Source organism: Glycine soja, chromosome 20 (assembly GCF_004193775.1).
Source record: "Glycine soja cultivar W05 chromosome 20, ASM419377v2, whole genome shotgun sequence".
NCBI classification, from domain to species: domain Eukaryota; kingdom Viridiplantae; phylum Streptophyta; class Magnoliopsida; order Fabales; family Fabaceae; genus Glycine; species Glycine soja.
The window spans coordinates 37,777,049-37,831,258 of NC_041021.1; the positions used below are offsets into that span (position 1 = coordinate 37,777,049).

Consider the following 54,210-nt stretch of genomic DNA (forward strand, 5'->3'; position numbering starts at 1 on the left):
ATTTTTAATGTTTTTTTAATAAATTTAATTATAGTTTTTTTTATAATTATTACATTAAGTTTATTTCTATTTTTGGTCTTATTACAAATAATTTTGATTTAATAATGTATTTTTTATATAAATAATTTTTTTAATAAAAATCATAAATTTAATAAAAATAATTATATATGTTAAAAAATTAATTATTAGATCAAAATTAATTATCACAAAATTTATTATGTAAATTTATATGTGAATTAAATATATATTAAAAAATTTAATATTATATATAATAACATTAATTATTTTATATCATAATTAATCTATTGATTAAAATCTCGTGCTAAAAACACATCTACTAATCATATTAACCTGTCGTGTTTGATTTTTACAAAAACACTAGAGAAACTAGTTTCCATTATGTATAAAGCCGAGACTTTGTGCCTAGCTGTCTTTTCATGTTTTTTTAATAAAAGATAGTAGATAGTTTCAAAGCGTGTGAAAGTAATTATAAGAATAAAATAATAATTTTATAAATGTAATTATAAAAATAAAATAAGTAGAAAAATATATATACTAAGATACTGTTATTCCTTTTATATATAATTATAGATATATACATCTTATTAACGATATTTGAGAGGTGGCATGTGGGACAATATGTTTAAATGCATGTTACATCTAAGTGATATTGAATTCAAGATTATTTCTTTTAAAAAAATAAAATTTTTTTACTGCAAAAAACTTTATGAATACTAAAACCAGTAAAAAAAAGTAGAGGATCAAAAGATTCAAAACCAAACTTAGCTATAGTCAGATGAATTTAACCTATTTTATCCAAAAATAATGATTTTTTTAATTAATTTTTTTTGTAGAAATTTTGAAAATAAGCTTTTTTTATTTACCTAAAAATAAGCGTTTTCAAGAATTTGGCTCTTAAAATTAGCACCATGCATTCATTTGGTCTTTATTCTTTAATATTATAAATATATAAAATTAGTCCTTTAATTTTATGCATATTCTGTTAAATACTTTAGTCCATTGAATTTGACATCGTTGATTCACTTGGTTTTTATTTTATTCACAAAAATTAAAGATAAATACTAAAAAAATTTATAACAACTCACATTATATTTTATCAATTGAACTAGACTCTTTAATTTTTACTTATTTGAAAATTAGACAAACTAGACTTTTTTATTTTTTAAATTAAACTAAAACTAATAAGTTAAAAATAAAATCAGTTCTATTTTAGATATATACACAAACTAGAGATGTGACTGAATTGTGCCAATCAATCATGAACATGTCTAATTCAATCAAATTCAACCCAATAACATTTTTTATGAGGTTGAGTTGAATTTTTCTTAATATACCCACTTAAAATTAAATTGGACAACATTTTCATGAATTTCAAATCCAACTCAAGTTGACTATTGTGTTAAATATATAACAAAAAAATAATAATTATGTAATTATTTTTATATGTTGTATGTGAGAAATTGTGAATAATAAAAAAGTAAAAAAAAAAACGAAAAAAAAGTAAACTCTTACTCTCATTCTCTTGCAAGTCACAACAACTTATTTTGGCTTTGAAGATTGAGTCCATATAATAATTATGAGCTATAAAACAAATTTAATGATTGTATTGAATACTAAGTATGAGTTTTAAAACAATGAGGCTACGAATACTAGCAACTAGCTTATTAGAACAAAGAAGCATTATTAAATTACTTATTTTGAAGTGTTTTTTTCGTTAAAAAATTGACAATTTTTTTTAATTACTCAATCAGTTGATTCAATCCTTAGAAATAGAGATCTCTAGGCTGAACCGTTTTTTTTTAGAGATTTACCTCAATGTCCACTAGATTAAAAAATATATATATATTAATATAAAAAAGTATATAATCACTTATATAACAATATTTTCATTATTTTTCTTTATCACATTATCAATCTTATCTCTTATTTTCCCCTCTTTTCATTCGTATATTTTTCTTGTTTGTAAAGAAAAACTTATATCATTTTCACGTATAAACAAAATTTCTATAAAAAAGACTCAAAGGACCGACTATTAAGGATAAATGGTGAACTTGAATTAATGAATTATCATAATATATACTTCAATAGATAGTTAGTTGTATTGACCAAAATAAAGACTAATTAATTCTCAACAACGGTTCCTAAGTATTAATTCCATAAACTCGTAACTGGAGCATATAGGTAGGCAAGTGTGATATAATGTTTGATGTATACTTCTTTTAACATGTGCTCTCCTTAAAAGGAGAAATCAGATTTACTCTTAAAAATAAAAATCAACGAACAAAAGCTAACAAATTACTATAATTTTTCAAAAGTTAAACGAAAAAGTTGTATTTTTAAAAAAGAAAACCAGCTTTAAACCGTTTAGCCTATCTGTTGACGAATACAACGTTGAAGAGTAATAGATGAACGGAAAGCTTTCTCATAAAACTCTCAGCCTTCACAATATCTTTTAAAAATGTTGAGATTTTTTGAACTGTGTAAAGCAATTGATAGGAAATATCAAATAACTAAGTTGGGAAAAAAAATCAACAACTTTTTTAATGCCCTGTTGGCCACAAAAAAGTTGATGTGTTACATGCTCGATTGACTTTTTATTGTGTTACGTACTTATTTCTCATTTGTTTTTTTAGATTGGTCAACGTTTGTTAGTGAAAAAAATTTAAATCCATAACTTCTCTTCTCCCTCTAGTCGTGAAATCAATTTTATAACTCATTTGTGAGTTGCCTACCAGGTACCTGCATTGATATATTTTTTTATGCTTAAGTAAAATAATATCACAGTAGCAACGCACATGAAGACGTGTCGTAGCTAGTTTTGGTCTTGAGCTAGATCATGTTATGGCCACGACACATTATCCTCTCTCGAGCTGAGTTTGAAACTAAGGTTCGAATCCTTATCAGCATTTGGGTGTGTCACCTCCACACTCCACTATCCCTTGGTGCATGCATGATGAAGTTCCCCTATGTTATGTCATTGTCCCACTCCCACGCCAACTTCTGTATATGCACTAGTGTTACATTATCTTGATAGACACACACACACACACATATATATATATATATATATATATATATATATTTGGTGTTGCTAACTAAATACACAAATATTCGGACTTGTTACTATAAACTTGGTTTCGAAAATTTCAAATTATTAATCCATTAATACAAATTAATTAAATGGGAAAAATAAAAAGAGAATCTTGTTGTGATATGGATTTCTTCGGTCATTAAATTTATGTCTTCATATATCATAATCATTTTATGAGAATTCAAACAGTTCCGTTTTTGATTTTGAAACCCGCATTAAAATTTAAGTCGTTCGATTTATCATCTTCAATCATTTCAATATCTCGAATGAATCGATCCTTGCGCTATTTTTCTTTACCACCTTGTTAGTATTTTCTTCTTTCTTCTCATCCTTAACAGCCATTTTTCTTTCTTTACTTAAAATACAGTGATTATTTAAGAAAGTCTCATTTTATACTCTAATAACCACCATTAGAGTAAAAAATAAATATTACAGAGTTTACAGTAACTCCTTATATTATTTAATCAGATGGACTAGATCTCCTTAATTAATCACCACTATTTAATTAAATAAGATAACTTTAATTATTTAATTTACTGTTATTCCTGAGCAATAGTTTTTTTTATAGAAAAGTTGTTTTATTTTCACTTTAATTAAAATAAATATTATCTTATTTTCACTTTATTTATTTATTTCAAAATGTATAGAAAATAATGAAAAAACATAATAAGCATATTTTTATTAATTTATAGAATTTTTTTTAAAATAAAAACAATATTGAAAATTTGACATTTTTATAATTAAAATAAGGTTTAATTACTGATTTTGGTTCCTATAATTTTAATATTTGTATCTTTTAGTTCCTACAGTTTTAAAGTGATTTTTTTAGTCTTATAGTTTACATTTCAATTCTCTTGTAGTCTCTGAAAGTGATTTTTTTAGTCCTTATAATTCACATTTTAATTTTCTTTTAGTTCTCATAGTTTGAAAGTGATCTTTTTAGTTCATATAGTTTATATTTTAATTTCCTTTTAGTCTTTTCCATCAAAATATCAGTAATATTATCAATTACAATTAATTACAAAAATATTAACATGTAATTCGTAACTAATTTATGACAAGATAATTTCTAATAAAAAAATAGTTGATAATTTATAATTAATTTGTAACTAATTATTTTTATATTTTTTTTAATAAGGACTAAAAAGTAATTAAAATATAAAATATAAAGACTAAAAAAATTACTTTAAAACTATAAAAATTAAAAAGTACGAATCGTGAAACTGTAGTGACCAAAATGAGTAATTTAATTTTAATATATATATATATATATATAAGAATGACCCTTGAATTTCCGCTTTTGTTATACTCATAATTAAACACTATGTTTTTTCACTATCAAATCATTATTAATTAGAAGGAAGAAAATTAGGTAAAATTCAGAAACTACATTAAATTGAGATTTTGTGAAATTACATAAATATTTTTTAGGCTTGTGCTTTTTTTTTTTTTTACTTTTTGACGAATTTTACCCTCAATAAATTAATTTGATGTATTTTCCTTCTAACTTTTAAGAAATTTGCATAATTGTAATTTTTACCTCCAATTTTAATTTTCTTTGGCAAATGTTTCTTCCAATTTTTGTACTTATTAAAGAATAAACAACATAAGATTAAATTAGTAAGTTTCTTAAAAGTTGTAGATAAAATATAATAAATTAATTTTTTGAGGGCAAATTGTGTTAAAAATTAAAAAGATGAAGATAAAAAAAATATAATTAAGCCTATTTTTTATTTTATTTTCTACTCTTACACTAATTTTCCTTAATTTTCAAAAAATATATTCTGATAATTTTTTATACTATATTAACCTCCTTTAATTATTTTGGCGTAAATGTAATTTTGGTCTCTTTATTTTACTTAATCCATAATTTTTATCACTCTATTTTGAAATTAAGACATTTGGTCATCTTATTTTAAAAAATTCATAATTTTGGTCCTCCTATTTAAAAATATAAACATTTAATCCTCATATTTTAGAAAATCTATAATTTTAGTTTAATACTTAATTTTGTCTATGTTTTATTTCTTTTATTTCTTATTTTGTAATTAATTAAATCATTTTTTGATGGTACCTTAAATGAATATATTAGATTTAGGTTCCAAAATAAAAGAAATAAAATGTAGAAAAAATTGAAAATTTGACCAAAATTGTGAATTTTCTATAATAGAAGAAGTAAAAATTGAGAATTTTTTAAAATAGAAGGACTAAATATTTCTATTTTGATATGAGATGAATAAAATCGGAAATTTTTTAAAATTGAAGGATCAAATGTTTCAATTTTAAAATAAAATGACTAAATTTGTGGAATAAACAAAATAGGGAAACCGAAATTATATTTAATTCAATTATTTTAAAAAAAATATTATCTCGAACTTCTCTATAGGGTAGAAATAATAAATATTTAAAAATAAAAAGTATTTATGGAATCTTAGAAAATTTTAGGAATATTTTTTTATGCAATTCAGGAATGGTTAGTATAATTTATTATGAATTTGATCCACAGATATTTATTGATACAAATATTTTTTATGATCCTAATTACTGCTAAGGCGAGCACATTGGAGAAAAGGACAGGTTATAGGGATATTGCGCATGAGGATTAGAGGTTGAGTCGTAAACGTAAAGGATAGAGTTACAGTGTGCGTGGACGCTGGACCTATCATAGTGCCTCAGCGGTCCTCTCCTACATATATCATACCAGTGTCTTCACCCCAACATTTTGAATTTTACAATTTAATATTTATTCTTTATAATTATTTCTCTACAATTAAATTCCTTTTTAATTAATTTATGTGTGATTGAATTGTCTGTTTCATTTTATTTAAATCATTACTACAATATTTAATTAATTAAATTATTTGCATGTTGGTTTAATTTATTTAAATTCTAAAATTTGTCTAATAATTTAATCTTTGTAAAATTTTACCTATAAATAATTTTTTATAAATGAAATTTTAATTTATCAAGTACTATAAATTTATTATAAAATCTTAATTATATCATGTTATCTATAATTATTAATAATGAGAATTATCATTTTATTATTTTTTAAACAACTGTTCCACTACTTTTTAGGTAATTATTTCCTTTTCTTATTTTTTAAAAACTTTTATACCTTTTTTCTTTATTTTATTTTACTTAAAATGTATAGAGAAATATGGAGTATTTCTCTTCTCCTAATAATTACATAATTTAAAATTACATTATATAAACTTAACTCAGTGTACTAAAATTAAACTCTTAATTAACCACACCACCCAAGCTTATTGCATGCCAAAAGTTTGACACCTAGCCTCTACTCACTCACCCAAACCCACGGATGAAGGATCCCCCATAACCCTCACACATTTCACTAATCTCTCATTATCTCTCACATGCAAAAGACACTTAGAAGAATTTTGGAACAATTCTCTTCCATTTTGGAGCTGCTGGCCAAGACCACAGGAAGGAGAAGAAGGAGGATTCTTCCCTTGCATGCAAACTTGGAGTGTTCACTACACCAATTCAAGTTACCCTTTCTCATTTTCATCTCCTTGCTTGCTCCTTTTGGGCTTTGGAATAAGGTAAGGAATATTCTTTCATGTGAACTCAAACTCATGGTTGTATTTGAGAGGATTCAGCCATAGTATTACATGCTTGCCCCCATTGGCCATAATTTTCAATTTGCATGTTGAATTGGATGAGTGAAAACCCTTGTGGTAAAATTCTGTTTTGATATTTTGGACGGTGTTGTGAGTGCATTGTCTTTTTATTCATCTATTTGACTCTTCAATTCTTTGAGGAGCCTCTAAATACAAAGGAGATTCTGCCTAATTTTATCAAAATTTTAAACCAAGCTTCCTCTTCAAATTCGAAGTTAAAATATATGAGGCAGTGGCTGTTTTCATGTTTTGGTTTGAACAGGTGATACTGTCTTGAGAGTTTAAGAAACTCTAACCGTTGGATTTTTGTAAAATTTGCTTTAAATTAAACTAGACATAAAATTCTATAACTTTGCTTTTGAGGTCCTGATAAGATAAGCTCAAAATGGAGCTCATCCATAGCATGCAAGTTGACCTATTTGTTTTTGATTTTGAAATTGGCAGTGCTCGATTTTTTCTAAATTATGTAACTGGGTGTTGAACTTCTTGAAAACGTAGTTATCAATACTTGAACTGGAAAAAAAATAAGATTTTAACCATGTATATTAGGTTAATTACAACCTTTGCCTTCTAATTCAAAATGTAATTGCAAAACAGAGTTTAGGTGTTGAAAAAACTGTTTCAAGTCTGAAAAATGACTTTAAAGAAAATTTTGTTGGGAATTGTAGGAAAATAGTTTGGGTGCAAACTTCACCTTGATGAAAATATAATTTTGTTATATTCAATCTGGAAAAAGTAAAACTCAATTTAGTTTTGGGAAGATTTAGAAAATTACAAATCGTTGAACTAGTGTAATTCTGGAATCAAGTCTGTCTTACTTTCTCCTAAAAATTTTAGGAATTTTCGTAGATTTTTGCTAGACAATTGAGATATTGATTTAGAAAACAGAGTTGATGAACTTTGATTCTGTGTAAAACTTGTGTTTTTAAAATCATTTACTATTTTCAATTTAAACATGTTTTCTGTTCTGTTTTTAAAAAATTTAAGTTTTGAGATTGCTTCTCTATATATGGAAATATATGTCACTTTTAAATGTTTGATTGTAAATGAGATAACCTTACGACTTTTTTCTCAAAAATTTAAATGATAAGTTTTATTTGCCATGTGGTACCAACTTTCGAAATTAATAAAGTTTTAATAATTCTGTAAAATTTCAACTTATATTACGTTTTATTAATTTACAATATTTGAGCAATTAAATGAAAGTCATACGTTTATCAAATTAAAATAAGTTTAAATATTTACTATATATAAATTCAGAATTAGGGTGATACACGTTGCACGATACACATTTGCATATTTTTGTTGGGAAAATATAGAAAGTGATTATAAGTGTTGTTATGATTTTTTTGAGAGATTAAATAGTTAAAATTTATCAAAAAAACTAATTTTAGAAAAATAAATTTAAAAAATTAGGCTTAAATATAATTTCGGTCACTCTATTTTTTTTCAAACCACAATTTTGGTTATCTTATTTTAAAATAGACTTTTAATTTTTTTATTTTAGAAAATTCACAATTTTGATATAATCCTCAATTTTTTCTATATTAATTTCTTACATTTTAATTAATTAAATAATTTATTGGTGGTAATTTAAATGAATATGTTAGGTATTGAACTAAAATAAAAAAATAAAACAAAAGCAAAATTAAGTAAAATAGGTGTACCAAAATTGTATTTAAGTGAATAAAATAATATGAATTATAAAAAACATGTTTCTTTAAATGCGAAAACAACTAAAATACTTAATGAAAAATCTTCGGGCCCAAATTTATAATTAGAATAAATCATGCATTAAGTCTATGTTTTTATTCATTTTTCTTATTAAATTTAAAATGGTAAAAAATTCTTCAAAAATTTACGTAAGGGAAACGTTAGTAAATAAAAAATGAATAATATTTTATCTACACATTAGACTTAGACATCAGTTTTACACAGTTTCTATATTAGATAATATAAAAATTCAATAAATTAGTTAACCCAAAATGATAGATGATAATAGGCAGGAAGAAAATATATTTATACCAAATTACCATAATAACAAATTAAAGAAAGTTACTTTCAATCTAATATTCTATATGTTTATATGGTTTCAAATAAACTATTCATTTCCGTTAGTAAAGTGCAAATTTATTACATTATTTTGCAAAAAAAAATAAAAATCCACGAGTTTTATTTTATATATAGTATATAATTTGTATATTAATTAATTTACATATAAAAAAAATGTACAAAAGAAAGCTTAATTTTATATAGGTAAATAAAAAGCATCAATAGTTTTTGTTGGTCTTAACTCTTCGATTGAAAAAGGGAGATTGACTAATTCAGTTGGGAGATAATGAATGTTTTTTTAATAGGAAAGTGAAAAATTATGAAATGAAAATATTGTTGAAAAATTTACAAAAGATAATGGTGGAAAAGGAAAACAGAGAAATATTTTGTGATCATAAAATGGAGTTAATCTGATGAAATTAAAATGAATTATTTGCTCAAGAATTTAATAGCTTTATCTTTTAAAAGGCAACGGTTATCATTGTCCAAAACTGTTTGCACCTCGAATTATTACTTCCCGCGCCCCATTACATTTCAAATAGTACAATAATTATATGTTGACCGAATAAAAACAATGATTATTTTACCTGATAAATTATACCGTGCAATTTTTTGGGTAATGTAAAATAATACTTTGACCGACCTATTTTTTCTATTGTTCTTTTTTATGTTGTTTCATTAAAATAATAATGTATAACAATTATATTAATATTTAATAATAATATTTAATTTTAAAAATCATGAAAATTATATAATTTTAAACAACATGACAGAAGTCAAATTCATACTTTGACGTCTGTCTATGTGTGTATATATGACAAATTAATATAAACACTCAATTAAAAAATAAAAAATAGAGACCTAATTAAAAAATTTATAAAGATATGGGAAACTAGAGTCTAATTTAAGCAATATTTTAATTGATTTTGAAAACTGTGGAAAAGGAAAATAAAGAAAATGGAAGATTATTGGCGATAGTGGGAGGCACACAAGACATCCATATGCATGAATGGTGTTGGCAGAAATATCCCAAAGACTTTAGACTCAAAACAAAACTTGCGTTGCGTGTCCACACCGTCAATATCATATTATTATAATACACTCCATTTCCGGTAATCATGAACATACGTTGATAGCTATTTTTCTCGCTTTCACTTGTCTTTATTTTCACCTTTTTCATCCTTAGCTTATCCGTTTTGTTTTCATTTTCTCCTTTGATTTTCTCTAAGCCACAATACAAGTTGTCCAAGTTAGCTATTTAAGCTTCATGATTAGATGCTAGCTGTACTTGGTATTGGTAATGCTAACATTTTTTAATTCTTCAAGCCGAACTTTGTTAGTTTTTTCTTTTCTTTTTTTTTTAAATTGCATGGTTTGAAATTTCAAATAAAAAAAATGATGAATTGGACAGCAAGAGACATTGGAATTTGTTACATCGTATGTGATGTTTAAATACAGATATTCTAACATATTATGGTAAATGAGAATTTTCTAATCTAAATGGCTGTCAATATTACTTGATTGATGCATAAAATACACTCAATACTTTTAATTGATTGATATTTACTTTTATAAATAAATAAAATTGTTATTTATTTATTGAATATGTTTAGTTCTGACAAATCAAATAATAAAGATTCTATATTATTTACGTCAGATTTCGAATTATTATGCATAACTAGATATTTTAAAAAACAATGTGTATCATTTTTTTTCTTTTCATTTTTTTATGAATAATTATTATTTAGTTAGTTGAAGCAGAAATTGTAATTCTTAAGAATTTTATTAGATATTATTGGATTTTACGTAAGATAATTAAAACTTAAAATAATTGATTGATTCAATAAATATAAAATTTATTTTATTCTTTAATCATACTTGTATAATTTTTCAATAATTTATTTACTTATTCAAGAATCATAATTGATTTATATATTCAGTAACCATACTTAATTAGATAAGAGTTTAATAATAATGCACTAATAAAAAACCATTTTATACTATAATTCAATCATCTATCATAAATTACATATTCCCTTAATTGTTTTGTCTCGGTTTCAAAAATTAAAAAAGGTAGTTAATCTTCTCGTTTATTACTTTACATTTTATTTACTATTGTTTTTGTTTTTTACAAGATTATAATTAATTAAGAAAATATTCATTAGTGCTACTTTGAAATTTTAAAATTTCAGATAAATAGAAATATTTTTATTTCAAAGGGATGGGTAAAAAAGAAATATAATAAATAAAAAATATTTTTGGAAATACTAAAAAAACGTGAATAATATAATTACTTTTTTTATAGTTATTCAAATTTAATAAAATTTGACACAGATAATAAAGGTAATCAACGCTACAATATAATGGTTAAATCAATCGAATCCACATTTTGTATAAACTTGTTGATTTATGTCGACATAATTTGATTCTTACCCATAATAATAATAATTATACGAAGAATATTCTCCAATTGAGAGTATCACACTACAAAAAATTTACGATTTAGCATAAGTAATAAGTAGTCGTTAAATCGCGAAAGCTGATGCAGAATCACACATGGCATCTACTATGCATTAGTTTCTCGATATCGTGTTGACCTAAACTTTGATGCTATTTGTGAATTTATTTTTAAAATTTGTGACTGATTATGTGTAGAATTCACAAAACACACTCTAAACCAATATAACTAAGTTTAAAAATAAGTTGAGTTGAATTGAACCAACTTGACTTAATAAGAATTTATTTAGCTCATGGTTTGACTTATGATTCAAGCTCACCAACAATTTTGTTAAGCTAGAAAGCTTAATTCAATTGAAAAGTTTGATTATCTAACATATTTATTTCACGTAGAAAATAAACTTAATTAAAAGAATAAAAGTTAATAAAAAATATTGGGGAAAAATAATAAAAGTGTGTTTCATAATGTTAAGGATAATTTTAGAAAAAACAAAACATAAATTTATGACAAACTTAGTCATACTAAATAAATAAAATATTTTTCTTAATTATTATAAATTAGTTAATTAATTTCTTAAAAAAGAGAGTGGGAGTTAAGTTCGACTCCAACCAATTTAAAACTATCACATAAAACTTAAATGGCTCCTTGTTAACTTCAAACCGGGGCTAGAAAAGTGTCAAAATTTGCGCATTTGGTGGCTAACAAAGGTAAAAGTTAAGACAGACAAACAGCTTTTTTTTTTTTTTTTCTTTGATAAATGGCAAACAAAGAACCCTGAACTTGTAGATGAAAGGTACGTACGTTATATTGTTTTGAAATTGAAACAAGAATGCAATAACAAATAACTTGTCATATGATTTATTTAGAAGCAAGAAAACCTTAATAACCTTGCCATTGCACTAGGCATGGGCGTTAACGTTAAGAGATACGAGGCTGTTGGAGAAGGACCACCGCATCTCAATAACAGCGTCCCATTAGCAACAACACAAACACTAATCTAAACCTAAACTCTTTCTCTCAGCAATCAATCTAAAAACAAACATTATTAGCATTATTCTTTTCATCATCGTCTTCGCGAGACACTCGCATCTGCATCTGCCGCGTCGATCCGCACTACACGCGGCAGCACATCGTCCAACAAATACCCTTTCAATCTTCAATCTCTAATTCTCTATTCTCAAAGTCCAAAAAGCATTCCCGTTTTTTTATTTTCTTTTCTTAAATTTTTCTTGGTCACCAAACTCTCACTTTCTTTCTCTTTCTCACTTCCACTTTCTTCGTTTCTTGTAATTTTTTAATTTTAAAATTGATAATCCAGGCCAGCATTTATTTCTCTCTACTTGACCTTGATGCAATCTATCAGGAAGTCCTTCAAATCTTATGGTTCTTACAACAAACATTCTCGGTTTTCCGGCGCCGGAAACTCTGATTCTGATCACGAGCAGCAGCTCCCCATTCTTCACGACCAAGAAACCCACTGCCACCCTGCCATGCCCGCCGGCGACTACGTCGTCAAAATCAACGAGGACGGAAGCGAGGCCCCCCAGGGCAACAGGATTTGGCGCGAGTCCAGCTACGAATTCTGGAACAACGATGGCGCCACCACCACCGCCGGCGGAAGCGACCAGAGCTTCGATTTCCGCCAGTCGGAGGACCCGCCGTCGCAGCTGATCGGGCACTTCCTTCACAAGCAGCGAGCCTCCGGCGAGATGCAGCTCGACATGGATTTGGAGATGGAGGAGCTGCAGCGCGAAGGCGACGACGGAAAGTTAACGCCGGTGGATGAATCTCCGGTGACTCACCGCGTCTCGAGAGAGCTCAAGGTTTCCTTCGAGGAACCTACCTGCAATGTGAATTTCCTGGAAGCGCAAAACGACGCCGTCAGAAGAAGGCACAGCAAGGACTCGCCGTCGATCGCGGAGTTCCAACGCCCTCCGCAACCGCCCCAACACGACTGTCGCCGGTCTCCCTCGCCGTCGCCAGCCGGCGACGAGGAGGTTGTTCGGTGCACCTCGAACGCTTCCTTCGAGAGAAGCCTTTCCATGCAGAGAAAATCGGCCTTGTTGAAGGCCAAGACGAGGTCTAGGTTAATGGACCCGCCCGAAGAGCCCGACAGAAAATCGAGTCGGGTTCTCAAATCGAGTCAGCTCCTATCCGGGTTTCTAGGGAAGAAGAATGATGAAGAGGATGAGGATCCTTTTTTGGAAGAGGATCTTCCTGATGAGTTTAAGGAGACTCATTTCAGCTTGTGGATTCTTCTCGAGTGGTTGAGTTTGATTTTGATCATTGGGTTGTTGATAACCACCCTTTGTGTTCCCTTTCTTAGGAACAAGGATCTGTGGCAGCTTAGGTTGTGGAAATGGGAGGTTATGGTTTTGGTTTTGATCTGTGGCAGGCTGGTGTCTGATTGGGTTATTAGGATTGCTGTGTTCTGCATTGAGAGGAACTTCCTTTTGAGGAAGAGGGTCTTGTATTTTGTATATGGTGTGAAGAAGGCTGTTCAGAATTGTGTTTGGTTGGGGCTTGTGTTGATTGCTTGGCATTTGTTGTTTGACAAGAGGGTGCAGAGGGAGACCCGCAGCAATTTCCTCGAGTATGTGACTAAGGTGTTGGTGTGTTTCCTTGTGGGGACTTTGGTGTGGTTGTTGAAGACCCTTATGGTTAAGGTGTTGGCTTCCTCTTTTCATGTGAGTACCTACTTTGACAGGATTCAGGAATCGCTGTTTAACCAGTTTGTGATTGAGACGCTTTCGGGGCCGCCTTTGGTGGAGATTCGGAAGGCTGAGGAGGAGGAGGAGAGGCTTGCCGATGAGGTTCAGAAGCTTCAGAATGCTGGGGTTACCATACCCCCTGATCTTAGGGCATCTGCCTTTTCTAATATTAAGAGTGGGAGGTTGAGGAGTGGAATGCTTCCGAAAAGCCCCAGATTTAAGAGTGACAAGTTTTCTCGGCCTCTTTCCAAGAAGTCTGATGAGCCGAATATGATCACTATGGATAACCTGCATAAGCTGAATCCCAATAACATCTCTGCCTGGAATATGAAAAGGTTGATGAACATGGTCCGGAATGGGGCTCTTTCTACCCTGGATGAACAGATTCTTGATAACTCGATGGATGACGAGAATGCCACGCAAATTAGAAGTGAAAACGAGGCGAAGGCTGCAGCTAAGAAAATATTTCAAAATGTTGCTAGACGCGGGTGCAGGTTATCCCTTGATCTGCTGTTTCATACAAATTTTGATAATTGAGGATAACAGCTTATTTCCTTTTTCTCTGTTATCTTATTGCTTTCTGTTTTGCAGGTATATATACCCGGATGACTTGATGCGCTTTATGCGAGAAGATGAAGCTGCAAAAACCATGAATCTCTTTGAAGGAGCGTCTGAAGCTGAGAGAATCAGCAAATCAGCCTTGAAGAACTGGGTGGTGAGAATTAACTAACATAACATATGGAGCTTAATTTGAAGAACTGGAAAGATATATTTACTGTAGTGTCTGAAATGTGTCCTTTTTCTATTCATTGTCTGATTTATTTATTTACTTGATGTTTTTGTTTCATTTTCAATATGGTTCTATGACATTATTTACTTTTGACAAACCTTGACCTATAATAGTGTATTTAACAAAGCTCAGCTGGAAGGGGTTGTAGAAGCCAATTCAGTTCTTAGAACCTGTCTATGTCAGTTGTGCAGATGGTACAGTAATGCACACAAGATTGATTGCATATAATTTAACATGCCATTGTCATTTTTCTACTAATCCTGCTCATTTTTAATTTTTAATGCATGCATGTACTCACATGCTTTGAAAGATCTTTTTGTTATTAATATACATTTTGCATAGAGGTCAGAGTCAATATTTTTATCCTTGACTGGTTTCAATTGATGTTTACATGCAAATCTTTTTGCTTGCTTTTATAGCATGTACAGACCGGTTTTAATTGATCTTTACATGCAACTGTTTATGTTTGCTTATGTAGTATTTACAGCAGTATCTTGCATTTAACTTCCCAGGTCAATGCCTTCAGGGAAAGGAGAGCACTTGCTTTGACATTGAATGACACCAAAACGGCAGTGAACAAACTTCATCGAATGCTCAATTTTATAGTTGCAATTGTTATACTGGTTATTTGGCTCTTGATATTGGAACTTGCCACCACCAAATTTCTTCTCTTTGTGAGCTCACAGGTTGTCGTGGTTGCATTTGTATTTGGAAACACCTGCAAGACCATATTTGAAGCAATTATTTTCTTGTTTGTCATGCACCCATTTGATGTGGGAGATAGATGTGAAATTGATGGGGTTCAGGTAATGTTCATCCATCGACGAGTTTTAAGCAGATTCTGTTTTCATGTAGACATGGCCTAATTCCCCCTCCACCCCGTTTGCTAACCAATTTCAGATGGTGGTAGAAGAAATGAACATATTGACAACCATATTTCTGAGATATGATAATCAAAAGGTCATCATCCCTAACAATGTCCTTGCTACCAAGGCCATATATAACTATTACCGGAGTCCTGACATGGGAGATGCTATCGAATTCTGTTTACATATATCTACCCCAGTTGAAAAGATTTCACTCATTAAACACAGAATACAAAGGTATGTGCTGAGTAGTGTCTGTCCCAATTGCCGTGTTGTAATTTTTTGTTCTATATCTCTCTGATTGACTGATACTAATAATGACATGACCTCAATGCAGTTACATTGATAACAAGAAGGAGCACTGGTATCCTTCACCTTTAATCGTATACAGGGATTATGACCAATTAAACATGGTGAGAATGGCTATCTGGCCAACTCATAGAATGAACTTCCAAGACATGGGAGAAAGGTTTGTGAGGAGATCCCTTTTGCTTGAAGAGATGATCAAGATTTTTAGGGAGCTTGACATTAATTACCGTCTATTGCCCCTGGACATCAACGTGAGAGCGACTCCTACCACCTCTGATCGTCTTCCACCTAGTTGGGCATCAGTTCCAACTCCAAGTTGAGTAGAAGGAAATTCGGCATTAACTGCTAGGAAGTGCTATTTTTTAGCAGGATAGCATATTGTAAAGAGAGGATCTTTTGTTTTTAGATTAGTTTCATACGTACCGAGGTTAGTTTGTGGTAGCTATGATGCCATACCTTGGTTTCTTATGTAGTAGTTTTGTTCAAATGATTAGTATTAATCGCTACCTCGTTTATACTATACCATATTCAGTCTAAAGTTTCTATATTTCTACCTTTTGTCCTAACATAAGGGAGCTAATTAATTTCTAATCGCTTCTTATGATTTTTGAATTTAAATCGCTTCTTATGTTTGCCATGGTATCTGCTGTAAAAAATATCAATACAGTATAATTTAGTGATTCAATTTTATCGCAAATAATTCTATCCTTGTATAAATAAATGAAATATTATGCTGGTCAAACAGATATGAAGCACGGAATCCACGACGAAACTTATCTCTCACACCGCCGGAAACTTCGCCGGAGTCTTTTGCCATGGCAAGGCCTCCGCTATTCTACCAATCGCCCCGCCAATTCTTCCCTTCTTTGCCGAACCTCTCTTTCGGTCTCTCTTCTTCTAACCTCTTCACTTTTCCTTTTTCTCTTTTCATTCTCTATTCTCTTCTCATTCTTTTCCCTAATTTCAGATCTCGCCACGGTGTCTTCTTCGAAGCTCTCGGTTCTCTTCTCTCCTTGCTCCGCTCCGGAGCACGAGATGCTTACCGCCAGTTTTTCGTCGATTCCATGTCGCTCATTCAAGGTACCGACAAATTACAATTATGCACTCGATGTCTTTGTTCCAATACTTCAAACCTAGTTATTGCTATTTTCCTCTCTATGATAGACGGATTGATGTTGATTTGTTTGTTTTCACATTCGCAGATATTCTATACGTGTCTTCACTCAGTGTTAATGGATCCTCCAGGTCCAGGGTGACGCTCAAGTGTTTTTGCGACTCCTTCTCTGGAGTTGAAAACCTTCCATCCACCAACAGGCCCGTCGATGGATGTGGTTTATTGATTGACCTCACCGCCCCAACCAGATGGCAACCCTTTGCAACTTGGATTTTGAAGCTTGTCTGTAAAAGTCTAACTGAAGGAACACTCTATGTTGAGGGATTGATCCGTGCGTCCTTTATTTCTGCTGCGTGTTCTCTTTTATGCTATGGGAATGCTGACCTGCATATGGTGTGTATTGGTTCGTGAAATTTGGAATTGAGTTTTTTTGCTTCATTTTACTTTAATTATTGTCTGATTATTTGTATCTTTATGGAAGGCGTGCTTTGACTTTGTACATATCATTGGGATGGTCACAAACTATGATGCCATTAGCTACTATCTTGAATTTGGACAAGGGGGCTTCCTGTTTTCAGGTTTGATTATGTTTGCTTTTTTCTGAAAATAAATTATTCATATAATTGGGCTTTAATAGTAAACTATGGCTATTCTTGTTTAAATCTGTTTCCAAATTCCAGTAGATTCTCACATTTTGATGCATTATATTTAAATTTAGACGACCTTTTGTAAAACTTATTTAAGTATTTAAGATTGTATATTAACAAACATTAGGATGACTCACCTGCAGAAACATGGCTTATGATTCATCGTTGGGTATTTTCCTGAATACACTTTACTCTAGCTGCCCAGAAGATATTGTCAAATTAACAGCTGCTGATTTAGTCAGTGTATTCCTTTAATCGATGCGGAGAACCAAAAGCCAGCAAGTTAAGGTTAATATTGATACTTAATTTCCTTAGAGCAGCTTAGTAAACTGGGAAGCTTTTCATTGATTCCCTTCCCATTCTGGAATTTGATAAATTTGAGGCAGTAAATGGTTCAAGAGGATCTAATAGTATTCCTTTTCAGACAACAAAATAACAAAATTTAAATGACAATTAACGTAAAAGTAGCATAATATGAACATAAAATACGTACCTACTACACAAGTGATAATTAAATCTGAATCAAGCTTCTCGTGATCTTGTGTCATGGTCATATTGAGACATGTGTGTAGTCCACCCCATTGCGTGACTTCTCATGAATCATTTTTTTAGATAAAATTTCCCTCATATAGAAAGGGCAAGGACACTCTGCACTTTTATTCAAGCAACAAACGACATAATTGTTCAATTTGCTTTCAACAACTTTGAAACTTTGATGCACCTTCATAACATATTGTTTGACTGCATTTTTGACCGTATCTTTATTATCAAAATCCATGCCAACATATTATTCTTGGCCAACATTAAAACTCGATGGCATCTCCAAACCACAAATGTCCTCCTCATCAGGATGACTCTAGTTGATATTGTTATAATGCAAAGCATCATTCCAAAATGGATTTTGAATTCCTTGTACACCTAATAGTTCAAAAATAAATTCAAATCATACTTATTTAGCATTAAATACAATTGTCATCAAATGATAAATGTATTCACCTATTTTTTTATAGAGGAAATTATACATTCTGCTGGGTGAACAATTCTTACTGATTGAATCATGTCGGTGACTTCATCGTTTGTATCAGATATACCGTCAATACTATCATCTTTGTCTAAAGACTCTTCAATGTATGAGTTAGACACAAGATAATCATCATCATCATCTTCATCACCATGTAAATTGCTCACATTTCTTAGCGGTTGTGCCTCATTATTAGATAAATTATTTTCACATGATGTAAGAGAATTTGAAAACTTTCGAGCATGGTTTCACCATCTTCGTTATCACAAATTTGTAATGCAACATATTTTCCAGACACTACAAATCTACAACTGATAGCATAAATAATTTCATTATTTTCTAACTTTATCTTATCTCCAATTTTTTTCTTCAAAGTATTGAAACTAATTCTACGTTTAATCTGAATTGCTTGTTTACTGTCTTCAAATATTACACTATCATTCTCTTCATATACCCTTCTATTGAAATACAATAATGTTATAACTGAATTCATGGTGTACCTACAAAAACAATATTTTAAATAATTAATCATAATAAATTCAAAATAATAAAATCTAATCACAAAAAGTCTCTTTACTGGAACTTGACATTAAAACTTTATTCTAAAAACAATTATTAACTTCAAATAAATATGATGGTAGACACTTAAAAAACATGAACGATTTCAAGGTAGTAATTTTAAAGGCAAAATAAACCATGAACGAAGTTGGTATTATAAATAATTAATCTTAACAATAATAACTTCAAAATAAAAAAAAAGATAATTAAAAAATTACTACAAATACATTAAAATAAATATGATGCCAGAAACTTAAAATTATAAATTTAAAAAGGCATTTTAATTACATTACAAAGCATCAACAAAGTTATTATTATAAAGGCACACAACATCAACACCAACCTAATCTAATTAAAAAAATACTACACACTTCATATTGAAATTTTTTTCCGCACTCAACATACTTATTTCAAATAAATATAAATGTCAAAAAAATTTTATTTTAAACACCGTTCAAGTTGAATGCTCATAAATTTTTAACACACACTAACAAACCATGAACATCAACCTAATCTAATTAAAAAAATACTACAACTTCATATTAAAAAAAATTCCACACTCAAAATACTTACTTCAAATAAATATGGTGCTACAAAATTTTTTAATTTTAAACACAGTTGAAAGTACAAGGTTCATCAATTTTTAACACACTAACAAAGCATCAAGACCAACCTAATCTAATTAAAAAAAATACTAAAAACTTTATATTCAAAATATTTTTTCCGGACTCAAAATATTTTCTTCAAATAAACATGATGGCACAATTTTTTATTTTATTTTATTTTAGACACACTTCTACTTCAACAACAACAACAACAACGCCTTATCCCATTAGGTGGGGTCGGTTACATGGATCAACTTCCGCCATAATGTTCTATCAAGTACCATACTTACTTCTATGACACTTTTACTTCAACCGTCACAAATTTTTAACACAAATGAACAAGCATATCGAATATAAAGCTAATTTAATTAAAAAAATAATAAAAACTTCACATTCAAACTTTATTTCGGCCTAAAAAAATTACTTTAAAAAAAAAAATTTTGATGCCACAAAATTGTTTGATTGGGAATTTCGAACCTTGAAGGCTAACAAATTTAAACTTCAAGAAGGAAAATTTTGAGGGTTTCAGCAAGTTTTCAAAACACTGAAAAACAAGTTTCAGCAAGTTTTCAAAACATTGAAGCAATTTTGAAGACGCGTTGGACCTATTTAAAGATCCTAAATCGCCAAAGCCAATGGCTACTTCCATTTAGCCTAAATTGCCAAAACCACTGGCTACTCCCATTTAGGCTAACTCGCCAATGCCAGTGGCCACTTCCCTTTAGCATGTACCCTTGCCCTTGCCAACTGAAGAGCCTGAAAAGGCTGAGAAGCCATCGCCCTAGCCTGTAACTCGCCAGTTTGACTGGCTACTCTCCCTTGCATGGCGAAATCGCCAATGGGGCTGGCGATACCAAGGAACCTGTCAGTGGCAGTGGCGTCTTTGCCATGTGTCACAGCCACAACAAACACGCCAATGGGACTGACGGTTTGCATGGTTTTTGCATGCACTTTACGTAGAAAATAGCACCATTGTTGAATTAGTTTGAAAACAGCCCTATTTGGAAAATAAGTTTGTAAAAGTGCCCCCTTTATGGCAATTTGCCCACACTCGTAACTTGCTTTTCAATCATTAGTCCACTAGGGTTAGATTTATGATCCATTCATGTTCAAATGGTAAGATTGCTTTCCTTCTAGTGAGTTGTCCCTTCTATATTTCACCTCTTCAATATTGTATGTTTTGTTTTTCGTTGAGATCCCACATCTACTATTACATGGAAGTGCATCATTGAAAGTTGTATCTCTTGAATAAAATGATGGAGAAACGAATCCTCTGGTAATCTGTTTTTTTGCTTTTCCCTATCAAACATGCAGGTACTTAAAGAAAGATAATGAGAAGGTTAAGAAATTTCTTCCCATATCTCTTGGTCTATTGTCATGTCTTTATGGATTTAGAAGATCTGTATCTGATTCACATATAAATGAATGCAAATTATTTGTAAATGTGAAAAATGGAAGAACATGTTGGACAGTAGATTGTTTATTGCAAAGTTTCTGCTGTTCAAAATGCAATAGCAATTTTATTTGCAATCTCGATGAGCAGCAAATTCCAATCATTTATTGATCTGTTATGCATGAAGCAAATGCAGATTTTAGTTTGGAATGTACTTTCATTCAACTGCAATCTTTATTTTTTGAACTTCTATATTTGATGAGTCATCAGAAGATGTCCAAATTTCCTGTGAGAGTTATTCATCGGATCCTTGCACATGGAGCCTCTGATATTCTGCTCAAAACAAGGTTTGAGTGGATAAAATGTGTGGGGTTTCTTCTTACTAGCAGGAGATAGGAATTGAGGGAAGCATTTTGCAGATTAGATTCTTTGTGGACGACCATATTTTGAGTTCAATTTTTTATGGAGATGCTGACAAAAGCAAGTACCAAGGAACTTTAATGGAATGTACAGCAGAAATAATGGTCGCTGTCAATATAGATAGCAAAGTGTTCTTAAGTTCTCTTATACCGTTGGTTGACCAACTTGATAGCCACACATATGACTCTGAGAATAAATGCATCCAGGGTCATGAAAAAATCTTGCTATTTCCATTCTTAAAGGAGGTCTTGAATTAATTCTTTCAAAAGATGTTCATATTTGTAATGAACTGTATGATTATCTCTCCGAGAGACTTGCCAGCCGCCCAGTCTTAGTGAGGGAGTTTGCAGAAGCTGTTTTTGGTGTTGAGATTAAAGAATTGTCAAGAAAATGGTTCCTTTTCTCCCAAAGCTTGTGGTGTCTCAGCATTATAATAGTCAAGAAGTTGACACCTTTTGTTCTCCCAAAAAAGAAAAGATAGGAAGCACTCACGCAGCATTATAACAATGTCACATTTTAACAATTTTTTAAATTAAATTAAATTAAGACCGACAATGTTGTTTTTTAAAAAATCAATTAAAAGAAATTAAAAAAATGTAAAAGCAAAATAAAAATTAAACATTTTTTTTAAATGGCTTCTTTAATTTTAAAACAGATTTATTTTAAAAGTGAATATTATGTTTTAAAAATTCCATATTAAACAATTTTTATACGCAACATAAGTAAGTTCTGAACCATCAATGCATACATCGAGAACATAATGATGAGTATGAGCAGTTTATTCAACATTACTTTTTAATTTCAAATCAAATCTCAAGCAAACATGCAATAAAAATGTAAAGTACAGAAAAAAAGTTTACTAACTTCAAAGTGTGTATCGTCAAGCAAAAAACTTCAACGTGTGAGGAGTGAGAATAGAAACATATGGAGAGAAAAAGGAAGAAAAATCATTTCAATATACATAATCTGTTTAAATTCTACATGGTGCAAACGTGTAAATTTATTTTTGAATGGTGAGATTATATGAAGTTAATAAATTTTAAATGATAAAATGATGCCCAGAAATGGAGATAAGAAAATAGTTATCAAAAGTTGTATCTCTTTTGTTTATTGTTATATATTAATTATTTTAAAATTTAAATATTAACATAATACCATTGTTTCAAACAAAAATTAAAAAAAAATCAAAATAACACATTTTAAAAAAAATTAAAATAAAACTTTTAAAATTTAAGGTCCCAAAATAAAACAATCCTCATATATAATAAAACAAAAGTTACATTTGTTAATCTCAAAGTTGACAAAGTTTCAGCATCACCTCTTTCTTTTTCTTATATTTGACTTGCCTTATTCAAGCTCAAGCTGAGTAAAACTAAAACAAAACTGCAAAGTAGAACTTCCTACTTTGGAAGTTGAAGGAACAACAAATAAAAATAATAATATTATTATTAGGAGGAGGAGGATATGATGACGACATATGACTCAGCTTCAAAAGAATGTACATAAATAATTGGATTCGAGAATGTGGAAAATTTTGACTGCGAAAAAATTGTCTGCAAAAACGTGTTTTGGAAAACTTTGAATCGTGAAATAAATAGGGTCTAAATCGTGAAAATATATATTGGAATGCATCCTCATTCCTAAACACATCTCCCATACACAAATACTCGATCAAAATTGAATAAATAATGACATATGACTATCAGCTTTGAAAGTATGAAAATGAAACAGAATAATGGGATTTCGAAAAGCTTCTTTTGCTTTTTGTTTGCCTTACTGATCACCCATCCTTCTATTTTACTCGCACCCTACCCACAGCCATTCAAATCAATTTCACAGTGAACCTTAAGATGTAAAGACAAGCAAAACAATATGGTAAGATCTCAATCATAAGACTTACCATACTTTTTTTAGCCACCTATGACAGTAAGTAGCAACCAAAGTTTGAGCAACACATATAAAATTACTTTATTGTCTCACTAAGAGCTATTTAGTTTTCCACAATCATAACCTGACTTCTTCAAATATTGACTAGCTAAGAATGCAGCCAAAATGTTGTCCCTCAAAAAGGTAACCAATTTGGACTCAGCCTGCTGAATAGAGCCCACCATATAAGCTGTAGCAATGACATCAATGCTTCTCCATCTTCTCTCCTTTGCATATTTCTTCAAGCTTTCCTCAATCCTTTTGAATTGGTCATCTTCTTCATCCTTCTCTTTGATATGTTTGGAGAAGGCCTCACCTAGGAACCTGGCTAAAACAACTCCATCCTCTAAGGCACAACACCCTCCCTGGCCAAGGTCAGGAGTCATGGGGTGGAAAGCATCTCCACCAACACAAACATTGCCTTTACTAATATTCCCAAACATGAGCTCCCAGGGGTGTCTATATCTCAATGGAACTAATAGGATGACATCTAGCTCGGTTTTTTCTATGTAGTATCTAATATCACTTGGCATCTTCTCAAGCTTATTTAACACAAATTCTTTCAGTTTGGCAGGGTTATCATCTAGCTCTTTGTCTGCAAGCCAAGAAGAGTGGACAAGTAAATGTGACAAAGGTAAGCATCTACAGTTAAATGTTATAAGATAATAGGCATAATGAATGAATGCTATTTTTTGCAATTAAAGTTTCCCCAATCAAGAACTGTTTATTTATGAAAATTCACCGTGGCTTTTAGGTGTCCAAGTGAAAAACCAGTAAACAGCCTTCTCATCACAAGGAATGACACCAGCTCTAAAACCTTTGCCAAAGAACTGCATGGTCCTGGGTTCTAACCCGTGATTGCTCTGAACTTCTGCACAGCCCCTGATTGAATATCTCCCTGTAAAAGAGGCATTCTTGAAGCCTAGCCACTTTGCCACTACGGAGTTCACTCCATCACACCCAATCAATACCTTTTTCAATTGCAAACATCCATGTATCAATAAAAGTTTACTAACTTGGACTCATAATTGAAGTTGTTGGCTTCTTAAATACGAAAGATCTTAGCTTATTTTTTAATGCCAATGATATATGTCATGTCAGACATATTGCTTACCTTGGTTTTGATGGTTGTCCCATCAGCAAGATGGAGTATCTTATAGAATCCAGATTCCTCAAGAGCAACAACCTTTGACAAGTATCTGATGGTGCCACTTGGAAGCTCATTGGCAAGAGCTTCCAACAGTAACTTTCTTTTAACACAACGAATTTCACGGTCTCTTCTGCATCACACAAAAAACACCCCCAACATAGCAAGAATATAATCTGACAAGTTAGTTTTAAACTCAAATTGAAACATGTAAACACACTTATTCAATTCTTGCATGATTGGGGTGAATTTTATTCATAGAGTGCACTTACTGCTGATTTCCTGTTTCTGTGAAAGACATAACTGATGTTTGTTGCCCTGTAACCAATGAAGTAGTCACAACCCTGCACTCCAATTCCAGTAGTTTAGTTTCATTGATAATTAAGTTGGTTAGCCAAAAACATCCTAAATAATTTGAATTGTCTTCTTTTATTTACAAGACTAGTATAAAATTTCACCGAATAATAGAAAAAGAAAAGGGTAAAATGAGTTTCAAGTTTCTCATAATTTTAGTCCTTCGATTTTTGGTGTTTGTATTTCTAAATTGTGACAGATTTCGTTCCTGATTAAGTTAAAATGAAGTAAAGGGTCAAGGACAAAAACCACCCCATTCTAATAGTAGGAAGACCAAAATCATTATTTTCAAAACACAGGAATTAAAACAATTTTTCATCAAATATTGGAAAATCTAAAATGCATTTTATCCAAAAAAAATAAAATAATATTGAAGTTAAAAACGCGTGGGTATGTACCTATTGAGCTGGGGATGTTGCTGTCGGAGGAAGTCTCCAACACCAACAGCATCCAATGCCTTCCAAGCATTTTCCCATATCGACAAAGCAAACCCAGTGATCCTCAAACTATCTGAAGATTCTAACACCAAACTTCGGATACCCAACCTGCCAGCATCAAATATCAAATACTAGCTTAATTAATAATCACATGGATAGTTTCAATTATTAAATTAAGGTTAAGGTACCTGTGAAGTCCTAAGGATGTTGAAAGGCCAGCAATTCCAGCTCCCACAATCACAATATCTTCAACCACTTCTTTTGTTTCCATTATTACTGTTACTATAGGATCTCCAGGGCCCGACCTTGATGTGTGTGTAAAGGGAACCCTTTGCAAATATTTATATAGATGGGCACTATCATAAGGGTGTCATATTTCAATTTGATGATGTAAGACCATACGTAAGAGAATGTTCAATCCTCCGAATCCGAGCATAGTTACTGTCATTAGGTGTTCCTTGGCCATTTTGGTCAATCCGATTAAATTTGCTTGATTTGATTTGATTTTTACATTTTTTTTAACTCAATCTAACTTAAATTATTTATGAATAATTTGGTTCGGTTGAGATCAATGGCTTACTTATTTAAATTTGATATTTTTTTTTAGAACTATTATTTTATATTTTAATTCATCTAAATATATAATATAATTAACACAATATTATCAAATGTCTTAAAGTAGTATAATTGATTCATTTAATATCATTAATATAATATTTTAAAATAAACTAATATAAATTAAAATAAAATATTCTTCAACGAGCTTTAATATAATAATTTGAATCACAACTATTTCTTATCCATTATGTTTTTTGTTAGAACCAAATTTACTTAAATAAATAAACAAAATATGATGTATTAATATTACAAACATGATAACAAAAATGAATATAAAAAAAAGTGAAACAAATAACAATGTACCTGAGAGTAATAATATGAAAAGGTTCAGTATTAGTTTAAAAGTCTGGAGTCTTAACACTAGTATTATTTAACGCTAAACCAACCTGTACATGAACGGTTTGGATTAATTTGATTCGATTTTAACCAAAATACATTGAAACAACTCAAATTATTTGAATCAATTTAGGTCAATTCGGATTAATGGGTGACCTGTATCATAAATACCCCTGATTTCATCTCATATTGGAATGTGTCCACGTCTTATATGTATATACATTACATATATCCCAAGCTACAAAAAAAAAAAAAATCCTAAGCAGGATCTGCCAAACATAATCAGTGTATGAGGCTATGTGCATAGGAAGGATTTTCAATCTGATCCTCGTGATATTCACTATTCCTTGTAGAAGCAGGTGAAAACGAATCAAATCTTAGCATGCTAATGCAGTGTGTTTTCACATTTATAAGTCCCACATAGGCTAGAATATAGAACAGAGAAGTCTTTATCGACCTTGAGACGAGACCACATCATGCTGATTTGGGTTACGCCAGCTTATTCCCGAGTGGGGGCATTAGGGTGATATGGAACAGATTCCGGGCTTGTTGGGTTGGGCTGTGTCTGCATTCTGTCTGGCCTGCCCGCTCCAAGTTGGGAGTTGGGCCACGTGACTTGAGCAAAAGTAACATGAGGGCAAAGTATGAAGTTGGTTTAATATTCTCTATTAATTTCTTCTACAAATTTTTTTGAAGGATATTTCTTGTACAACATATGAACTACTATTTACTTGTTATTAAACTACTTGAATATTTTGGTTGTATAAGTAATTGAGCGGGTATATAAAGTCCAGGTTTCGTGGTATATAAAGAGTATTTTATTGTATACTTAAGTGATGCACAAGTCTTGATCAAACACGGAGTCCAAATCTATTAAAGGGAGGTCAATTTGTTTTCTTACTTTGAAACTATTTAAATATTTAACTTCTAATATATAATTATTTAGCAAATAATAATTTTCATAAAATTATTTACTAGTTTTACATAAAACTAAAATTGATTTTAGAGGCACACAAACTACAATCAATGAAGAATGTCAGTGCACATGTATAAATAGAACATGACAGAGGAAATAGTTAGTTACTCTCTACTGCGTTGAATAGTTAGTGACTGTTGGTGTTCATTTTATTTTTCTTTAACTGATGAAACACATATACCATTGGCAATTGTTAGCACATATCTTATTTCTGCAAGCAACAGCAGATAATACAATAATTTTTTGAAGCATATGTAATATGAACTTATTCATCTCTCTTTCTTCTTTTTCTTTTTTTTTACGATCAAAAGGTGGAGGTAGAGTCTGCCAAAAGAGGCCAATACAGAAAATGGAACTATATCATTTATCCTACTATTACGTACTCATGCTTATTTCATTTCTGCTATGGTTACTAATGCACTCACGCTGCTGCTTTTTTTTTTTTAATACTTTACGTTTGTTTGTTCAAAGTATTAAATTTAATTGATGCTACTAATTTGTGTTGAGTCATATTATGAATGCTAGAATATTTGTTCTTGCACATTCTGCGATGGAAGCTACAGTATAGAACACGATTGTGGCTTAGGCATCACCGGATATGAGGTATATTTCTGAGCGAGGACAAAATTACACATTCCGTGAAACTTCCATCCAATATCCGAGTGGAATAGACAAGTCTCACAAGAAAAGTGCAGCAGATTCCACATTCATATAGGTTTGGCATTCAACTTTTCTTTTAGTGGTTAACAAGTTTGGCTCCATATTCTTTATGCTGCACCATAACAGAGATCCATCCATCCCTTTGATAAAATAGAAGCATCAAGCATGCATGACATAGAGTTGAAAGTATAACTCTTGTCTTACTTGTTTGTATATTCAATTGCATAGAATAATTGCCGGATTGTTATATTCTTTGACCAAACTTCCAACTTCTACGTGTTTGCTATTTTACTTCATTGGTTATATAACTAACCCATAGCATGCTCTTATATGCTTTACAATTACATCAGAACGAGCCAGCCATTTTGGTGTAATCTTGACACTTTGCCCAACAGGAATTGTGTGTCACAACATTTGCAATTGTTAACCTTAATTTAAGCACCTCATACATTCGTCTGGTTGAGCAATTTTAGGCTAGCTAATACAAGTTATAACAAACAAACAAATAAACAAAAAAGCAAACCCATAAAAATCAATAAACACTATTCACAATCACTTCTACAAGCTTGCGAATCAATTAACACAGAATTGTTACAAAATTCAAATGATACATGATCAAATTTATCAAAAAAAATAAAAATGACCCCTGAAGCTATCTTGGTGACAGTGACAATAAGTTGAGCCTTGTGCAGCAAAACTTAGTGTTGAGTGAAGGATGACTTGTTGTTGTTGAATTGACTTAACCAGTTTTTGACAGCTTTACCTTTGGCAATGAAGCAGCCATTGTTCTTCCTATCAACCTTCAACGGACTCCCCATTTTGACCATCATCTTCTGAACCAACACTCTCACCGGCGACTCTCCTCTGACACTGCTATGCTTTCCCAACCCACAAACCACCGTAAATTCCGCAGGAACTCCATAATTGGAATCATTCAACCTTCTTCCCATCTCCTCCAACCAAAGCAACACGATCAAATACGCCGAAGCCAAGTGAAATCCATGCAAGTCCAACTTGACCTCCGAAGAATCCCACACCATGACCTCCTCCAATATCCCACAAGACCCCAACAACAACAACTCCCTCACCACCATCCCCTCCCCTCCTTCCAAACCCTCCTTCAATTCTGAAATCGACAACAACGCCAATTTGCTCAAGTCCCTCGTCATTCTGGTAATACTAGGGCAACTATTAGAGACGGAATTGTAAGTCCTGACAGAAAACGGAACACCCGAATTGCTCATCCTCCGAAGCCACCTCACCATCTCCACGTGCTCCCCGTGAATGCCGTAAGTCGAAAGAACCATGTTGTAACAAACGGTGTCAACAGCAAAGCCATTCCTCTCCATTTCATCCACCACTCTATTCATATCATTAAACAAACCCAACCTTCCGTATCCATACACAATGGACTTGTACTCGAAGCCCGAAGGTTGAAGCCCAAGAACCAAATCCTCGGCCTCACGGGGTCTATCCATTAAACATAAGCCGCTCACCATGTACTGGTAGGCCCTGCGTTTCACGTGAAGGGAGGAGGAAGTGCGGACAAGGTTATGGAGGTAACCAAAAGCGGCGTCGAAGGCGGTGTGGGAGTTTCGCTTGGAGTGTGAATCGATGAGTTTGCCGTAGAAAAGAACGAGGTCGCGTTGGCGTGATTGTAACCTGGAACTGGCGTCGGAAATGAGGGATTCGGATTGGGCGTGGTGGCCGAGACTGTGGAGGAGGGCGGCGAGTTCGGCGACGGTGGTGGGGTTCCAGGAGAACCATGGGGCTTGGCTGATTCCCGTGTAAAGCTGCGAGGCGAGGGGAGAGAGGTGGGGGTAGGAGGTGGAAGGGGAGAGGAGGTGGGAGAGAGTGCTGAGAACGACGGATTTGGGAGAAGCTAGTAGGAACCTACGAATGAGGTTGTCGGCGGTGGCGGAGGAGGTGGTTAGCTTTGTAAGGAATCGTTGGCCTTGTTTGGTTAGCGTGCAACGCGCTTGCAATTGGGGACGAGGTTGTTTCAATTTCCATGACAAGGACAGTGTTTCGTGAGGACACTGCTGCTGCCCATTCCCCAACCACACTCTCATCATCCTCTTCCCCGCCGCACTCGCACTATAACTGACTATTCTTTCAACTCATTTATCCTGAAAATAAATAACTTCTTTGTCTCCAAATCTTTTCATTTCATGGATTGCACACTAAGACATTTTTCAATTATGTTATTATAATTTATAAAGCAAATACACATGTACCCATGTGGTCAAGGCAATGTAATAGCCTATTTTTGTGAGCTTTTAACCAGTTTTTATGAGCTTAGTCCACAATCACAATTCATCATGACTGGGTCATATTAAAAAATTTGCATTTAATTTGGGTTAAGGCCTACATTTCATTAGACAAGTCTGGCACTCCCATTGTCATGGCGTTGATATGCCGTTTTTATTTTATTTTATGAAAACCCGAAATATTTCCTCACTTTAATAACTCTAAATTCAAAAATATAAAATTTTTTAGTTAGGAGATTTTGTGTAGAATAAAAAAAGAAAATACTTTATCATGGGTCTTGCTAATAAGTGTACTGAAGACATTGATTAAGAAATTAAAAGAAAAAAATTGATGTAAAATCATAGAAGAACAAAAACAAGCATGAATAGTACATTTTTATGAATGCTAATAAAAAACTATTTATTTAGTTTTTTTTTAATTCTATTTTTTGATAAACTAGTGTGCTTAAAGCAATTATTAACATTGGTCTTTTATTATAAGTATTTTTTTTTTCGATTGATGAATTTAAAACTATGACCTGCAAGAACCTCTCTTGTTCCATTATGGGAACTCCTTTAGATTTATATGTTAAATTTATCAAATTTGTTTCCATGAAATGAATATGGACTATGATTAAATTATTTCTCTCTTATTTTAATTTTTTTTCTTCTGAAATAGTGAGTGATTGTTACTATTATTTTTTTGAGAAATAAATTACATATGGAGGCAAGTCCCTACTAAACAGGAGAGATACTATTTCAAAGAATCACAATTACTACTAACAAATTTACTAGACAGTGGCGTGTGACGTTAACAGCAATTTACATTTACGCGAGGATTCCACTCTCTGTATTTCTGACACAAGCTGTGTTGTGTCTCCTTTGGTGAGGATGAACAAGAGGAAGGCGCTTCCAGATCTTTGCAATCGAGAAGTCGGCCACCTATCCCCCAGAAATTTCGCTCTCCGTCTTGGCTCTTCCGAGGTCCCCACACTTGTCCTAACTCTCTTTCTTTTTCCTTCTCGTCAAGGCTATTATTTCATTTTTGTTTTCGCCATCTCATCAATTTTAGGATCTTGTCCTTCGACTTCAATTACTGAGGAATCTGCAAAAGCACCGAGGTTGTGTCAACGCTGTGAGCTTCAATGCAGATGGTGACATTCTGGTCTCTGGTTCCGATGATTGTGGGATTATTCTCTGGGACTGGGAAACTGGCCGCATTAGACTCTCCTTCCATTCTGGTCATTCTAACAATGTTTTCCAGGCCAAGATCATGCCTCACTCTGATGATCGAACCATTGTCACCTGTGCTGCCGATGGACAGGTCTAGTTTTATTAATCATTCTTAGATTATTGTTTTTTCTTAATTGTGTCAATTCTATATTATAGGTGAGACATGCTCAACTTCTTGAAAATGGACGAGTCGAAACTAAGTGTCTGGCCAAGCATCAAGGAAGGGCTCATAAGTTGGCTATTGAGCCTGGTAGCCCTCATATTTTTTATACCTGTGGTGAAGATGGATTAGTGCAGCGTGTGAGTCATTCATTTCTTTCCTACTTTTTTTGTTATTTTATTTATTGTTTATCCTCTCACTAAGTGTTTTCTTTTGACAGTTTGATCTGAGAACTGGGGCTGCAACAGAACTTTTTACATGCCAGCCAATCAAGGATAGGTGGAGTTACATGCCAGTCATCCATCTTAATGCAATTGCAATTGATCCAAGGAACCCTAATCTCTTTGCGGTTGCTGGCTCTGATGAGTATGCTCGACTTTATGATATTCGCAAGTATAAATGGGACGGATCAACTGATTTTGGTCAACCAACCAACTTCTTTTGCCCTCCACACTTGATTGGCGATCAGCAAGTTGGAATAACAGGCTTGGCCTTTTCTGAACTAAGAGAGCTGCTTGTGTCATACAATGATGAGCTTATTTATCTTTTTACCCAAGATATGGGTTTGGGACCAAACCCCCCTGATCCTGTGTCTCCTAAATCTATGAACAGTGATGCAAGTGAAATTGGATTTAGTCATGGATCTGTGTCATCTCAATCCAAGATGGATGCTGATGAGAAAATCACCCCACAAGTTTTTAAGGGACACAGGAATTGTGAGACGGTGAAGGGTGTTAACTTTTTTGGACCTAAATGTGAGTATGTGGTGAGTGGGTCAGATTGTGGTCGGATTTTCATATGGAAAAAGAAAAGTGGTCAGCTTATTCGTCTCATGGAAGCAGATAAGTATGTTGTGAACTGCATTGAGTCTCATCCTCATACAATGGTTCTTGCCAGCAGTGGTATTGAGCATGACATCAAGATATGGACTCCAAAGGCCCTCGAGAAAGCTACTTTGCCCAAAAATATTGAGCAGGTATGAATTCAGTCTTCTTGACTTAATTATTGCGAGTCAGAACTTAAAAGCACAGAATGATATTATTACATGTGGACGATGCCTTTTATGTGTAGAAGCTAGTTATGTGTTTAAATCTTACTGGGAGTTTCTATAAAAACTTCATATATATAAAATATATTATAGCATACTATAATATATTATCATAAGAACCCAAATACATATTGTGAAGATATCATCCAAAGCTTTTTCTGGCCCTGATTCCTCCATCTGCCCCTAGCTGTCCCTCAATCTCAATCAGTCGAAAGCCAAAAGTCTGATGTTATATTGTCATCTAAAGCATAAATTCAATTCTTTGCAAATTCTGGACCCTTATCCACCCATTACTATTTAATGATGGATCCTCTGTGAATTGTGATTTGATTCTTACGTTCGATGTGATTCAGAAATGCAGCCATGTAGATTGCATGCTGAATTGTTTTTGGTCCTGGATCACACTGAATCCTATCCTGGGTTAATTGCTTGAATCACAGAAAAATTGCATGTTTCTGTGCTCTGAACCAAGTGGATTATGCCTAATCTTAAGTTAGATTGTGTGCAACCTTGTTAGGAACCCATATTAGAAAATAGAAAGATGGCATTTCTTGATTATAAAAGAACTGAAAATAGGAGAGATAACCCTCCCCTCCAAGGGTTTGCCCTTCACAAAGAGCAAAACTCAGTTCTCAAATGATGCAAGATAGAATGCCTCTTCCCTTACATCCTCCTCCTATTTATTTTCCTCTCAAATCCCCTCTAACTGACTAACCCTTCTACTAGCTATCCAAGTTTTATGTCATTGAGGTCAAAGTTGTACTTTTCAATGCTTACTATCTAGTTCAGTTATTGCTAAGGGCCAAGGCAATATTCAATAATTTTGGCTGAGAGGAGGAATATGTGCTAGCAAAGGGATATATGAAGAGCGATTTATTAAAGATTATGGTGTTAAGGGCCAAATATTTATATTTTATGTCAATGTGCTGGGCGTGATATGAAATCCTAGGTAGGAACTATTAAAATATGATGGCTGTTAGAATATCTCTTCTGTGAATAATTTTTTTTCCCAAATTAGTTTTGTGGTTGGAGCTCATGAAATAATCTCCATAAAGGAAAAAAAAAAAACTGTTTTTCTGAGTTCTCTGGTCAGGACAGTTCATTTGGGGATTCTTGGTGGAGAAGTGTTTGAAATAGTAGACTGAACTGGACCTTTTGGAGTTTTGACCATGATAACTGGGAACTAATTCTGGCATCAGCACATTTAAGACCTTGTAAAACTCTAGAGTTTGAACACAAAAATTGGCAGATTTAATCGGATGAATTGTGGAATCATTCCTGAAACACTATCACAGACCTAAGCCCTGTCAAAGAGTCTCCTCCTTCAGCCAAATCTGTCATTCCTCCTAAGTTAACGCACCATGAATCAGAAATCTGTCAAATATCCTATTTAAGAAATACACATAACTGCCTTACAGCATATCATATGATTGTCCAAGGGTTACTGACCGCAACACATAACTATTCTATCAGAATTAATAATTGTTTTTATTGAGAACCATTGTGAAACTTCTGAACCAGTACTGACTTGGTTGGAACATTTCACATTTGGATAGTATGGCAAATTGGCAAGCTTGTATGCTGCCACATCATTATAAGGCTGTGTGATTTGTCTTGTCTGGAAAATGAGTAAAACTGGTACTAGTCAGAGGCTTGAAAATGCTGCCTGAGGGGAGCTGGGTGGATCCTCAATTGGGTGCATTATTGTGAATGCAAAGCATGATAAATGATTTGTCACAAACGATTTTATGAAAGAGCATGGTATACATTTTTAAACATTTATCTACCTAAGATATTTACTCTGATTTAAAAAACTTCTACTAAAAGAAAAATTTTCATATGCTGGTCTAGGAAAGTCATAGGAGTACATGATTTTAACTCTGATACTGGTCTGTTATTGTTAAATGATAAATCAGAGAAAGATTGATATTTTTGTTACATGATCTGCTTAAGCAGCAGAGGAACTTATTTCTCTGCTGGTACTTCTTTGAAGAGGGTTCATGTGTTTGATCATATTCATTGGTTTACAATTGGTGGTGGCTATGATGATGATGATGACAATATTATGTTTGATGATGACTATGAAGTTGATATGTCTGACAATGATGATGATGAGGAGGAGGAGGATGATGATGACGATGATGATAATGATGACAATTATAGCGGTTATATCAATGATTAAGATTGTGATGATGTTGATGAGAACTATGGTGTTGATGATCATAATAATAATCAAATGGCAAGGATGATAATTTTGGTGGTGGTTGTAATGATGCAAATTGATGAAAATTTTGTGTCCGACAGAAACCGAAGGCTAAGGGCTGGATGTACCGGATAGCTTATCCTGAAGACCTGATGCAACTGATTTCACTTCCAAGACGAAGGGTCAGGACAGAAAGCAATGGAGAAAACTCATCCACAGATCGAGACCTTCTACAGTTGATATTGACATTCAATGCCAATAGTGACAGTTCTAACGAAGATGATGACGATGGTGATACAGCCAGCCAAGACGACTTGTTCAGTTAGTTGAGAGTTACACCTTGGTCAAAACTTGGCCCTTCTAAGAAAAATGTTAGCAATTGTAAATAATATAGGATTAACAATTACTGTTGGCTGGAATATTGCATAGTATGTCTAAACAATATTCTACATACAATTGTGCTAAAATTTATTTCTTGTCATTTTTTTTGAGTTTCTGCTTATTCTGCTCACAGGTTTTTAGTTATTTTTTAATGTGTGACGTGTGTTTATTTTTTGTACTGAGTTATCCGTAGATGATGGGAATAATGAGTTACAGCACTAAGCATTTTACCTCTTGAGTTGAGACGTTTAAGTTAATATTAGGTATTTGAAAGTTATTTATCTTAATTTGAATTAGATTTATGAGAAAATTGTACTTTTCCGCAAAATTTGTTGCATGTTTAACATTCAGATATATTGACATTTCTAGGTGTGCACCTCTGTACACATGTTTTCCAAAGGGATAAATGGCATTTTCTTTCTCGATTATTGTGTAGTATGTGATATTTTGATTTTTTAATATTTATTTTAGTATTAAATCATTTCCTCATTTCCACAAAAAAAAAAAAAAAACTCGAGAACTTCCTCCAATCTAGCCATTCTTTTCCGCAAATTTTCTACTATGGTTCTAATTTCATCTACTTTTTGTTCCAATGTATCCACAAGATCAGACGTTTTTGCCATTGTAGAATTCTCCAGCCGGTCTCAAGCTGTTTCCCTTCCTTTGGATCCGACAGGTTGGACTAAAATGATAGAACACTGGAATTTGAAACTTAGGCACACTAGTTGCATTAGAAAAATACAATAGAAGTTGTTTCAGAGATGTAACAACTTCTACAGAGAGAATAACTGTCTAAAGAATTGCCAATACACACCTCTGGCCACTTTTTACTGCTTCCTAGAGGGTATTTTGTTGCATGAACTTTACATATAATTGTTCACCATCATACTATGCATACAATACTTGGTTCTTAATTACATAACTGAACCTAGTTCTGTAAAAAAAAAAAACATGAACCTAGTAAGTGTCTATCATCACGTCTAGGAGTGAAAATAAATTTTGCTAGGCCTAAGCTTGACCTGAATTAAAAATAAATGGCATGATCCTGGCCTGATTATTTGTCAAAAGTCTTTTTAAAGGTCTGACATGACTTATAAACCTGTTTAAGGGCCTACTTTGATAATTTGTCATTATACTTTATTTTTCATTTTGATACATTAAGTTTTAAAATTTTTATTTTGATCTTTTATGATTTTGGAAAGTTTCATTTTAATTTTTTATGTTTTTCAAAGTTTCATTATGGTCATTTCTTTCATTTTTCATTAAAATGTTAGTGTTCCGTTAATGTTTTAAATTTTGAAATAATAAATTATTTTAACTGTTATTATCTTAAATTAGTTATCTTACTTATATTTAGTGCTTCATCAAAATTAAAAAATATAAATAATATGGATATTAAGATTTGAGTTTAATACCTATGCACACGGTCATTAATCACAAATCATCGCTTGAATTACTTTAAGATAATTATTTTAAGAATCAACAAATTTATTATATATGATAAGTTGTGATTAGATGAGCGTATGTATAACTTTTTTTTCTCTCTTAAGATTTATAAGAGTTTAATCTTATTTGTTTATATTTTTTTGTTGGTGAAATCTTACTTAGTTATATGATATAAACATATTTTTAAGGTTTAGTCTCACATTATGATAACTTAAACGTATTTTGTAATAAGACATTGATGTTTCAATAAACTTATAATTTTAAGTTTGATTCTTTATATAAGTCAACATTTAAAAAGATAAATAAACATAAAATTTAATACATTATAGAAAATTTAATATAATAATAATTATTATTATTATTTAAATATTTTTAAATAAGTCGATCTGGTAGGCCTACAAGACTTTTAAATGGCCTAAAGTTTTATCTTTTTTTATTAACAAGACTTTAATTAAAGCTTTGGTTTGATTTATTTTCTAAAAAAGTCTGATCTAATCTAGACCTAATATAGGTTAGATAATAAGTTCCTATAAAAAATAATTTGACTTATTTTACTCCTAATCACATCAGACACGTTAAATGAAAAGTAAGACATCAAACATTCTCTTACTAATATCTTCTTTTTGTTATTAGTTGAAATTTATAAAAAAAAATCACTAATTTTAGTATGTATGGGATTGTTGATAACCTTTTTGAGTTTGACCCATTTAAAGTGGATAAAGTTTGCAAGAGTTAAATAAATAATATCAGTCCTTAAAAAAATAAATTAGTATTTAATATTCAATTAATTTATGATTTTTTAATGCATATGTACATATTGATTATTTATTTTCTTCATTATCGATTAAGATTACTTACTTTATCATCTAAAGTTAAATTATGTTGTTACTGGAAATATAAATTAAAATTTTATAATTTATCAACTTCCATTTATAAATTTGAATTCTTGTTCTAAGAAAATAAAGTTTGCATTTATTATTATTTTTCATTTAATTAGAATGCATAAACAATATAAAAATGTTTCATATTATCACTCAATCACCAAATTAAAAAAAAATTATAGATTGTTATGTAAGATGGCTGACTTTTATAGTTAATGGTATAAAAATCCTCCCACTTATAAGATATAAAATTAAATTATGTTTTTCTTTTCATTTTGTCGATTTTATACCTGTTTTGTAGATTCTTTAGAGTATGTTTGGATAGAGAATTTTAATCAGGAAATAATTTATCAGATCATTTAAATTTCTGTAATCTAGAATTCAATCCATTGTTTGGATGTTTTTTGTGAAGAATTTAAAATTTTAGAATTTTAAAATAGAATTTTAAACAACTAAAAATTTGGAATTTCAATTTCCTTCTCAAATGTGAGAAATTGAAATTCTCTTCTCACTGTCTTCTCCAAGAAACAAACACCGTATGAAATTGTGGAACATCGTTCGGGCCTCAGAACGTAAAGGAACACGTATAACTAGTACACCAATCATATATTTTCTTTTTTTCATTCATTTTTTTCACCCTCATAATTTTAACTTTTTTTTATTCAAACACAAAATTTTGAAAATAAAATAATTTCAATTGAAGTATTTGAAATTCTTAGAATTTAAAATTTCTCAAAATTTTAAATTTCTCCATCCAAACACACTCTTAATTAAATTATTTTAATATTTTATTTTTAATTAATTGTCTAAAAAAACATTTCAATTTCCTTAACGACTTAAACCACTATATTTCACTGTACCAAAAGCCACTACATTACAAAAATTTAATTAATATTAAATATAATTAAATATTGACTAATTATTGAAAATTAAATAATAGAATTAAATATTTCCATTAGCTAAATTTAAAGACATAATTAAATATTGAATATAATTATTAAAAAAAATTAAATAATATAATTAAATATTTAAAAATTATTAATTAAAATATTTAATATAGTAAATAAATATTTAGCAATTATTAAAAAATTAAAAATATAACTAAATATTAACCATTTATCAAAAAAATAATTAAATATTTCCATTACCTAAATTATTTTTTATCGTTTTTAAATTATTATTTTTAAAATTTATATTTGCATCATCAATAAAAATAATATTTTAAAATAATTTTGAAAAAAATTAAGTAAAATGTACTCATCATGTGAATATTTTTTAGATTGTCATTCAATTATAATTAACATTTATGATAAGTTTTTAAATTTTATAATAATTGATTTTAAAAATATAAATTTATAATTACTTGATAATATAAAGAATTTTAAAAACATGTACTCATACCTTTTATATATTTTAATATATGTATGCACAATAAGAATTAATGAATGCTGATGAATGTGCAATTCTCTTAAAAAAATCTACATCGAGTATGTGGAGGTGTTTTATTAAAATATTTTTAACATTAGTTTTTATACACTGTTAATGAAATACTTTTATAATATTAATTAATAAAAAGCTAAAATACAGTTTTAAAATTTATTATTCTAAAAATTTACAAATTTATTAATTTGACAATATGTGATTAAAAGTACATTGTAATTAAATTCATATTATTAATGAAAAAATAAGAGTGGTATAGAAAAAAAAAATCTAATTGATTAAAAATGAATTGTGACTCCACCTCTGGCCTCATCTGATATTTTATTTATTATTTTATATATTTTGCGGTGTTATTGTTACGATATTTTGTGGTATTGATGGTTGGGTATGAGAAGAGAAGACAATTTGATTGATGATGGAAACGTTGGCCACATCTTCTTCTGCAACTCTTCCATCTTCTTCTTCTCCCTTTTCTATATTCCCTTCAAGAAGAACTTCCCTTTCTCCTCCCAAGACTCTCCAATTTCGTTTACCCTCCTCCAAGCGTGTGTATTCTTTTCACTTTCCCTTTTCTTTTCTGCATCAGTTTTCTTCAATTTTGTGATTTTCTTTTTTCAGGTGATGATGCTCGCGATTCAGACTCTAACCAAAACAATCTTCCTATTCTCAGTGATCGCTGCCTCTCCCTTTCCCCTCTTTCCAAAGTACGTCGTTTTCCTTTCCCAAAATTTCAACTTCAATTCATTTCTGCAACTGACTTATCCCAAATTCAAAAGGGTCATTTGCATTCCTTGTAATGGACACAATAAATTTTTTCTTGTTTTCTAGTTTTTTTTTGGTCTAAAAGAAAAAATAATAATTCAATTGTGTTATTCCTTTTCCAAATTTATGCTTCGATGCATTTCCATCCCTAACATAGCTGAAATTTCAAAGGGTCAATTACTTATCGTTAAATGGTTGAAAACAATTGTTATCATGAATATATTCAATTGCGTTATTCCTTTCCCAAAATCTGAACTTCAATGCATCGGTACCTAAAAGTGTCGATTTTCTTGCATCAGAATAGAGGAAAAAGTTTTGTTTTTGGGTCATGAAAGTTAAGTAATTCTGATTAGAATTTGTGGGGTCAGGATGCTGCGATGGGGCTGGTGCTGAGTGCTGCAACGGGCAGAGGATGGACCACGGGTTCAGGGATGGAAGGCCCCTCTGTTCCTGCAGTTGGTAGGGATAGCGAATCTGGGACGGGGAACATCTCCACTTTCCCATGGTCTCTCTTCACAAAATCCCCTAGGAGAAGGATGCTGGTGGCTTTTACTTGTACCATCTGTGGCCAGCGAACTACAAGGGCTATTAATCCCCATGCTTACACTGATGGCACTGTTTTTGTGCAGGTAACTTTTTTTTTTTTGTTAATCTTAACCTCCGCCATATCACGTGTCTCAATAATTTTCTTGGGCTGAATTTGGAAACCAATCCTAAACTTGTAGTACGCTGCAAAACCAAACCAATTCATGGTTTAATGAATTAACTGTGGTTAAACTGGTATGCGTGTAAATTAAATGAAACTTTATCTTATATATAAAAATAAAGTGTGTATTGACAACATGTGTGCTGCTAGACTAGTGGTAGATGGCTTGCCACATATCGCAAAAACTCGAAAAGACAAGTTATCCTGCACAGCCAGCTTCAAGAATTTTTCAGTGTTAATACATTGAACTGGTTCATGGACAAATGGACTGGTTTGTGTGGTTCAATGGTTCTAATGCCGGTTTTAAATTAATGGTTTGATCAAACTGGGCAATGTCTTTTTCACGGTTGAACCTGTCAGACTAATTGGTGCACTCTGTTTTTTGAAAGATTGCCTTTTATTTATTCTATGTTAGACTAATTTGTTTAATACTAAAAAAATGAGTAATGTTATAACTTTAAATATATTTAATATTTTGATACATAATTTTATTGGCTTAATTAACATGTGTATATGATATTTTCTTAACATTGTTGCATAGTTATGTAATATACATGAATGTACAACTTTAAAACTAGACTTGACAATTTTTTTTGTCATTGTTGTCAGTGCTGTGGATGCAATGCATATCATAAGCTCGTGGATCACTTGAACCTGTTTCAGGAGACAAATTGCTATTTGAATTCAAGTTTTAATTATAAAGGAGAAGGATGGGATGATCTTAAGTTCAGGTATATGGATGATAACGATGATGATGACATATTCCCCATTGCATAAGTGAACTGCCTGCATATGGAGCATATACTCTCTGCCTAATCATGTGGAAGTTCAGTTTAGATGTCTTGTATATTCTTTAGGTTTTCATGCTTTATAGTGAAATTTGTCAGAGACTTGTATAGTAACATGTTTATATATAGCTTTGAACTCATTTTTATGATCATGAATTTCATAATGTACAAGACATTACACAAATATTTCCTTTGCTTCTCTACATTCTGTGAAATTGCTAGCTTTTTTTTTTCCTCTGAATTTCCGCCATTGCTCACTATGATGTCTCATGTCTGACAATTCAGCCATTATTATTTGTTCTCCACCCTAGTTTTTTTTATTTCCTTTATGAGATTTTCCATAGAGTTGTTGATGGTAGTGGTGACAATGCGACTGTGCAACAGGATTTCTTAGTACCTAACCATAATTAGGTCTCTAGTGTGATCTTAGGCTTAGCTGCAGGAGAGGAGGGAAAAGAAAGGATGCCAACTCATTTCAGGAAAATTTGCTAGTTGATTTTTTATTTTTCACTTCAAATAGCTGTCACACACTTGCTTGAGCTTATGCTTGCAATTTGCATAAGAATAAACTTTCTTGAAAGGTGTCTAAGGATGGAATAAGCTTTACTTAAAAGGTTGATGCTTGGTAGTTTGTATTAATCCTTTTTAGCCCCTTAGGCGCCCCTGACCTTTTAAATAGGTGAATGCTGTGATACAATGGAAAATGGACACAGCCAGTGGTGAACGTGACTTTTCTTTGCATGATAATGTAAGGAAAATTGAGATAGAAATGTCCGTGGCTTGGGCCATATATCCTTGCTTTATGAAGTCATTTTAGGTGCATGCATGCAAACTTAAATAGTAAAATCAATCATTGTTGCATTACAGGGTTCAAATTCATATACTTCAAAACTCAACCATCCATTACATAAAATATAAAAATCACAAAGTCCTTGACCAATGACTACCCAAAGAAACTTGGGAAAAATATACTAGCTAGAAATGTAAGCAGCATAGCTACCCAATGGGTGTATTTACATACATTGGTTAATGTTGCAATGTTTGAATGGCTAATATGTAACAGGTGAGACCCAATGATTCATAAACATATGCCACATTTCCAATTCATAATTGCAAAGAAATCTGTGCTTCTGCAGTTGGTTCACCTGATTATTATTTTTCAGAACCAACTTCACGTTCTATTTTCTGTGTTTTGCTATTTGGTGCTCTATATCTCCAAGTGCCAAAGCATATATGTCGACCCTAGAATCTACACTTACAGTGCGATTCCTTTTGCTATCTTTTTAATTTATTGTCTGATATGCAATGAACCACAATTTCGCCAAGGCAAAATGAAACTTAAAGAGATTATGTCTATTGCCTGGAACACTCTAGTCTCCTCAGACCAAGGTATCCGTGCAGCGGTTACTGCTAATTTTGCCACCCGCAATAGGAGGAACAGCACGAATTATTAGACTCTGAAAAAATGCTACCATCTGAAATACAACATGTGATGTGTTAAGTGAATGACAACCAGTTAACAAATGATGAAATATTCCGTCAGCCAAGAGAAATTACATCAATGGTTATAAACCCATATCTTGTTAATGCATGTAAGTTAATGCTATTGTTGCTGTCCGCACCAACATTAAATGATGAATGTTGAGGTGGAAAGATAATCTTACCAGTGCTAGCCCAAGGCACATTAGACTGAAGCCAGGAAAATAAAACGGTGCTTCTTCTGACAGGAACAAGGCTGCATTCGATGGATGTAGAAGCTTGTTAGTTTCTTTCCCCCCCCCCCCCCTAATTCAGTAGTGAGTACTATATATTCCGTTAGATTTTGCTCTTAATAGTTATACCTGTCAGTGGACTGAAAATTAATGGAGCAATGATGTTGGCGAAGGAACTAATTGCTGAAAGACATCCTTGAACCATTCCCTAAAATCAAAGACTGACCAGTTAGTCTAAAAGCACAAGGAAGAGATCAATTTTTTACATATATAAGTTTGAAGTTTAACGAAGTTGTCACTCAAGACTACCAATGTACTTTCAACAACAGAATTATTGTTGAGTTTTCAATGAATTCTCTGAGAACACGCTTAAGCAAATGTGTTAAATGTAGGAAATGCAAGGCCTTTTTTCATTAGGGATACCTGTTCAGTAGGTCCAACTTGTTTTGATGCAATGCTGCATAACTGTGCCAGCCACGTTGTGAGATATCAGAGTAGTATTTCAAAGTAATAAAACAAAAATAATTCGGTAGAGGGTGTAACAGATACAAGTAAGAAACTTACACTTGGGCGCACAAAAACTGCAAACACAGAGCAACCTGCTAGAGCATAAGGAACCTGCATAGTTTTCAAAATTTTTAGAGGCTTGTTAATTTCTAAAAGTGATAAGAAAAATAGAGTGTTAGAAGAAAATTACCCATGCTGTCCATGCTATGCTGTAGACAAAGACCTGCATGGCATCATATTGTGAAGCCTCATTATTAGTTTCAGTGCTCATTTGTAATACACTGTTAGGGATAAATATTATTATAGAAATCTTGGGAAGAGAGACTTGAATTTACATTTATGCAGCTAATTAAGAGCCCTGTGGAGAGCAGCTTCTCCTCTCCTATCACAGGCACTAAAATGGGCATGAAAAATAGCTACAAGAACACAAAACCAATCACATGGCAATTAGAACAAGTAGCTTTTCCAATGGAATTTTGGGAAACCGAATATTCAATTGATTAAAGAACAAATTATTGTAAAATAACAGACAGTTAGCTATGCTAGGACTCAAGGCTTACTTGTGCAAGAGTGGCTCCAATCCCAGTAATCATCAACAAATCAGCAAACTGGTTCTTGTTGAATTGAAAACGTGCCTTCAAATAATACTGCATGTAGTACGAAATGTAATTAATTACTTTGTGCAATAGTTAGATCCTTCATTATGCAATAAAACTTGGGTGTTTTAATGTTCTTTAATCAAAATTGAAGTTTCACTTCGAGACCTTTAAAGCAAACCTTACCCAAATTATTGAAGTAAGACTTTAATTCTGACTGTAGAACAATACTAAAATTACTTAAAAGAACCACATTTAAGTTTGGTTCTATCCATAAGCTCAAGTAAAATCACAATGTCTCACGATTTGACTATGAAGCAGTATCTGTTAAGAAAAAAGAGAGTATACAGAAAGCAGTACTTTACCAGCAATACAGCCATCAAGCCACCATCTGCAAGACTATTGAAGAACGAAACCATGGCTGCTTGGGAGAATGTGGGACTGCAAAATTGTAAGTAAGATCAACACCTCTATCAAATTTCAAATACATTGGTACTAGGAAGGTGGCCTCGGAGATTTTTTTGATTTGTGGAAATTGAAGACAGTGTTAGGAAGTTTACAATAATTCACGCACCCAGTCCAATCTATATAATACCAATTAATGCAATGCCATACGTACCTACACCTGAGCAAACAAATCAAATCCCCCAGCGATGGAAGTTTCTTAAATGTTCCTGTTGCCCTTGGTGATGAATCATCCTCATCACAAGGTTCCTCGACCTCTTTCAATAATGGCTGTCTCAAGGCACCACCAGGCACACTATCCTTAAGGAAAATTCTCATGTACACCAATGCAACCATTGACAAGACTGAAGCAACCTGAACAATTAAACCAAATTGTAAAAACAAACAAGTTTTTATAGGTAGTTACAATGATGGAGGTAACTAGGAACCATAATATAATAGAGAGGAGAATGGAACCTGAAATGTTAAAGCAGTGGATAGGAAACGAGCAGCTAATGTTCCACCAACGAATGATGCTGATCCAACACCAGCAAGTATTCCAAATGCTGATGTTCGTTTCCCATCTGGAACCTTGTCTGCCTAATCAAAACATCATAATATGTTACAGTAATTTGCATGCCATATATGGCTAGTATTATATCTTAATTATGATTATTGAATTCACTTGGTAATGAGAAGTACCACGTATGCAAGAGCCAGGCAGTGGAAGGACCCTTCGCCTGCCATGGCAGCCAGAGTTTTCACCACATAGTACGCGTAGAAGAATTGGGTATCCCTGCTATATGCCAATATCACTGCAAATATTTCACATTAATTCATAAAATTAATATTTAGCCTATCACCACATAGTATGCTTTTGCTTTTTTTATTTTTATTTTATTTTTTAAATCACATATATCTATTACACGAAACAATTTTGCTCGAGCAGCTTGGATTCAAACTCGGTAGTTATCATGTTTTTGCTTTAAAGTGTAAACTTTTTTTAAGGATAGGTAATGATTTTTATTCAGTAGCATGCTTTAAAGTCAAACCCAGTTTAAAATGTAATGTTTAAAAGTGAAAAATAAAAATGAGTTTAATTACGTTTTTTTTAACCAAAATATCCTTAATTTATAATTTTAATACCTAGTCAATAAATAATAAATACTATAAATTAATAAAATCAGTTCATTTTCTCTTATGAGGAGTAGAGATAACTATCACACACTAATTAATTAGATAGAAAGTAATTAAGTGAAAAAGTGAAATGTGAGTCTTAATAATTTTAAAAGTAATTTTAAGAAAATAATATAAATTATTAATGAATTTAATATTACTAATTAAATTAACTAACTTTAATGAATATGAATTAGTTAAAAAGGAAGAAAAGAGTATATGGATATTTATTCAGTGTTACAAACAAATGAAATGGAATGAAAGGTTGGCATTGCTTTTGTATCGGAAATGGGATAAGGACTTTTTCGTTTTATTGGTCCGCAATACTGGGTATAGTAATGTAAATGATTTGGCTTCCCACGAAGGGAGCACGCCCAATAATTCATCGATAATGCATTTCTACGAATTTTTCTTTTGGAAAAAAACCGTAAAAAAAATAAGAATATGTTTGGAGTCTCGAGTTGAGTAAAATAAATTACTAATTAAGCCTTAAAATTCTTTCACATAATAGATTAGTCTTTTGGACTTTCCTCTTATATTTAAGTCTTAGTATTTTTATTAAAAGTCAGATCATGGAAAAGACTACCTATAGACTGAATCAAGGTGCAAACCAAAATACTCAATGGAATTTAGGGGTATAAGTGGGTGCGGGTCGGCTCCAAATTCAAATTAACTTAAACTAATTCAAACAGTTTGGATTGAATAATTTTTATATTTGAATCAGATCCGATTCAAACTGAACTAATCAAATCTGTTGAGTTTTAGATTGAGTCATGGGTTTGAATAACTAAATCCGTTGACATGTTAATTAATATTAAATTATTGTTAATAATAATATATGTAATATATAATATATATTTTAAAAAATCAAATACGACTATTGATTACATAGATTTATCGACTTGAATTGAGTAAGTATCAATACATCCTTAACCTTGAGGATCAAAGCGACAAAGATTTTATTGATTGAAGCCACTTCAAATGGACTTCTAAAAATATTTCGAATCTATTTACAAAGAGTAAGCCTTGTAATGTTTCATTGATTTTAATAGAAAAAAGTGTGTGAAACTCATCCTTACTATGCTTACTAAAACTTTTTGTCTTGAATATGATATGTTTAATTTTCCATTTTTCATGGATAGATAGATAGGTAGAAGTCATTGGAGTGGAGTGGGATGTGACGGCATCACAATTTTTTAAAATAAAAAGTTTAACAAGAAATAGTTGTGTCTGATTTCTTTAATAAAAAATTTATCTTATAAAAAATATTACGTTTTGAAAAAAAGTAAAAAATTGAACGTTTTGATCCATTGACCCAATCCAAATCATTTATAAACGAGTTGATTTGAGCTAAGTTTCATTTTTTTCTTAAAAAATTAACTCAAATGAATTTGTTTAAATTTGATTAAATTGAGTCAAGGGTTTGATCAAATCCAACCCAAATTGACCTGTTTATACCTTTAGTGAAACCATCCAAAAAAAAAGGACTACTACCGAATCACTGTTGATAAAGTAAAGCAAATAATAATATTAAAAGTCTCACATTTAATAAAATAAATTACTTGATGCAATAATCTTAACATTTTTCCACTAATCTTTTGAATTGTGCTCTACTCTTTTAGTTAAGTCCAACAAGAATACTAATAGTAAGCCTTTTAAAGATTGTTAAGAGACTACTATAATTAAAATTTTCTTAAAGAGAATTTGAAAAAACAAAATATGAAATAGTGGATAGAATAATAGAAACAGACCTTGAGGAATGACAGACACAGTGAGAGGAAGTGTGAGCAACGCTTTTCTGCCATATCGGTCGGACAAGTTTCCTATTAATGGTGTCATCACCACTGACCCCACTCCAGCCATCTGCAACATCAATTACGGCCAGTTAGTGCTCATTTTGACGATCCGTTTCATGTTGATTCTTTTTTCGTTTTATTAATTTCATGGGTCACAATAACCTTTTTGACTTGGGCTTCCACCACTAAAGTGGAATAGTGCATGCTCTGTTGCAAATGTAATGTAACCTAAAATTTGATCCAAACTGTAAAAGTAAAGCAGAAACTAGGCTTGGCTTGGGATGAGTGAAGTTGAAGAGAAAGACAAAGGTAAAGAATATTGGTTTCCAAGAGGGTCCCAATAAAAGTGTGTGTTATTGGTTTAATTAAAATAGTCTCATTAACTAATATTTTTGAAAGATTGATTAAAAAATAAAAAATAAAATATTTATTGACAAAATTAGAAGAAAACGCAAAAAAAATCATAAACAAAATAATTTTATGTATTTTAATAAAATTATTATTTTTTAGTTCCTTAACTAATATCTTTAGCATTTATCTAATAAAATTATTTGGCAACAAAATGTTGTACTACGTGGTTGAACCGATTTTGTTTTCTTGTGCAACAAAATGTGAACTATATAAATTGAGTAACAAGAGTTTAATAAGAAGTATGGATGTGATGCACACAGCACAGCTAAAAAGTGAAAGTACAAAGTATGTTTATGTATAAAAAGATTAATTTGGCTTGTATAACTTAATTTGGTTTTTATAGCATGAAGTGACTTTCAAGATCAACCTAATTAAAAACTTGTAACTTGCTGATTTATGGACAAAAGAAAATTGAATTTAACGAGATATCACGTCAATTTGCTTATACTAATGTTGGGGTTGACTTAGTAGGATTTCATAGATTACCTACCGAAATTTGAAGTACGTCATATAAAATATGGAGTAACCTCCCTTCCTTCTTAAATTTTCACAACCCCAAAATATTATGTCTAACAACCAAGTCTATATCTAGGTAGATGCTAAGAATAGGTAGTTACAGTTTTAATTGAGTCATTTTATTTGTATAATATGTTTTTTTTGTCTTTTTATTGCATTAACTGTTTTATTATACACTTCTTTCTCTCTTTCTTTGTCGTATATTTTATTGTAAAAGAATATTATATGTACACATTTTCTCTATACGACTGAGAAAATCTCCCCCAAAAAGAAAGCCTTGCCTATAGGCGGATAAATACATATATTTTTGTACAACAAAATTATAGAAAAAGTAGTATTACAAAAATGTTATATAAATAATATAACTTGTTTTTTCTATCTCAACACTAGTTTTTATTTATAAAATCTCGCATCTTATTTTTGTAGTATTATGAATAGTTTTAAAATATTGCACAGAATTGTTTAAATGGAGTCTTGATAAATATCCATCCCAAAATGAAATGAAGAGGAGAGAGAAAGGAAGATAAAAAAAAGTAGAGAAAAAAAGTAAGAGAGGTAGTAAATAATATGATAAAGAAAAAAAAAGAAAATGAGATTGAAAAAAGAAGGAAGTGAATCTTGACAGGAGTAAAACAATTGGTACTTTTTTTTTATAAATGTCTTTGACCATGGTCTTCTGTTATAATTGCATGTGAAGTGTGAACATGAAATTAAAAAGAAACAAGAATATACTACCATACAACAATGGTTGCGATTCCGGAAAGTTAGCACCAGCTGAATTCCACCGCTAAATATATACTATATAGTTCGAAACCCAATTTCATCTCCCAGTTCCACATGAAATTGTCCTGGAGTCTCAGTTAATTTCCCCCCCTATGTTACTGTTAATGCATGGAAGCATGTATGATGCGAAAGAGTACTGAAAGAAATTTAGAATGAGCAACGTGAAAGTATCTTCGTGGCCTATGGTATAAAATTATATATGAAATCAAATACCATTTAGAACTAGACAGTTTTAATTTGTTTGAGTGCCCAGAAAATGAAAATTGAAATGGATGAAATAATTAAAGAGAGAAAAAAAGATGGGTATGATGATATATACTCACAGCTTGTTGGAAGCCAGAGAGGTAAATGGCAAGGGAACACTGATCTTGACCAGGGCAAAGTGCTGCCATGGTAACGTCGGTGATTGCCGGAAGAACTATGACACCACCAAACCCCGACACAAACATTGTCACAAAAAGGTGGCCCAGTCCTCCTAATCCCTCCATCCCTAAACGAATCAATTATTCAATTTTCTCACTTCACTTGCAAGAGTTGAACGTTAGGTAGGTGTACTCGGGAAAATGTTTGGTACGCTTGCTGAAATAAATGGAACAAGTTTATATGCATACTATTGTTGCTACTATGGTTCGGTTGGTTGTATCTTGTACCCTATTTCTGTAATTAAGTGAGTGGAGTGAGAGTGTGACCAAGAGAGAGAAAAGAAGATTCCAAATGTGCTTTTAAGATATTAACAACAATGCAACCAAGCAAAGCAAAAGGACCAAGTTAAGAGACGTAGCTTCCAAGTTGCTGAAAGTATTTTGTGAGGGCCTTAACGAAAGTTCATGGGTTATTGGATTTACCGTATTGTGTTGGCATTGTATAAATTAAAGCAATTATATTGCGATGTGGGGAGCATTGAGCAAATAACAATCGCATGAACCTTTCACCTTCGTGTGAACGTCACGTTTGGCCTCAATTTTCAACATAGATGGCGTGACATCTCTTTCTATCTCTTACTTTACTACATACTACTCTATTTTCTTTTTTAGTTTAGTTAACCGCTATTTCTTCATACTGATTCTTGTATTATGTCTCCTTATAGTAGTTGGTAGTTGAAAATCAGAAACAAGGAAAAAAAAAAGGGAAATTTATATAGCCATTAAAAAAAAATAGTTCAAGGTGTACTCATTTCTCTTGACTTAATTTACACACCCAACATACATATACTTGGAAATATTTTAGCGGTCGTTAAATATTTGGCTATGAGAAATGTGACACATTTGCACTTTCGGCCCGGCAAGAAATTAAACATGCTAGATATGGAAAAGCTGTTGAGTATTGAAGTTTAGTCACATGAATCAAAAGTTAAAATACAGTAGAAATGAATTTATTTAGCTAGTTAGGAGAAAAAAAAATAGTGGGAAGCAAACATAGGAGAATCATTCTAAAGAGTAAAGACCCTCCAAATTATAAATATTTCATTTCTCTCTCTCTCTCTCTCTTTTACTTTCTTATCATTTTATTTTCACTTGGATTTGAAGAGAATTTCATGTCACCACAGTCCATGGATTGAGTAAACAGTTTAATTAGAAGCTAATGAACAACGATAGAGTGGGACACTTGAGTGATCATTTGGGTGAACGAAGCTAACTTTATTATTGAACTTAGTAGTTCACTAAGTTATCCAATATCCTGCATAAATAGATATATAAACAGTTCGAGTTAGATTTTTTAATTTCTTAATTGAATTTTCTATCACCTACATGTGCATGCTTTAGAGAGGAGAGGAATATCATAGATCTATGGTGCGTGAATAGCTTAACCTAATGATGACAAAAACTTGAAATGACCTTTGCAGTTTCCTACAAGAAATGGTTAAATATCTGCAAGGCACCCTGCCATCATTATTGAGATGGTTATGGTATGTTAATTAGTTGAAAATGAACATAGTTTTATTTAATGGGCAACGACTTAAAACTCTTTTTTAATCAAGTTATTTCTAAATCAAAGTTAAGAATTAATTTCTTAATTAAGATTTATTTAAGGAATTCAGAATGAATGATTTACAATTAAACTTACTCGTTTTAGCTCAACGAGTGAATGATTTGCAATTAATTATATGTTGAAGAAAACAATCGGGTATTTCGGGTCCCTTTCTTTCTCAAAAAAGAGAAAGCAAACTGTAGGATTATTCAACATGTAAACAAAGAGAAATATCACGCAAACTTTAGTTTTGTCTTTTTATTTTTTTCATCTTTTGCTTTTTCAATTCTTTTGATTAACTCTCTTTACGTACAGTGTATATATTAAACTCCAATTAAGAATATACATTGGGAAAAAAATTTATATAGAAAGAGATTACATTTTGACTAGGTATCGTAGTTCTACATTAATAGCATAAATTTGTGTAATCCTTACATAGCATAATGCTAAGGCACAACAAATTAAAAAAAAAGTATTGTAATAATAATAACAATAATAAACATGATTAAGACCGTATTATAAATTGTAATACTATTTTAAACTTTTAATTAACCGTGCATATGTAAGCCTCATGCAAGAATTAAAAGTAAAGAATTCTCTATCTAGTCTCAAAAGTAGTGACTATGGGTGAATAACAGAACAACTTACTAGGTTTTTGCCACTTTAACAAAGAAGCAAATGCTTTTGTTTTTCGGCTGAAAGGGGTGAATCGAGAATACTTGAGCAGCGGTTGAAGTATCTAGGTTCGGCTATTGATTTATGATCTCACTGTAATTTCTTTTTGTCTCCATAGTAACTTTTTTTTCTCTTTTCTTTAAAGGCTTAAAAAAAATTATTTTTTATAATATTTTTAGTTTTGGTCTTTATAAATTTTTACTTTTAAAAATGATTCATATATTTTTTAAAGTTTTGATTCTTATTAATTTGTTTTAGTCCTTATAAAATATATTTTTTATTTTAGGTTCCTATAATATTTTATTGAATTTAAATTATTCTTTTGAAAAAAAATTTGATAGGGATTAAAAGCAAATGATCTGCATATTAAAAAGACTAAAATAGAATAATAAAGATTAAAACAAAAAAAATTGAAAGAGTTATTTAAAAATATATTAACTTTATAAGAACCAAAACCAAAAATCAGTATACTATAAAAACATAAAACATATTTAATTTTTTTTTCAATAACAATAGTTTCTTTTTCCTTTGATGATTGGGATGTCTATATTCACCTTCTCTTATTTGTATTGGATATCAGAATGGATAACACTTTAGTCACAAGTTAGATGTCAATTTCCGAGGTTTAATTGTGGTGTGGGTCACTCTGGAGATTGTGGGCCCGACTGGAAAATGGCCCAAACAACAAGACGAGCTCAACTGACCCAATCCAATTGCATACAACATTAATTCTCTTACTTGGACAAAAAAAGAGGAAAAAATACTTCTAGGATAAATATGGATAGGAAACTGAAAAGATATTTGAGCAAGTAATGAGGAAAAAGAAAAAAATATATTTATAGTAGTTGGTCTAAATAGCGCTTATTGTTACTGTTTTGTAGGATTTGTGTTAAATTTGTACTTTAAAATAGCAGAATGTGATCTGTTTATCTTTATTGTTTTAGTTAGTTGAATGAATATTTTAGTCAATAAGTTGTTCCTACTATAATTTAGACTTAATTGCAAAAATAATTCTCTTATTTTTTTCATCTTATTAAATTAATTTTATTTTTTTTAATTTATTATCAGAGTCTTCCTTTATGTTTTTTTTTCAAATTGATTATCCGAGTTCCCAGAACAAAAACTAGACATTAACTATTACATATCCGCATATAATTGATCATTTAAGAGATATATGCAATTTACCCTCATAAGTAATTATCTAACTAACAATTAAACAATTACCCCAACCCAGACCCATAAACTTCATCCTTGGACCCGAAAACATAAACTTTTTTCTTATGGTGTTTTATGGCTCCAATTGGGGTTGAGATATAGGAATGGTGGGATAGCCAGATTTTCACTAACACGTTTGAGGAGGTTGATGAATTGAAGGTCAGCGAAAAGGTTTACGATTTTGGGTCCAATGATGAAGTTTATGGGTCTAGGTTGGGTTAATTATTTTTCATCAGTAATTGTTTAGTTAGATAGTTAATGATCAAGGTAAATTGCATATACCTCTTAAATGACCAATTACAAGCGGATATGTGACAAGTTAATGTTTTAGACTACCCATCAATGTCCAATATTTGCTCTGAGGATTCAGATAGTTAATTTGAAAAAAAGAAAAAGAAAGACTGTGACAGTGAATTAAAAATTGGGTGACTATTTTTGCAATTAAGCCTATAATTTAAGAGCTTATTAGTTTGTTTGTGTTGATAGATCAAGATTCCTGTTATGTTATCTAACTACTTGTTTTTTCAAATATTATAAATGTAAAGGTTAAATAATGAATAAATATTTACACAAAAAAATCATAAATAAATATTGAATTCCATTGCTTCATTTTGCATCTTTCTTCACTTTAATTAAAATAAGAGAAATGTTATTCTTCAACTATTTTTTCCCTCTCCTTTTGCCTTGTTGTTCTCAATTAATTGTTTGTTAAAAAAGTCATCAATTGACATCAAGAGTTGTTAATTGTTGAAGGATCTATGACATGGAATCAAAAACAAATATTTTGCAAGTTTCAAAGAGAAAACTATGACTTTTGAAAATTGAGAATGGAAAATTACTTATAAGGCATTAGGTATTTGATACTGAGGAAGAAGATTATAAAGTTCCATTACTATCATAATCATACCATAGTTTAAATAAAAAAAATCACAAGAAAAAAAAGGAAAACATAAGTGAAAA

At 31.5% G+C, this 54,210-nt stretch overlaps 6 protein-coding genes and 2 pseudogenes across 8 annotated transcripts; 5 read left to right on the forward strand and 3 right to left on the reverse strand.

The window, feature by feature from the left end:
- The first annotated feature begins 6,383 nt into the window (after positions 1 to 6,383).
- On the forward strand, positions 6,384 to 16,543 carry LOC114403484 (mechanosensitive ion channel protein 6-like). Of its 2 annotated transcripts, XM_028366501.1 has the most exons (6): positions 6,384 to 6,678; positions 12,630 to 14,471; positions 14,569 to 14,692; positions 15,280 to 15,573; positions 15,668 to 15,870; positions 15,971 to 16,543. In XM_028366501.1, exons 1-6 carry the CDS (start codon positions 6,590 to 6,592, stop codon positions 16,260 to 16,262), a joined length of 2,844 nt encoding a protein of 947 aa, XP_028222302.1. In that variant the 5' UTR covers positions 6,384 to 6,589; the 3' UTR covers positions 16,263 to 16,543. The 2 variants fall into 2 exon arrangements, with proteins under 2 accessions (XP_028222302.1, XP_028222303.1); XM_028366502.1 differs by lacking the exon at positions 6,384 to 6,678 and having other exon boundaries at positions 11,856 to 14,471; positions 15,971 to 16,533.
- Positions 16,544 to 16,693: 150 nt separating this feature from the next.
- On the forward strand, positions 16,694 to 18,116 carry LOC114403485 (annotated as a pseudogene).
- A 2,876-nt stretch (positions 18,117 to 20,992) lies between these two features.
- On the forward strand, positions 20,993 to 22,247 carry LOC114402088 (annotated as a pseudogene).
- A 1,120-nt stretch (positions 22,248 to 23,367) lies between these two features.
- On the reverse strand, positions 23,368 to 25,910 carry LOC114401744 (monooxygenase 2-like). Its single transcript, XM_028364324.1, has 6 exons — positions 25,753 to 25,910; positions 25,526 to 25,672; positions 25,046 to 25,117; positions 24,741 to 24,906; positions 24,369 to 24,597; positions 23,368 to 24,221 (listed from the first exon to the last, which is right to left on the reverse strand). The coding sequence occupies exons 1-6, from the start codon at positions 25,833 to 25,835 to the stop codon at positions 23,680 to 23,682; spliced, it is 1,239 nt and encodes a 412-aa protein (XP_028220125.1). The 5' UTR covers positions 25,836 to 25,910; the 3' UTR covers positions 23,368 to 23,679.
- Positions 25,911 to 28,660: 2,750 nt separating this feature from the next.
- On the reverse strand, positions 28,661 to 30,345 carry LOC114401743 (pentatricopeptide repeat-containing protein At2g17033). The gene has a single exon (XM_028364323.1). The coding sequence runs from the start codon at positions 30,227 to 30,229 to the stop codon at positions 28,853 to 28,855; it is 1,377 nt and encodes a 458-aa protein (XP_028220124.1). The 5' UTR covers positions 30,230 to 30,345; the 3' UTR covers positions 28,661 to 28,852.
- Positions 30,346 to 31,192: 847 nt separating this feature from the next.
- LOC114401742 (DDB1- and CUL4-associated factor 8-like) lies at positions 31,193 to 35,558 on the forward strand. The gene is made up of 5 exons (XM_028364322.1): positions 31,193 to 31,387; positions 31,476 to 31,727; positions 31,793 to 31,936; positions 32,017 to 32,772; positions 35,149 to 35,558. Exons 1-5 carry the CDS (start codon positions 31,295 to 31,297, stop codon positions 35,371 to 35,373), a joined length of 1,470 nt encoding a protein of 489 aa, XP_028220123.1. The 5' UTR covers positions 31,193 to 31,294; the 3' UTR covers positions 35,374 to 35,558.
- Positions 35,559 to 39,555: 3,997 nt separating this feature from the next.
- On the forward strand, positions 39,556 to 41,692 carry LOC114403404 (DNL-type zinc finger protein-like). Of its 2 annotated transcripts, none has more exons than XM_028366349.1 (4): positions 39,556 to 39,740; positions 39,814 to 39,899; positions 40,311 to 40,586; positions 41,273 to 41,692. In XM_028366349.1, the coding sequence occupies exons 1-4, from the start codon at positions 39,608 to 39,610 to the stop codon at positions 41,438 to 41,440; spliced, it is 663 nt and encodes a 220-aa protein (XP_028222150.1). In that variant the 5' UTR covers positions 39,556 to 39,607; the 3' UTR covers positions 41,441 to 41,692. The 2 variants fall into 2 exon arrangements, with proteins under 2 accessions (XP_028222150.1, XP_028222151.1); XM_028366350.1 differs by having other exon boundaries at positions 39,558 to 39,740; positions 40,326 to 40,586.
- A 597-nt stretch (positions 41,693 to 42,289) lies between these two features.
- LOC114403403 (hippocampus abundant transcript-like protein 1) lies at positions 42,290 to 50,132 on the reverse strand. Its single transcript, XM_028366348.1, has 14 exons — positions 49,716 to 50,132; positions 47,638 to 47,749; positions 45,413 to 45,525; positions 45,188 to 45,310; positions 44,886 to 45,085; positions 44,632 to 44,707; positions 44,231 to 44,317; positions 44,006 to 44,086; positions 43,861 to 43,893; positions 43,728 to 43,781; positions 43,587 to 43,628; positions 43,293 to 43,371; positions 43,116 to 43,186; positions 42,290 to 42,926 (listed from the first exon to the last, which is right to left on the reverse strand). Exons 1-14 carry the CDS (start codon positions 49,878 to 49,880, stop codon positions 42,831 to 42,833), a joined length of 1,332 nt encoding a protein of 443 aa, XP_028222149.1. The 5' UTR covers positions 49,881 to 50,132; the 3' UTR covers positions 42,290 to 42,830.
- Between the last annotated feature and the right edge of the window lie 4,078 nt (positions 50,133 to 54,210).

Excerpts from the sequence above, each read along its gene's own strand:
- LOC114401742 (XM_028364322.1), top strand. The coding sequence starts at position 31,295 with ATGAACAAGAGGAAGGCGCTTCCAGATCTTTGCAATCGAGAAGTCGGC. Across the intron at positions 31,388-31,475 it reads TCCGTCTTGGCTCTTCCGAG|GATCTTGTCCTTCGACTTCA; the intron begins GTCCCCACACTT and ends CATCAATTTTAG. Across the intron at positions 32,773-35,148 it reads TGCCCAAAAATATTGAGCAG|AAACCGAAGGCTAAGGGCTG; the intron begins GTATGAATTCAG and ends TGTGTCCGACAG.
- LOC114401744 (XM_028364324.1), bottom strand. The coding sequence starts at position 25,835 with ATGGAAACAAAAGAAGTGGTTGAAGATATTGTGATTGTGGGAGCTGGA. Across the intron at positions 25,118-25,525 it reads CAACATCCCCAGCTCAATAG|GGTTGTGACTACTTCATTGG; the intron begins GTACATACCCAC and ends ATTGGAGTGCAG. Across the intron at positions 24,222-24,368 it reads TTGGACACCTAAAAGCCACG|ACAAAGAGCTAGATGATAAC; the intron begins GTGAATTTTCAT and ends CTTGGCTTGCAG.
- LOC114403403 (XM_028366348.1), bottom strand. The coding sequence starts at position 49,880 with ATGGAGGGATTAGGAGGACTGGGCCACCTTTTTGTGACAATGTTTGTG. Across the intron at positions 44,708-44,885 it reads ATTTGTTTGCTCAGGTGTAG|TCCCACATTCTCCCAAGCAG; the intron begins GTACGTATGGCA and ends ACAATTTTGCAG. Across the intron at positions 43,187-43,292 it reads AATTTTCAGTCCACTGACAG|CCTTGTTCCTGTCAGAAGAA; the intron begins GTATAACTATTA and ends CATCGAATGCAG.
- LOC114403484 (XM_028366501.1), top strand. The coding sequence starts at position 6,590 with ATGCAAACTTGGAGTGTTCACTACACCAATTCAAGTTACCCTTTCTCA. Across the intron at positions 14,693-15,279 it reads CAGCCTTGAAGAACTGGGTG|GTCAATGCCTTCAGGGAAAG; the intron begins GTGAGAATTAAC and ends TTAACTTCCCAG. Across the intron at positions 15,574-15,667 it reads GTGAAATTGATGGGGTTCAG|ATGGTGGTAGAAGAAATGAA; the intron begins GTAATGTTCATC and ends AACCAATTTCAG.
- LOC114401743 (XM_028364323.1), bottom strand. The coding sequence starts at position 30,229 with ATGATGAGAGTGTGGTTGGGGAATGGGCAGCAGCAGTGTCCTCACGAA.
- LOC114403404 (XM_028366349.1), top strand. The coding sequence starts at position 39,608 with ATGATGGAAACGTTGGCCACATCTTCTTCTGCAACTCTTCCATCTTCT. Across the intron at positions 39,741-39,813 it reads TCGTTTACCCTCCTCCAAGC|GTGATGATGCTCGCGATTCA; the intron begins GTGTGTATTCTT and ends TTCTTTTTTCAG. Across the intron at positions 39,900-40,310 it reads CCCTTTCCCCTCTTTCCAAA|AATTTGTGGGGTCAGGATGC; the intron begins GTACGTCGTTTT and ends AATTCTGATTAG.